General features: G+C 40.8%; 4 protein-coding genes, 2 non-coding genes and 1 pseudogene across 6 annotated transcripts; 3 read left to right on the top strand and 4 right to left on the bottom strand.

Moving 5' to 3' along the window:
• Positions 1–16000: 16000 nt before the first annotated feature.
• Positions 16001–16072, top strand: TRNAM-CAU (transfer RNA methionine (anticodon CAU)). The gene has a single exon. It is a non-coding gene; the product is annotated as a tRNA-Met (tRNA).
• Positions 16073–16240: 168 nt separating this feature from the next.
• On the bottom strand, positions 16241–16314 carry TRNAI-AAU (transfer RNA isoleucine (anticodon AAU)). The gene has a single exon. It is a non-coding gene; the product is annotated as a tRNA-Ile (tRNA).
• A 2754-nt stretch (positions 16315–19068) lies between these two features.
• LOC146598200 (olfactory receptor 10A5-like) lies at positions 19069–20004 on the bottom strand. Its single transcript, XM_085300751.1, has one exon. The coding sequence runs from the start codon at positions 20002–20004 to the stop codon at positions 19069–19071; it is 936 nt and encodes a 311-aa protein (XP_085156877.1).
• Positions 20005–25189: 5185 nt separating this feature from the next.
• On the bottom strand, positions 25190–26167 carry LOC146598199 (olfactory receptor 5AP2-like). The gene has a single exon (XM_085300750.1). It carries the CDS (start codon positions 26165–26167, stop codon positions 25190–25192), a length of 978 nt encoding a protein of 325 aa, XP_085156876.1.
• Positions 26168–35116: 8949 nt separating this feature from the next.
• On the top strand, positions 35117–36107 carry LOC146598198 (olfactory receptor 6C75-like; annotated as a pseudogene).
• A 12704-nt stretch (positions 36108–48811) lies between these two features.
• Positions 48812–49573, bottom strand: LOC146598197 (putative gustatory receptor PTE01). The gene is made up of 2 exons (XM_085300685.1): positions 49324–49573; positions 48812–48942 (listed from the first exon to the last, which is right to left on the bottom strand). The coding sequence occupies exons 1-2, from the start codon at positions 49571–49573 to the stop codon at positions 48812–48814; spliced, it is 381 nt and encodes a 126-aa protein (XP_085156811.1).
• Positions 49574–60091: 10518 nt separating this feature from the next.
• Positions 60092–61033, top strand: LOC146598196 (olfactory receptor 12D3-like). The gene has a single exon (XM_085300678.1). The coding sequence runs from the start codon at positions 60092–60094 to the stop codon at positions 61031–61033; it is 942 nt and encodes a 313-aa protein (XP_085156804.1).
• Positions 61034–63902: the final 2869 nt, after the last annotated feature.

Raw genomic sequence — 63902 nt, 5'->3', positions numbered from 1 at the left:
CAACTTTTTTTTTTTTTTGGGGGGGAGGTTCCCCTGCCCCGAAGGGCAGCACAGGTAGTAGCTTGTGGAGGAGCATGCGTGGTGTGATGCGTTGGGAAACGCAGGTTCTGAAAGTCATTTCTGTTAGTTTTCATACCTGGATATGTTTCATACCTGGCTCTGCCTTTCAACTCTTCTAAAGCAAACCCCAAACATATAATACCTAGTATCAGCTAATGCTGCTTCAGTTACGTCTGACTTACGAAAACAAAGTTCTTGAGATGTTAGGAACTGCTAAAAGTGAGGGGAATTGCAGTGCTTTGTCTGTTCCATCCGCGGGTAGCGTGGTAGCTCTGGCTGCACGTCTTACCTCTCTTCCAGCACATTACAGTGCTCAAATGAATGGTATTTAGTGGAATGTGAGCACTTGAGGTCTTTTTCCTTTTTCTGCCTGTTGCTTCAAAGTGCTCAAGTGCACCTTGGCTGAAATGGAAAGCTCTAAAATAGCAACTGCTTCTGAATATTTTTCTTTAGTCCTCTAACTTCAATGGACAGGAACAAATTTAGCCCTGAAGTTGTGCCATTTTTTTTCCCAAACCAGTTCTAATAAAACTTTTACTTGTTCTCTGAATCTTCCTGAAGTGACTTTTGGCTGGTAGCCTGCAACTTCTGGATATCTGTGGATTACGTCTAAAAGATTTAAAAGAGGTAACTAAAATACACCCGTTGTCACTAAGCTTAAACTCACTGTAAAGGGCTTCTCATTTCTCTTCTGCTTAAAAATATAGTAAAAGGGATAATAGTCAAAGCAGTCAGATTTTGTGGTCATTGTTTGTGGTTGCAGATAAAAAAATTGCATGCCTAACAACACATTTTCTCCACATCTTGACACTGCTATACTAGTAATATGGGAATGCTTGTCCACTAGTGGGAGCACAGACATGAATGAGGTCGAGTTGAGTTTTATTGTTTTCYGTTCTCCCATCCTCTAAGTATTTTTTTAGGGTGAAAACTTCCATGTGTGTACATTGATTCACAAAGAATTATGTCACAAAACTGAAAAAGTAAGCTTGCTCAGCGGGGACTGTACTGACAATCTGAGATAAGTGGCGGTAGGAGAGGGGTGAAAGCAAACAAACAAAAGCTTTGTCAGCACAGGTAACTGGGGAAAACCAGTAAGCTTTATCTGTTGCACTAGCATACTAGCATTTAGTCTAGTCTCTTTGCCCAGACTGGCCTAGGGATGGGAAACATGTCCTCTGTATGACAGCTGCCTGTGTTTGTAAGCTTTTACGTCTGATATGTGAGTCCAGAGAGAGTGAAGTTCAAAGTGTGAATCATTTGACCAAATACAGAGGTTCAGAATGAGATGAATTAAGCCATGATCCAAGGTACCATTACAGTAGCAGAGCAGCCTGCTAGTCATGGGGTAAATTCCTATGCAGTAAATGGGTGAGATTCACCTCAGCAGCTGAAGGTAACTGTACAGAGACTTGGGAAAGCTAGTAAAGCTTTAATGAGAATTAGATGTAGAGTGTGCTGATAGTGTCTTGCACTTCAGCTTGAACAGTTTCCTCTCTCTTGCTGAGTGGAAGAGGTGCTTTTGGTTAAGAATTCCTTGATGAGAGGTCATTTGTGGTAAAGAGAACAGCCAAGCATATGATTAAGAAGTAACTGTAAAGATGTACAGGAGAAGATGACACCTGGCTGACTATTTTCCTGAGCTAAGAAAGAGGTACAGCACTTGCATATTTTAAGTAACATGCAACATGCTATTCCTGTACTATGTTGAGAGGAAGTGTCTTCAAAAGAAAGCAACAGTTTTGAACAGAAGATGCTGTTAAATTTTGCTTTTACTTCTTCTCTCTTGATGCTTCAGGTGTGGTGGGACACTCAAACTATGAACTAACTTTGTTTGGTAAGGTTTTTGTTTCTTTCTGTCTTCTAATCTGGAGTAGCTCTTGTTCCCTCACATGTGCTGGTTGTGTACCACTTCCTGTCAAAACGAGATTTTTCTAGCACTGGGCCACTGCTGCAATTCCAGTTTTGGCTGCTGCTAGGCTGACTCAAATTTGAAATTGCCAGATGGCTGCTTGTTTGGTAACCATCGCTAAATTTCTCAAGAGGAAAATCCAGAAACCTTTTGCTAGAGCTGACCTGCCCTGAGCAGTTACCTTCTACTACCTTGAGGTCATACAAGTACGTTAGGCTGAGTTTCTAGGAATTGTTATGCTCTTTTGGGGGCTTAATTCGTCTGTCAACTGAACCGAGAGAGGTATGTAGTAAAGTTCAGAGAAAGCATTAGTACTGTTTTGCTCATAGTGATCATTCACAGTATTAGTCTGGCCTTCTGTATCTCTCACTGCTGCTTTATTTCACAAGGCTGAAGTGTACCTGAAGTACCTTTAGGGCTAGCTGATTGACTGAGATAGCTGATTAGGTTTGGACTATACAGGCTTACAGGAGGATCCTGCCCATCAAGCCACAGTCTTGATGTTTTACTGTGTGTCTGCAGTGCATGTTGAACTTAGATCTCCATTTTTTGCAGGTTGGTGCATAGTGCTGGTGGTAGAGATGCATACTGGCCTCCTTTCTGTCATTAGATTAAATCCTAACCAAATTCTGATGGGCAGTACTTGCCTTGTCTTCCTAGAAGGTTTTATCTTCCCGTTATGTCTGAGTTTTTTGTTTTGTGGAAGCTTTTGCTACATTAGAGCAGTATATCACTTTGAGAGAAAACTTCTTTTTAATTCCTATCAGCACAAGTGACTTTGCTGTCATCCAGGGCCCACTGAAGTTAAACAGCAGCTGATTTGTATGTGAATGAAGTCATTATTGAAAGCCTAACTCTTAGAAAATTCTTTGGGCAGAACATATGCTTAGCAGTGGYTTATCACAATCTTAATCTTGCACTCGCCTTTCTGTGAGTGTAAAAAGTGCCAGTCAGCTTTCACTACCGTCAAGAAGAGCACTCATTTTCTCTGGATCAGCTTTTGATAGCCTCTCAGCTAGCGGGGAGTCTCATGCCTGCTTTTACTGAATCAGTTAAAGAAATGATTACATTAGCATAGTGCCTGATCTGCCCTAAAATAGGCATCCAAGTGCAAGGTAACAAATTGTGCTGCTTTAACTGCAGTTGTACAGCTTTTGGCTAGCTTGTGTCTGGCAGCACAGTATAGTGTTGGTGCTTGGATGGGTCCGCCTGGTATGTCTGAGGGAAGATGTGTAGGATTGCTGGTTGAAGGCCATGAAAACAAAAAATTCCAGACTGATTTCTCAGTTCCTGAAGTGATAATGATGATGTAAAGTAGAATTGGACCATCAGTACCAGCCATATCTGTGCTTTACAGGACCATCTGAGGCTGAACTAAGTTTTGCACTATCTGCACCTCAAGACAGCTGCTTGTTTTACTAGAGCTGTTGGGGGAAAGTGTAGCTGATGTAAAGATCCCATTAAAATCAGCATACCTTCAGCAGAGTAAGTTTCTCCCCTTAAATTGGGGAAATACCCAGTTAGCTCAGATTGAAGAGGAGAAGGAAGAATCAGTTTAGGCTTACTCCTCTTTTGCCGAACTTTCTAGTTCTGTATGCAACTCAAGTCCATTATCAATGCCTCAGGACTTGGAGACTAAGTGTTAATAGACTGAGTGGGGGTGTCTTCTGGGCTGAATCCATTCTGCAGGAATGTTCGCTTTGCCTTACCTCCTTTCCGTCTAGGACCTGCTGTGGGGAAGGGGAACCAAAGCTGTATCTACTGTTGGCCCTGCTACCTCTTGTTGGAAGATACCTCTTTGGTTTAAGAAGAGGATAATGCCACTTCTGGATGGGACCAGGCATTTGGAGATGGGAGATACTGCCTCTGTATAACCAGGACTTTCTGCTGATAAAGCCAGAACTCCTTGCACTGAGACAAAGAACAGTGATTGTCCTGTATAAGCTTGCCTACCTGCTTTGCGCTGTCTCCTTCAGCTCTGCATATCTGCTCTTTCTCCTGTATTTCTTCCTTTGTCAGAAGACAGGCAAATGGCTGAAGTAATCCAAGTCTGTCTTAAAGATTAGCCAACAAGACTGCTTTGCTCAGKTTCTGTCAGTAATGACAAAGATACACCAGTTTAGGCTTCTGAACTCATTGTGATGCAGGAAGGTTTGTTTGAAGCAGTTAATGACCATTACAGCATTTCTGGTCAGCGTATATATATGTAAAAATAAAAAAAAATCTACCCCTTCTCTCTCTCTCTCTCTCTCTCTCTCTCTCTCTCTCTCCTCTTCTCTCCCTTCCCCCCCGCCCCCCAAACTTATAGTTATTTTGGCTTTTTAAAACTAAAGCTCTTAAGTAGCAGGGAATCTAATCTGAATGACTTTGTTTGTGTTTTCCCAGAGAACATGACCATGGTGTTCAGCCTGGAGCAGTATTTGCTGGTAACTGAATTTCCGATAACTGGCTCAGAATTACTGTTTTTGAGTGTTAGAGCATCCATGTGGCATATTTAGCTAGAAACAACTGCATGTAAGCTGTGCACAAAACTATTCATCACCAGTAATTTATTTGAGAGTGGAAGAGTTGATTTTAGAGGGAAAACACACAGAAGGAAGTTGTCCAAAGGATATATGTGAGGGAGAGGTGTGTGAACCCCTTGGGGCAGTGGTGCTGGTTGTAGTGTAAACTATCTATGTATATAGTTTATGGCTGTTAAATATGCCATTTTCCTACCTATTGTTTCCTGTCAGACCATAATCAAGCTGCTGATGCTTTCCCTGCAGTTTACTAATTCTAYTGCATATGCCAAAGCCTTTCTCTTTCTTTTTAGGCTAATGAGTGTTGTGTCATGCTTCTCTTGCCCTCCATGCTTCCACTCTTCTTCATATTTCCTTCCCCATCCCATGCGTCTTCCATAAAGTTACTTCCCAGGGCTTCCTCCTCAGCTACCTCTTTATGCCCAACGAGTGGCTGAAGTGAGTTTGCATTTCAGAATCCTGTCTTCATTTTGGGCGTCTCACTTGGCTTATTAATTCTGAGGCTACCATTTCAACCTTCTAGTCTGCTCTGCACTGCAGAGATCAGAGCGCTTTCCTTCCCCCTGAAATTCTGTGTCATGCTTGGGTGCCTGTTCGAAATGCCACCGACTCGGCCACTGGCTGTGGGCTCAGTGAAGCGTTCAGTGGGTGATCTTTCCTTGTCTGAAAGTTCTCTTCCAAGTGTTGCTATTCAGTTATTTCCTCAATACCTCTACCCTGTGTCTACTATATTGTTTGTTGCCAGCTTTGTCTTTACCTGTTCTGCTTGCTGTCCTTGTAGTTTGCTACCATCCCTATTCATCCTTTGTCCTACTTCTTATTTCTGGTGCTTTCTCTATGTTGTCTGCCTTTAGCTGTGATCAGTATTTCAGGGGGACAGCTATTACTGCAGGGACTCCAAATAACTATTACTGCTCTAGTGTACAGCTGGCTGGCCACACTAGCTGCACTACAGTCTTTTTGTACTCATCTTCTACTTACCCACCCTTGCATTACCTCAGGGTTCACCTTGATGCTGGATATGTAATGCAGACTTCTCTATTAAGGAGATACAGCAGTTGGCAAGGATAATGTGGCATGGAGCTCAAACATGATGCAGGGAACGGCCCCGCAAATACTAAGAACTTACCGTTAAATGCTTTTAATCTTCTCTATACACTGTCCAGTGTATTTTTTGTATTGGTTACACTGGCTATTGCACTTTGGATATATGATAAATTTTGCATTGTTATTTTTAGGTTAAATATATCCAGGAGGTTTAACCATTAGCAACATTCTTAATTCATACTGTGTACCTGCATCAAATGTTTGAATACAATATTTGCGTATCTTCCTTGAAAAATTCTGTAGGACGTCCTATAGATGATCTGGAGGACTGATCAAAGGACTAATGTATTTCTGATCATGATTTTCTCACACAGTGGCTTCACTCAAGCTTGCCAGTACTTCATCCATACCATTCCAGTAGCTGGATTTCCTTTGACCTGCATTTGTTAAAGAACAGTCAAGTTGCACTCCCCAACAGATCTTTAACTTGTAACTCTTACACCATTCTTTTGTAATGTTTTCTACCAAAACAGTGCAATTTAAGCTCCTTGGAATTAGAGGCCTTTATTCTTGTTTTGTGCAGTGTAGTTGATGTGATAATTCCACAGGGCAAGAAGTTTTGGTTTTGGCACTTTGCTGCTGTGGAGTTGCTGCTTCCCTTCCCCCTCCCCTCCAAGGTGCCATTCCAGCATGTGCTTTTTTTTTTACTTTTTTAGATTGTAGGCATTTCAGTATTCTATCAGCAACTGAATAGCTTCAGTTTATAAAAGATACGTGGACCACCTTGTTCATCTTGTGGGACAGGGATTACGAAGTAGTGTTATCTCGATTTCAAATGCTGATATCAGTTGTTTAGTAACTAACTAAATTTGAAAACTTTTTCAGTAACCTGTGTTATACTTCCTTGGATGGCTTAAGGCCCATTAGTTAAATTCTAACCTCTTTCCCCTCCCAGGAGGTGTGTATATATGTGTGCATGCCAGAACAAACATGTAAAAAGTTTGGGCTGGAGCATTGAAACCTTTCATGGACCTAGTCGTGAAACAATAGATGGCTTCATTGTTCTCCTGAAAATATTTTTTTCTCTGAGTAACCCACTTTGAAAGCTGAAGTCTAGATATACTTGTCTTTTAGTTAATCTTTAACTTTTTGAATGGAAAGAGCTGTATTGGATCCTGTGACTCAGTCTGTACTATTGTATTTTGGGGAGTAATCTGTTAAAGTCCTTCCAACGTTTCAAGAACTCGTAAGAAAAAAATAATTGCCTAATCTGGGATGCACAGGCTTCTTCCATACTTTTGTTCTAAGTGTACTATRTTCTTTGCAGTGCTACATGTAGAGTCAGAGCCTGACATACAAACTTGGCAAATAATTTTTCACAAGTATTGTGACTATGTTTACTGAAGAAGCTAGGCCACAATTCAGTAGGAGAGCCAGTCTAAAACAGTTTTCTCTGAAAGAATGGGATCTCCCAAGTAGCCTGGGTTGCACTGTGTGGTGTGTTTACATATACTCTAGGTATGATGGACAGGGATGCCCTAGTTAACATGGACAGATGGCTAAAACCAGGAATTGTCTGGAACTGACAATGCTGTCAACATGAAAGGGTAACAGAGACAGCTGGCAATCTCTAATCGGTATGGATGTGTCTGTCCTTAGTCATACTTTTGGCACACAAGGTTTTCAGTTTTACATGAGGCAGTAAGGCTTTCTTTCTGCTTGGTATTTGAGATAATTCCCTGCTGTACTGGGAGACAGCTAAACACTGCACCACTGGGATCATTTTTCGTATCTTTCTCAGGAGGATTTTCAAGCTTTTTTTTTTTATTTTCATGTTTATTTTTCTCCATTTTCTTGATCTGTGAGGCAAGACTCCAAAAACTGATAGATAGGATTTAGAAGAGTACTCTAAATGCTAGGCTTGTCATGCATGGCTTTGTGGAAAAGTAATGAGATGTGAGTGCATCATGAGCAGCAACTAATTTTCTCTCTCTTTCTCTCTCTCTGTGTGTCCAAAAAAAAAAAAAGTCCTGGAAATACTGCATGTAATGGAAAGTAGCCATACTTGGAGCCAGGAAAACAGACTGAGAAAAGCTCCCTGAGGAAAATGAGGAACAGCTCCATCTTTCTATGTAATCTACATGCAGGAGAGGTAGTGGAGGAAGAAATGAGGTTATCCCAGGTGTGAGGAGGAAAACCAATCAAATGAAAAACAGCAAACAGATCTGGGGTAGATTTGTAGGAAAAGACTGGTAGTTTTATGTTGATCAGTAGATGGTAAATGATCTCCAGTGGCTCAGCTTAGCAATGTCAAAGGGAGCTATCTCAAAAGAGTGGGAGATATGAATGAAAACATTTTTTGAGGTAAACCAGGTACTGTTTGGGTGGTTAGGTTGGTAACCTCCCAGGGTAACAAAGATACTGGAGTGGTAGGGGAGAAATTCATCATGCAGATAGAGATGGAGGAAATACTGTTTCAGAGCTCTTTAGAGAGTCTCCTTGGAAAAGGGATGTCATATTCATCAGACTAAGGCAGACCTCTGCTCTAGGAGCTGGGGAGTTGCTTCAAACCTTAACTCACTTTCAGACATCTGAAATTTAGGGGATTCTTACCACATGTGTTTAGCTGAGTTACTAGAGCAACTAAGGAGGCTTTTTGGTGTGTGGAAAAGGATCTGAGAGCTATTTTGTTAACTTACTGTTCTATAATTGCTTGTAGTAATGTAGTTGAATACAAAACCTTCTTTTAAAGTAAATGTTTGAGAATTGAAGAGGATAATAGTTTTCTGCAGGTGACTTACAGGCCTGTGTAGGTCTCAACTCTATTTTCTTCAGGTAAGTGCATGCAAAAGAAAATGCACATACATTACCTTAGTGCATAGTTACGGTCTTACTTAACTAACTGCTTTGGAAGGTGCATTTAAAAACCATCCCCCTGTTCTGCCTCTTCCTGTGTTTGAAAACTGTTCAGGTAGACTTGATGAGACATGTTCTACCATTCTTAACTGGCCTCCTTAATGGGCCATCTTAGGGAAACTGCTTTAGCAAGGGTTGTGTTTAGCACTGGGAGGAGCCTGACACATCATGCTTGTGTGTGTTAGCTGCTAAGAATATCTCAGCAGCTTTGGAGACCTGAGAACCTGCTGATTTGTGTTGCAGAAGAGGACTGCTTGTGATAGTTGTATTGGGATGTGAGCAAGACTTTCTGCAGAGTAAACCTGGGAATCCAGCAAAATATTGATTATAGCAAGCCAAAATCGCATCTTTGGGTTGCTTTGGAAAGTGAGGTCTAGCTGTGGCTGTTTGAGATGTTTCCATGGTTGGGAAGTGATGAAATTTGAAGCGAGTCCCATCACTGTGCCGTCTTCAGTGGGTGGGTAATAAATGTCTGTCTTCTAAACCTTGTAGATAACATGCAGTGATGATAAGGAGGATAGACTTCTGCTATTGTAATTTATTTTTCTTCTTCCAGGCCTAAAATTGAGTCTCTGCCCTTTTAGAAAGGCCAACTGGTTTATTGTGCCCAGGGTAAGACTTGAGACAAACAAGAACAGGGTGTGAGATAACTGAGATAAACTCACTATTGCTCTGGCCCTTCAGCCCTGTCAGTATTTACTTTGAGAGATGTTTCAAAACCTGCAATACTGATATCCCAGGCCTCTGACTGTGTTCCGAGTAAAAGTAATAACAACAGCACTTGAAGGCCTTTTWAAAAAAAAAATCTGTGAGAAAAGAAAGTTGCTTCAGACGTAGGAGGATCTGCAGTTCCTGTTACTGCTCAGAAACAGTAAAGGTTCCTCTGGATAAGGCAGTAGGTTGAGCAGAAAGGAGGCTGAAAGAAAAGGGCTTTAGATTTCCACTTCCAAAAGAATGTCTGGAGTAAGGCTGCTTTTTCTAAATTTGATCTGGTCTGCAGACTGCAGTCTCTGTATCTGCTGAAGACTCAGAGTGGCAACTGTCTCCTTGCAGAGGTGGCAGTAGCCCTTCAGTCTTCAGTTCTGTCAGAGATGACCAGCATTAATGCATCCAGCAAGTAGCCAGAGAAGATAAGTGCTGGTAGTTTAGATGGGGAGAGCTAGCAATCAGAGAAAGAAAGGGCACGTTTCTGCTACTGCTTGCATACATATACCCATTCTTTTCAGGCTTTGTCAGATGCTTGAGCATGTAACTGGTCAGTTCTGAGTCATCTTCGTGCTGGGAGGTACTTGATTAGGTTTACTTTTGACATGATTCTTATGTTTGCATCCATAATTATTTGGACTGCAACTGTGTTGTGCGAGTCAGACACCCAAGATACGGGCATCTTGTGTCACCAAGACAGGTATCAGTAGAATCCTCTTGCTAGTCTGTAGTTACTTGAATTGCAGAAAATCTGCGGTAGCTTAACTTCTGTGCTTTACTCTAGTGSACCCTGATATCTCTGATACTCACTCTTGCAGACCTGCACAGCCTGTGCCTGTCCTTGCACATTTTGTGAGCTAATCTTGATTCATGTGTCTAGATATGATGCTTCCAAAGGTGTGGTTAGATTTCATGCTATTGAAATAACTGTTTTGTTTTACTGTGATTTACTGTGGAGGGCAYTGTTTTATCTGAACATGGCTGCTCTTTACAAAGTGATTCTCTTTTTCCCAAGTAGTTTCAGGTAGGTCAGAAGATCAAGGGCCTGACTCCCTTTAGCCTGTAATGGTACAGTTGTTTTGTATGTGYACATGGTTAGAGTCATGTTGTGCACAGGTTGGGGACCTGAATTCTTACTGGATATGTGCAGGTAAGGAAAGGGAGGGCATTCACCTATATAAGTGTACTGGGTTGCTAAAAGCATCATGGTGAACTCTAATGCTCTGTTCCTGCTAATTTTTCACTTAAATAGTGTGAGATCATGTATTGCCTTTGTTCAGTTTGTTTGTTTTTCATGTACAACGCTTCCATTAGTAAAAATTGCTTAAGCGCTTAGGAGCTTGAGCTAAGAAGAAAAACTGCAAGGCTGGCTGGCTGGCTTGGGCTGATAACTGCTAGCAGATTTCTAGTGTGATTTACAATAACAGACTTTCTAAGAGCACCTGACTTGGCTGGGATAAGTGAATTTATTTCTTTTGCCACCCTAGTCTGTCAAGTGTTACAGATACAAAGAGGCCATGTATACTTATTTGGAAGCTCTCAGGGTGTCTTTCCAGTGCTGCAATGTGTTAATTTGTGGTTTTGCTATGAGTCCTATTCTCGGACAATATTTCAAGGAGGGAGGATAGTTTGGTAAGTAAAACAGGCTTATAGCTATGGTCTGCTGTCCTATCAGTAGTGCAAGTGATCCAAGATGATGATTTCCAAATCATACCCATGGAGACTCCTCCATGTGGAGTTGCTATTGGTATTCTGGAAGTTGCTCTGATACAATTACCAACATGTCACTCTCCATTTTAATTGTATTCATGTAACTACAAATACTCAGGAAAGAACAGCATCAATCTTTCCCAGTGCAAGTGCTGTTTTTCATCTGAAGTAGTTCTCTCCAGTGCCAGGAAAAGTCAGACTAGCTTGTGTTACCTCTTGCTCAGTTTTCCCCATGTATCTTTTGTTTGCAGCCCAGTTTACTCTGTCCTTTTTTCTCTTCAGGCTGAACGTGGCAGCATGGGTGGATGCCCCTTGCCTCCCCCAGTTTGCACCTCTCTACCCATTGCTTCTCTCTGCTGTCATATATCATTATAGAGATGGTCAGCTGTGCCTATAGAAAGGCAATTCTATTATTTTCTGAGCGCAGTAAGGAGATCTATGAGCAGCTGGTGCTGTATGGGATTTGGAGCTACTGGGAAACTGCAGATAATGATGGGAGATCCAGAGTTGCTCATCAGGTTGCAAAAGTGACTTGAACAGATGGTTTTCTGATGTGACTGCAGGCTTGAGAAAGAGGTGGACACTGGCACATTGGTTCACTTATCCCAGCTATGAGGTGTTAGTGCTCTTCATGTTCTTCTTGAATTGCTGTCTGCAGTGCTGGTGTTCCTGTGCAAAACGAAAGCAATTGTATTTAAAGAATGAGGTGGCTGGTTACTTTGTGGATTAAAGTTGTTGACAATTAATGCTCCTACTGCAATGCATTTTGACTTTGTGGCCCTGATATCTGTTGAGCTGAATCCACAAATCTGCTTTGTGTTGGATGCTGGATAAATTTGCGACATCTAATAAAACTTTGCCCTTTGCATGAGTTCTCAAGGAACGCTTGCAGCTTAGATGCGTTTGACATATGGGGCTGGGACTTCAAAATTAATATGTGTATTTGTTCACTCAGGGAGAAATAAAACCAGTTCTGTGGTCAGCGGGACCCAGGTCCTAGCAGAAAGGAACAGCCGGGAAGGATCTGCCCAGAGGATGCCTCGACAACCAAGTGCTAGCCGGCTGCAGAAAATAGGAGCTTCTGGAAAGAGCACCGGAGGCAACAGTACCTAAATAAGACACTGGCTCTGATGTATTTTGGTGCTTGAAAATGTATATAATCTGTCCTGTAAAACTGCATGTTTTGTATGTATTTGTCTTACAAATAATATTTATAACATCTGGAACTGAGCTGTTTCTTATTTCCAAAACTTCTTTTGGCAACTCAGATTACTAGAAGTTGCCTGAAGATACCTGGGACAAAGAAGGATATGTGAAGACTAGAAGGACTTGCAGTAGCGCTCAATTTTCTCTGGAGAGATCAAGACTCATCTTGCACAGTGATACTCCATGCTGCTTCCTTCCCTGAAATCCATTTTGATTTGCAACAGCTGGAACACAGTAGCTGAATTATGGGAGATGGATAGTGTTGATACAGGTCACATTGGTAAAAGAAGAGCCTTACAATGATGGTAATTTGTGGTGGAAACTTGAATGTCTGATAGAGGATGTCTTTGTACTTCGAGATTGATCATGCATATGAAGGAGATGGGTCAGAGTGTTAACACCATAATCTGAAAAAGTTTGACCTGATTGTGTAAATCTACTTCTTTTGTAGCTGTTTCTAATAAGTAATTTTTTTTTCCCTTATGAAGGGTCACAGAGCCTTTTGCCTAATGAGCCAGGTTAAATGAAAAATTAGATAAGGGAGAGAATAGCTTCATCACTTTGTGTAAGATACAAACAAGTAGCTGAAATAGATAAATGGATTTGTTGGAGCTGTAGTATCATTCATCATGCTGCAGTGTCTCTAAGCAGTGGGCTTATTACTCTGTCCTGTCTAGCTCAGGAGCTCTTAGTAAAATYCATTTCTCTGAATTAGGAGGAAGTGCCTGCTCCTGTTAGCTGCCTCTGTTTTTTGAGGGAGATTAATAGCATTTTGTAGCCCCTTGGAGATTTCACAAGCTGGTGAAACAGGTGCTAAAATCTCTTCCTAAGCAAGGTGGAAAGTACTGGAGAGGAAAACTTGTGCAAGATCTTAATGATGGTCAGATACTCCTTCCTTATTTGATTCTTGTCTAACAGTTTTACAGGTTAACTTACTCTTAATATGTTAAACCATTTTGCGTTTTCACTGTATAGGCCTGAAGACTGTTCTTAGTAGGAAGGTGACATGCTCACAGCATATGGCAGCCACTGACCTAGTTGTGGGCTGACACTTTGGATTACCTTCAGTCCAATTGAGGGATTTTGATAGTGTTGATGAATGTATGAAACTCCCACTAGAAGAACTAGCTGTGGAGGCTGGAAGACTGCAAACCTGTCTATAGTGATCAGAATTTTTCAAGGGGGGAGTTAGAAAGTGGAAATGGGGTGGTTCATGGGTTGCAATTGTACACCCTGAACCTCTGCTGTAGGAAAAGCATTCAAATGAGGGTTTGAGTTTAACAGCATCAGTAAAGTCTAGGTATCTCCTGCTCTAATCTCTCTACAGGAAACRGTACCAGCTTGTCTTTAAAAGCAAACAAAAAATCAACTAGGACAGCTAGGAGAGGGGAATATTTTATTTAAGAGTTGTATTCCTTGGTGAAAAGGAAGAGCTCAAGGTCTGCTGTTCTTAAAAGAATCATTAGTAGTACTCTTTGCCCCAGCACAGGAGTGAGCAGGCCTGAGATGTAGCTGAAACAATCTCTGTGAGGAATGTTGAGCTTTACTGAGAATAAACAATGCCTAACAAAGATGGTTCTTGCCTACATGCTTGTCTCCCCCTCTTTCCTCAGCTAGTTCCACATTTGCATTTTGTTTGCTGTTTATCCTTATGCATCTCTAGCTTGGAATACCTCCTATGTTACACCTACCCATCTGTCTCAAAGTCCAGATCTTCCCCTACCACATTCTTCTGAGCTCTGCTGCACACTCGCAGTCTGCAGCTCTGCATTTCTCCCTTCCTGCTCTCCAGTTTTCTTAGACCTGCTGTCCTATACTCCCTTCTGCACCATCTAGATGAATAAAAGTGCTCAGTGTGCACTTTTGTATCATGTTGCTTCAAAACATTTGCCGTTTTGAGCATATATGTGGGCTCAGTAGGTGAGGCACCCCCAGAGCAGGTGTTGCTTTTGCATTTCTGGAGCCCTTTGATGGAAGAGTGTACCTTCTGCTCAGCCTGCTTTCTTTCTGTGATGTGATGTCCGCCTTGGTGGATGATGTGAGAATGGTGGATGTAGTTTTCCTTGACTTTAGGAAGACTTTTCAACCTAGTTTCCCATAGTGTCCTTGCAGCCATGTTGGGGAGATGTGGCTGGATGGGTGGACTAAGATCTACGGAATGCTGACTGGACTGCTGTCCTCATGTGCAGTGGTCAGAAGTTGGAAGTCCACCCAGCAGACAATTACATATGGCTTTCCTCAGGGCTTGGTGCTGCTTGACAGAATTGAATGTGGTATGATTCACATCATACCAGGGTGGTGTGGATGAGGATGATGTTAACCATCAAATATTTCTCCAACTTGATGAACAAGGAGTGAAGCCTTCTTTCTGCTTGTAGGCCCCCTTGAAGTACTTCAGGTTTTGGAGGCACAAGTGAGGATGATGTTAAGTTTACTTAATGTAAGTGAACCACCTTGCAGATATGTGGACATACAGGAACTCCCCTGTTCCCTGTGACGGTTGTAGTGACCTTGTTTGTGAAAATACAGGAATGGCAGGGCTGGTTGCTGAGCAGTTGGATTAGCAACAGCACACAACGTTAAACCATGATAACGTGATCGTGGTACTGTGGGGGGGATGAGTTTAATGCATGGATTTGAGTATCTAGCAGAATTTATAAGTTTAATTAAGAGTCAAATGTTTGGGGAATGAGTAAGTATAAAGAATATTTTATTGTTGCAGGGTGGTTCCTTCTGACTTGTTTTCCAGGAATGATGTGCTGAGACACTTGGATTTTAGCAATACTGACAGTTAACCTTATGTCTTCTGACCAAAGGCCTTGTACGGCAAAAATTTTGGTGAAGTTCATCAAGAAAGGACTATTGCAAAGGAACGAGCAGGTCTGAGTCTCGATCCAATGTGAACAAGCAAGCCCCCTTAGCAGTGGGGATGCATGTGCAGCTCAGGCCCCCGGTATCCTGGCCCCAGTACTTCTCTGCTGATAGTGCTATGGTGCCCCAGGACCCTGGGGTGGCAGTGCCGGGTCCTAGAGGGGATGCAGCATCACAGGCTGTCACTGGTGGGCAATGAGGCTGGTCTGTGCTGGGTCTGGGCCAGTATTGCTGCAGGAGAGAGTCCTTCAGTAATTTTTCCTGGTGTCTTCAGCGTGATGGCCTTGAGTGTGTGGGAGGCGGGTGAGCTGTCACCCAAACCCATCCCAGCGTGTCACCCAAGAGTGTTCAAGCTTCTCTGCCTCTTTTTGGCCTGCCTTAGGCCTTGGCAGCTGAAAACCCTGTCAGCTCCTTGGCCCCAGGATCTGTGGTCTGGGGAAGGTAAAGGGGGCTGCAGGGACTCGTTATCCTTGGCGACCTGCTCARAGACGATGATCTCCACAGCTGTCTTCCCAGCCTTGTCTGGGGCAGGGAGATGGTGCGTTATTTCCTCCCTGCCCCACTCCTGTGTCTGACCCCTGGAGCTGACTCCCAGACCCATGTCTGACTCTCAGCTGCAAATCTCACCCCAGCTGTGGCTGCATCCCCGCATCTGGCCCCTAGCCCCATCTGTGTCTGACTCCCAACCACATCCCTGAACGCCTCAGAGCTGCGTGCCTGTGTCTGACCACCAGCACCACGTCTGACCCCTCTCACAGCCCCATCCCCGTTTCCTCCAGGGCTTGTGGAGCTGTGAGGGCTCCCAGTTTGCAACCAGGTCTCAGTGCTGCTGGTGCTGCAGCAAGGTGCACTCGGGCAGGGTCAGGGCAGGATGTGGCAGAGGAATGTTGGGGTCTTTCCTGGCCAGCACAGAGCCAGGCAAGAGGGATGCTGTTTGTAGGTCACTGTGGGGCACCCACAGGAGCCTCTTGCAGAAATGATGGGAATTGTTGGGAAGTATGTGCACCACTGTATCTATAACAGGCAATGGGAGGAGATTGTTATTACAGGGAGCAGAGTGGCGCAGCGGAAGCGTGCTGGGCCCATAACCCAGAGGTCGATGGATCGAAACCATCCTCTGCTAAATTTTTTTTCCCTCCTCCCGCTTCCCTCGCTGCCTCCACACCGTTCCTACCACACACCCGAGGGCTGCAGAGCGTCGTGTGGATCTCTGCACTAACGGCGGTCAGCAGTGGCGGCGAAAAGCAGAGGGTCGTGAGGAGGGGGGGGAGGAGGGGAGGAAAAAGTGAAGTGGCCCGTACGGGGATCGAACCCGCGACCTTGGCGTTATTAGCACCACGCTCTAACCAACTGAGCTAACCGGCCACGTGATGGTTTTGCCCTCCTAGCCCGCCCTGCAGTGCTGTAGGAGTGCGGTGCCTCGCAGTCAGGCTGCGAGAGCGGAGTACGAGCGCCCTCAGCTGCAGAAGTGAGGTGGGGGCAGGACGGGGAAAAAAAAAAGAAAAAAGCRGAAGATGGTTTCGGTCCATCGACCTCTGGGTTATGGCCCAGCATGCTTCTGCTGCACCACTCTGCTTTTCGAGAAACACATTTGCCACCACCTCTAATAGAGGTAGCACTGTTTGCCCTCCCTTACTCTAGGACTGCTCCCGTGGTGGCCCTGCGGGGCTGGATGAACAGTGCTGGCCTCCCCTCATTCCAGCAGTGCACCCATCCCGTGTGAAATCACACCATAACAGCCGTGGATGATCACATGAGTGTGCAGGCAGGTAAGCGGCTACCTTGGGTGGCTGCCCATCTGCTGGGAGTAATAGCTCTGAGCTCCCCCCAGAGAAGAAAAACAAAGGGTCCCCTGTGTCCCTTTTTAGGGACACATCCAGAAAATGCCTCTCTGGGATGTTGTCCTGCAGTAGCTGTCACTTGCCTGCTGGATACAACTGCCGGCTGCATAGGCTTGTAGGAAAATGAACAACTTCCTAGTGGGGAGTGTAAAAGAATGACAGTGGGTGTGTTTTTTTCCACAGATCTCTTTCAGATTTGGGGACCTGATTTGCAAATGCCAAAAATGCTGGCTGTTAGGAGAGTTAAAGATTTCTGGAAAACAAACAAAAGAAAATGAAAAATCTGGGGATTGTGCTACTCATTTGTGCTACTTCAAATCCACCTGAAAGTGCATCAGGTAATTCACACTGGTTCCATGGAGCAAGAGTTGAGTGTGAAAGGAGGGCACCCTACTGGTGCTGCAGTTCGGCTCCTGTTCTGGAGGAGAAACTGATACTGTTACCTGAGCAGCTTTCTCAGAGCAGAGCCCATTTGGCCTTGCAAGGAGTGTGCAGCAACGACCGCCCTTCTTCCTGCRTTCTCACTCCTACAGCTCTGGTTTCAAATGGATGCAAGGAAGTGTGTGGGGGAAACCTCCTTGAGGCTGGTGTTATGCCACCTCGATAGTCCACAGATCTTTCTGTCCCCATTGCTGACTTTCTTGAGATGATCCTGCCTTGTAGCATGTCTCTGCTTGATGCATATTGCCAGGCTTTGCTGCTAGCATAGCATCCAGCCAGTGGTGTAACAGCCAGACCTTGTCTTGAAGCCAGTCAGACCCATCACCAGCCACATTTGTGGCTGCTGCCTGCTTCAGCCACCTGGGAGCGCAGGACCTGCTAGGGCTCTGCGCCAAGCTCCTCCTCAGCTAAGCATCATGTCCCACATGCTTTGCTTTGTACACCCAGAGATGTGGAAGGCATCCAGTCAAGGACCTGAGAAGGGCTTGACAGGGCTAATACGTAGTTCAGCTTATGGGGCTCTTGCTGCCTGTGTGGTGAGAGTCTGGACCTTGTCCCATRTTGGCATGCTGAGATTCTGGTGTATGCTGGGGTCGTGCTCAGAGAATGTGGCTTTTCATGCTTCATTGCTGCATCCTGACATGCTGCTTTTCTTTGTACCCATGTTCCATACTGCACAGGAGGGTCTAGCAATGTGCTTGCCCTTGCTTTCGAGCTAGTTTTGTGCAATTCTTCCTGGTGTTGGTTTGCAGTTGCGGTAGAGCAGCAATATTCAGTTCTGGCAGCATATGGAAACATCTCATGCAGCATAGTTCCTAAGCATTACCCATGCAGCAGAGGATGTATCATGCTCATTTCTCCAGAGGAATGATGGATAAGGGACATGGAGACTGGATGCAATTTCCTAACGCTTATCTGGAATGGCAACTGGAGACCTTTTCAATTGCCCATAGAGTGCGTAAACATCCCCTGATTAAATTTTCCGCATAGGCATGATTTGAAATGTCCTTGGGTTTCTGCAGTCCCCATGGTTATTTCTTTTATATTTGGGCTTCCCATAACACGGACTTATGGGAAACTCACCTTTTTGTGCTGAAAGTTGGAACTAGAATAGGATGACCTAGAAAGTTTCTAGCAGCACTAGATACCTATATTCAAGCAACCAAATCAAGTTTCTCTCACCTGTGCAGCTGAATCTCTCCTTAAATGCTACAGATTGTATTGACTATATTGTGATTGACTTTGATGAGGCATGTAGGCACTAATTTGCACATAGCCACCTACAATTAGATGTCTTAATCTTCAACTGAGTCTCATCCCTATACTCAGTCAATTGAATCTCTCTCCTTACTCTTTACTGTCTGGTAGGAGGAACTAATTACCATGTGATCGGTTGTACTAATATACCAGCAATTACTTAGCATATTTTCCATGAAAATATTCATGACTTTTTTTTCTTTCTGGAATTTTGCTGCATATTAGATTTTTTTGTATGCTGGAGTCATGTTTTCTTATGACAATAATTAATTTTATATACTCTTGAAGGTTAATCATTGAATAGAAAAAGGACAAAAGGTTTAAAGACACTGTAATTAATGTACAGATTTTATGGTTCAATTCTGTAGCCTATGTAATATTTTGGAAACTTACATTAAGTATACTTCTTAGTTCAATACATAGATGATTTACATTTCTTAGTATTTTCCAATAAAAAGTAAAATGATCAAACTCTTTAAAGGCTTTGAGGAACACCAATTCCTTGATATATAATATTTCAAGTGTGAACATTGTCAGAAAATCAGTGATACTATCTGGGCAGAGACATCTTGCTGAAGAATTATCTCTTTCCAAATRTCTTCCTCAGAGCATTTTTCACTTCTTTGTTTCGTAAGCTGTAGATGATTGGGTTCAGCATAGGAGTTACTACTGTGTAAGAAAGAGCCACCAATTTCTTGCTATTTAGTGAAAGACTGGATTTTGGCTTTAAATGGATCAGGCCAGTTGTGCAATAGAACAGTGTCACCACCATGAGGTGAGCAACGCAGGTGGAGAAAGCTTTGTGCCTTCCCTCAGCGGATGGTATTTGGAGGATAGCACAGATTACCTGGATGTAAGATGCTGCTATCAAGATAAATGGGATCAAAACAATTATAACAGTGGCAATGAACACAAGCAGCTCAAATAAGTGTGTGTCTGCACAAATTAGGTCCATAATAGGGGAAATATCGCAGAAGAAATGCTCTATCTCCTTTGAGCTGCAAAAAGAGTAGCTAAACAGCCAACCAGTAAGTCCTACAGCAAATGGAATACCAGAAATCCAACATGCAATGACCATAAGAAGACACATTCTCCTGTTCATTGTGGTGGCATAACGCAAGGGATGGCATATAGCCATGTATCGGTCATAAGCCATGGCACACAAAATAAAACACTCAGATGTGACAAAGTATATGACAAAGTAAAGTTGCAGGGCACAGACAGAAAAAGAGATGACCTTTCTCTCCAACAACAAATCTACAAGCATCTTGGGCACTATGTTTAATGAAAGGCAAATTTCAATTAAAGACAAATTTTTGAGAAAATAGTACATAGGAGTGTGCAAGTTAGGGTTAGTGGTTGTAATTACAATAATGAGAGTATTACCAGTCATTGTGATCAAGAAAATCAGAAGGATCCCCTCAAAAAGGAAGATCTGAAGGGTGGCAAGGTGTGAGAACCCTTGCAAGGTGAAATAGGTCCAATTTCTGAGCCATGGTGTTTCAGCAGTTTCCATCTGAAAGAGATGTTCCTCAGAGGTTTTCTAACTTAGCCTGCATGACCCAACACAGAAGAAATAAAGAAGGGAGTGTTTATAGGGATGACGATGTAATAGTGAATTGCTCTGAAAACAGTTCCATTATTCAGCAGGCTGGGTGATCAACTACAAATGGGCAAATAACATCCATCTATAATCAACCTAATAAAAATCCTTATGATAACAACAAAGAAATAGGAAAAACACTCACATTAAATGCCAGAAGAAATAAGTTTTCCCCCTTTGTTTTGTTTATAATTTCCTTGCTTTCCTTTTAATTCAGCTATGATGTTGCCACGTCTACTTGGCATTTCAGGGCAACTGATTTTTTTTGGAAAAATATTTTCACCAACAATTTATGTATCTTATTTTGTATGTGTGCAAAATATGGGTTTATTTCCTACAGAAGTGTAACTTATTTAAAATATTTGCTTTATTTTTAGGAAAAAATATTTCCCCTTATTTTCACACAGATATACACACATGTATCCATATCTATATCTGTATCTGTATCTATAGCTATATATCTCAAAATAACTTGGAAAATAGATTTGTTGATGGTACATTTGTATATTTGACAGTTTGAAGAGTGGATAAAGCATGTATTTGGCTATTTATTCTCATTGCTACTAAAATATAAACAATGACATACTAAATTTATGGGTTTTTAGTCATCATCATTCTTTATTCAGCTCCCTGAACAATTGCTTATTGATTTCATGTTTTAAAAAACCTTTTTCCTGAGATCTCTACAATCTAGCTGTCCATATTTAGCTGTTTGCAATGTAGATGTCCATACCTGAGGTAAATGTTTTAATTGCCTTTGTAGCTGGTATAAAGACAAGTAGATAAAGAAGGTAAGTCAGAAACCTAGATTATATGTCTCACTTCATTCAGATATCTGCATGGATATCTCTTGCCTGGAAGAATTTCTCTCTATTCCTTATCACAGAAAGGAGCAGCTATACGCATTGTGGAAAGCAGTATGAGCTGAGAAAGGTTGTATCTCTTCTGGATGCTCTTCAGTTTCTCAATCTTTCACTTGAATGGGGAACTCTCAAATTGGATGCTGTTCTCCACAGGTGGCTGCACAAGTACCAAACAGGGGGGAGTAGATACTTCCCTCAACCTTCTGGCTAGCTCTTGCTAGATGGTTATCCCTCATCACCTCATGAGTGCACTGCCGGCTCATATTTGACCTGCCCTCCCCCAGTACACGCACATCCTTTTCTGCAGAACTGCTCCCCAGAAGGCCAAGTCCTTGATTTATACCCATGCATGTTTTGTCCCAGGGTTAGGTTCTGGCATTTGCCTTGGCTGAACTTCATGAAGTTCCTGCTGACCCATTCCTCCTGCTTCCTGAGGTCCCTCTGAAAGGTGACCCTGCTTTTCATGGTATGGACCTCTAACCCTGTTCTCAAAGCACTGTCATCTAAAAACTCCTGAGGAGGTTCTCCGTTCTATCATGCCAGTCACTGATGAAAAAGTGAAACAGTATCCGTCTCAGTAACAGATTGTGAAGAATGCCTCTCTCAGGCAACTGCCAGCTAGATTTCAGACTGTTGACCACTGCTTTCTAAAGCCTGATGGTCCAGGTAATTTCTTCAACTACCTATTAGTATTCCCATCCAGTATCTGTATCTACAATATATCTACACGGCTAGTACAGGAGACTGCCAAAAACTCTGCTGAAGTCAAGATAAATGACACTCTCACCCACTGAACATCTCAGCATAGAAAGGTATCAGGTCGCTCAGGAATGACATTTTTGGTAAATCTGTGCTGATACACATCCCTTCTTGTCCATCATGTGCCTGAACACGATGATTTGCTCCATATTCTTCCTAGTGGCTGAGGTAAGCCTGACCAGTCTGCTATTCATCTTCTTTCTTGGCCTTCTTGAAGATAGGTACAATATTTACTTTTTTCCTGTCATCAGGAATCTCCGTGGTGGCCACAGCCTGCCAAAGATGGCAAACAGCAGTCTCACAGTGGCATCAGCAAGTTCCCTCAGTACCCTCTGCTTCATCCTGCCCAGTCCCTATGGATTTACATAGGTTACTGAAGTACTCTGCAACTTGACTGCACTGCTTTGGGAAGCACTTCTCACTCCCAAACTGTGCAGCTACTTTRTTTCTAAAAGCCTTTGTGTTGTTATCTGCAAACATCCATATGGTAAGGATCAGCAGCAGAGCTACTAATTTACATTTCCCTTAAAGCCTGAAAATAAATAAAGACATTTAGATGTTATTTGTGCCATCCTTTGGAAGTAAACTAAAATAGACTAAATGTCAGAAGTACTTGATTTTCTTAAATCTCAAAAGAAGTCTTAACATTTAGCTCAGACATCAGTGTCCACTGCAGATGTCTCAGAAGCATTCTATCCTGCCTTATAAAGATACAAATATATTTTCTCTTGAGTCATCTATACTAATACATGTTTTTTCTTGCCAATTTCTGTTACCATAAAGTCTAGAAAATAATGATATACCTCAATTTTCATGAGAAGCAATCGAGAGTTTTTGATATGATGTCTTTGTTCCTCATTTCAGATACCAGGATACTCTTTTCCCCTTTTTGCACACTTCGTGTCTGTGAAGAGAGTTTCATGCAGGATCCTGAATAGTCCATGAGCTTTCTCTGTTTTTCTGAACTGCATTTTATCTTACACGTCTCTCTGAGATGGGAAACCTTCTCTACATTCATTACAAGTATACTCAGAAGGCAAAACATTTCCCTTGGTATTGTAGCAGATTGAACAACTTAAATTAGTGAAAGTTCACTATTCTTTTTTTTTTTCTTACTTGAGTAGAAACAATAAAATTAAGAATAATTAAGTTAAAAGTTAAAAATAAAACAGGGAAAATGTGATTTTCCATTGGAATGTAATGGAATGAGGGAAAAACCGGTAGCTAGATACCTTTTTTGAATTGTTAATGAAGTCTGTCTTGATGGAGAGAAACAAAATCCCAAGCAAATCAAACCATTTGTTTTAGACAGCAATCTGAGGATGGATAAATCGCCTTCTGGAAACAACTCTCTTTTTATTAACACGAAGGTAGCAGAATATGTCATTTAACAAAAATGTCTACATTTGGATGGACAAGCTTAGGTGAAATGGTTCCTACAGGTATTCAGAAAATTAGAAATTCATGTTTACAAAACTAGTTTTTGAAATGCATCTGAGACATTTGTAATCCAACATTTTGACTGTTGCTGATGCACTTAGTGTGTTTGAAATGCTCTAGAGTATCCAAAACTTCCACATAAAGCTAGCAAATATATTGATTTTTCTTACAGGTCTCCTGTAGGAGACCTATGTGCTTCTGGAACATTACTGGAGGCCAGATAAGATACTCTCAGGTATCTCAAAGGGCACTGAAGGTTTGTGTTTGGCCAATGATTTTATCTCTAAATATTGAGAGAGCCTGCCATAGAATCACTCCCTCCATAGTCAAAGGAGAGGAACAGGCACTTCTCTCATATCATGAGAACTCCAAAATGTCACAGTATGGAAATGTCTCTTTTTTTTTTTTTGTCCAGTGAGTATGCTGGGACACTAGGTGATTAGCATGCATACAGAATTTATATTGCAGGTATCCAACTGTTAACTAGTTTTCTAGACATCTATTAGAGTAAATGAAGAGCTATAGACATTTTTTGAGCTGGTAAGCAGATTCAGGTTAACCTACTGTAGATATGTGAATGCTTCCTATATTCTTAAGTTAGCCAAGGCATGGGAAAGCTCTTTCAGTCTCATATAGCTTCATTTGTCCTGTGGTATCATTTCTTCCTATTTCTGCTAGCCACCTCTCCAACTGTTCCTTCCTTCAGACCCCAGGAATGCTCCCCTAGCCTTTTCTTGCTTCACCCTGCTAACTGCTCTCAAGAGACATTTCTTTGCCATGATGGCCACCCCTGGTCCTATGCTTCACTTCTTACTCTACTTGCTGCTCCTGCTGTCTGTTCTCTAGTGCTTATTGCACTGCTAGACACTGTAGAGACACTGTAGAGAAAKGTGAAGCTTTTCTAGCCATATTATTTATTTACATTTTTTAACCATGTTAAATCTCAGCAAGAATATGCATAGCAATCACAATTCTATAACCTATAGAAGATTCCTAAACAAACTCTTCCTCTAGCTTTTCAGCCCTTCTTATTTTTAAGTGTTTCTGCTGTTTGCATCCTACCCTTGGAAACAACTGCTTTAGATTAGGGTAGTCACTTGAATCTCACTCACTTAGACAGACTTGTTTACCTTATACTTCTATACATAGGAAAGGTTTTCCTAACTAATACTTTCACTGCTGTTCCAACAGAAATTGTTTTCAAGGAGAATAAAACAATATATACAAAATGAACTAATTTCAACTTGGTGAAAAAAGTCCTTTCCATTTAACTCCTCTCCTCTCCACTAAACTTCAACAGGGCATGCATTCCTTTTTGGAAGTTGTCATGATGATGTGGGTGTTTTTCTTTCACTTTAAGGTTTCAATCATGAATCCAAATATGGGTAACATTTAATTAATTTTAGACTGTCTAGCCTGTATGCTCTCCCATGTGAGCTGGCTGGCTAACTTCCTTAATTCTTCAGTGTAGTGAATTGAACCCTTCTAGAACACTGTTTTTGCTACCTCAAAACAGACATCCAGAACAGACCAGATGAATTGTGTTCAAGAATATGTTTCTCTCTCTCTTCATTTGCAAAGAAGAGAGTCCAGATAACTATCTTGGACACAGATTTCTACATTGTAGATGTAAAAACTAAGATTAATCCAGAACATAATATTATAAAGTATGGTCTACCCAGTCTAAATTAAATTTCAACTCATTCTGAACCGAATTTCAGTTGTAGTGAAAAGAAAGAAAAAAAGGAAAGAAGACAAGCAGGCAGGCAAGAGGGTATAATGTGCAATAATGTATCTACAGTGTTTATTTTGCTTAATTTGTGATGTTGATTACATTGCTTAATTCACATTTACTACATTTGTTGTCTTTCTCCATACTTCACAAATTGATGGCAATACTATATTACTTCTATTATATTATTTCTTTCTTTGCTCGTTTATTTTAAAGATGCATAGCTATTCATTCCCAAGTTTTATTCAAATTAACTATATTCACATGCCATGTAGTTGTGTCTGAACATTTAAGTCACTATGGATTATTTCTCTTTTTTAAAAATACAAAGCAATTCTCTGAAATCCAGTAATTTACTTGTCTGCTTTTGCAGAGCTTCCTTTACGTCTTTGTTTCTCAAACTGTAGATGAGGGGATTGACCAAGGGAGTGAGAATGGTGTAAAAGGCAGAGAAGACTTTGTTCAGAGATATTTGAGTATTGTAAGGAGGAAATACATAGACAGTTAATATTGACCAGTAAAAAAGTATCACCACAATAAGGTGTGAGGAGCAAGTGGAAAAGGCCTTCTTCCTTCCAGTGGCAGAAGGAATCCTCATGACTATGACAATAATGGACAAATAGGATGAGAATGTCAACAGAAATGGAGGCAGTGAGCATATGCCTGCCACAACAGAAGTGACAAGTCCCACCACATGAGTGTCACTACAGGAGAGTTTTATGATTGGGAAGGAATCACAGAAAAAATGTTCAATTTCATTGGGACCACAGAAGTCTAAATTTGAGATCAGGAACATCAATATAGAATTAGACAGAAAGCCACTTATCCAAGATGCAGCACCAAGCTGTAGACAGAGCTTGCCATTCATACATATTGGATAGTGCAGGGGTCTGCACACTGCTAGGTACCTGTCATAGGACATCACTGCCAGGAGATAACACTCTGCAGCTGCTAAACAACCAAAGAAATAGTATTGTGTAAAACATCCATTGACTGAAATACTTCTGTCTCCATCCACAAAGCTAAACAGCATCCTCGGCAAGATGTTTGAACTGTAGCAGATTTCCAAGCAGGACAAATTGCCCAGGAAAAAGTACATTGGGGTGTGAAGGTGCCGATTAGCCACGACCAGCACAACAATGGAAATGTTCCCAGTTATGGTCACCGTGTAGATTGCCAGGAATATCAGGAAGAGAAGAGAATGTACTTCAGGGCCATTCCCAAATCCCTGGAGGATGAATTCTGTGACAGCTGTTTTGTTTTTCCATTCTAGCTGTGTCATGGCTTTCATTTTTATGAAAAAAGGAGCTGTTAGCACCAATGAAGACCTTGACAGTTAAGACAGAAAAAAGACATACTCAAGCAATGAATATTTCTTAATAGAAGGGAAGAGCAAAGAGAAAAAAAGTCCTTGCATTATGAGACATGTCCTCTGATATCTATACAGATTTCTCATTCACTAGAGCTCACAAGGTCAATCCTTTTATTCCAGGTACTGAAAAGAGCACTTAAAACTGAAGTAATGCACCCATGCTTTTCCCGTGGGCAAGGAGTCTTTCTGACAAATTTCAAACCTGTGTAAGCAAATTAAAAATTAACTTCTTTTTCTGTTAGAAACCATCACAAGTTTGCCCTATTTCATTCCGATATGAAAAAGAAATATTTGGCCTGATTGCTGTAATAGGAGCAGAATCATATTTCCTTTGCTAATATGCATAGATGTATATTGTATTTTCATTATCTATGTAACCACCTTTAATGTGTTCATTTTTCTTATTTGAAGGAGGCTAAAAGAGAACAGAATCATGAACTAATGTAGATGACAGGGAATTTAAGAAATTGTGAAATCCAAAGGCCTCCAGTGGAAAAAAGTATGAAGAATATGTATATCCTCATTAATATATGCTCTTCTATCTGTCAAAGAACTCCAAGACACACAAACACCTTCCAGTTGTCTCAGCATCCAGTATTGTCAGCAGTCAGAATGAAGGACTCCAGACTGCAGCGGTCACGTTCACCCTACTATGAACAGAATTAATCCTCTTCTGAAAGTAATGTCACCTTTCACTGATGATGTTTAGTGGACTACTTTTTTTCAGATACTTAATTGAAAAAGCACAGTTTAGCTGAAATCTGCTGTTTACCATAGTGCTCTTTTTTCTATGTACTGGATTACCTCAGTCCCTCTAAATTTCCTTAACAATTCAATTTTCCAAAACTCTTGTGGTTTTGACTGGTCTTTTCTGACTTTTTCAAAGTGTATTCTTAAAATTCAGTGGCCAAAACTGGACGCGATACTGTGAATAAGATAATACCAGCAAAGGAATTGAACAGAAGAGCTACTTCTCTTTTCTTCTGTATAGACTCTTCATGTCACCTCTGCTTTTATCCAGATAGGTGTGGAGTTGGAAGAGGTACTAACAACCTTAAGGGGATGCATTGATGGGGTGTGTTTTTTAAATCCATGCGACTGGCAACACAAATTCCAACCGTGACCCTCTGCAGACTGGAAGGAACAATCTTCCACTCCAGGGTTTCCTAAACACATTCTCTGTTAGATTCACAAGCTATGGCTTTTTCCAGCCCACTGTCTTCCCAAAGACAGTATTCCAGTTTAGCAGTGTCTATCTGAGTCTTCTTCAGTAGTATTACTGTCACCTTACTTGGAATATCTGCAGTATAGACATCTGCATCTAAAGTATTTACCTCAGACTCCTTTCGGAGTCTACAGAGAGAAGTTAGCACTTGAGATTAATTCACTCAACATGTTTTAGATACCTACATTGTAAGAGCTTAATAATCCAAGGAAATTGTCTATCTCCTTCCAATGACAAGAGCAGCAGTTCAGATATAGAAATCAACTGTTGCAATGCAGGCTGCACTCCCAGTTAGATGTTATTCACTGCATGTGTGCGCTATAGGGAGGTGACTAGACACTACGATAGTGAATGCAATATAAAGACAGTCATCCAACCACTTTTAATTGGACTGCTTTTGGTAGCATAACTCTGTAAGATTTTCACATTTCTTTCCATAGATGTAATTTAAAATTTTACATTAAAGCTTATTTGTTCAAAACTCCAATGCTGAGCCAATTTACCAGCATTTGACAACTCAGATCACTGAAAGTATGTCCCATTTCTGTGCCAATTAATAAACTTTTTAGAGCAACACTATTTCTTACCTGAAGCCAAAGGGACATTGAAACCTGATCCAACAATCTTTCATTTTTCAAGGTTTGGTACTGAGCTTTATTTTCTTCAGAAACTGGATTTTCTTGTAAAAAAAAAAAAAAGAATTATAGCACTTTTCTTGGCAAAGAAATCCCAGAAGATTGTTCTCATCTTTCTGTTTTGTTATCAGCTGAATATATCAACTTTTCTTTTCTGTTCTAACAAGCAGATGGTGTTCCTCCTTTCACCTTCTTCCTTAAAAACATTTTCAGAGCTGAGGCTGGTGAATCATCCCAGGGGACAACCAACCAAACAAAAACCTAAAAGAGATTGATTCATCAAACTCATATGCACGTAAATAATTGTTCGCTTCATGCACATTTGAGTTGCAATGCACTTTTAGTCTGAATTTTGATTACTTTGGAGACTGGATAAAATCATATTGGTAGATATCATGACAAATGAGTAAAAGATTACTATGGTGGTCATTGTTGCTATCAATCCAGCACTCCCTTTGGGTTCTACAGAAGTTCCTAAGTCAAAAACTCACCAGGGCCTGGATTTACTACCAGGCTGCTATCTGAGTGCCAGTTATTTCAGTCAGCCTCTGGAGATGCTGCTCTATCTACTCATAATGTAGAGTGACTGTGCTCTTAACTTTGGTATCACAGCTAAGTGAGATTGTTCCAGGGCCCTGGTCTTCAACCAGATCTTCTCAGCTTGCATTAGAAGGCCAGGTGGACTGCAGTTTATCTGTTGGTTAAGGTTCAGATTGTTTAATCTCCAAGGCCAGACAGAAACAGGTTCTTGAATAAACATCTTCTGGTTTTCTTATTATTTACCGCTGTACATGCATTTTTCTGGAAAACAAACATTGACCTAAATCAAGTTTAGTTTAATGTTCACTTTATCAGGCATAATGATAAAATGTTATCGTCAGGCACAATGATAAATGAGTTTCTTCCAGTGAAGACTCACATATTTGAAAAAAAAGTAATGTATTCACATATTGGAAAAAAAAAATGTAATAAGTGAAACACAATTTGGAAGGCAGCTATAAACATGCACCTTGAGGTGAGAGGGAAGGACCCACAGTGTTCAGGGCTAGGACCATTTAAAAGGCAACATACAACTCCACACAGTGTAACAGCTGGCTCAAGTCTCTTTTGAGCCGTGTTTGGTGCCCTGTGGTGTTAAAATGTGTGAGTATGCACATGCAAGCATGCTTGTGTGTGGGTGTGTATTTTCAGTTTACAGTGTGTTAAATAGTGGGGAGCTCATGGTACAATCTGACAGAATAAAGGTCTTAATAATGCTAAAGAGTATGAGCTCCACACTCTGGGGCCTGATGTGAGGGGTTTATGTGGTGGATACCAACACATACAATAACTGCTGTTATAATGTTAGAAGCCAGTATGGGATAGAGGAAGCCTAGCAATTTAATTGAGCTAGCTAATTGGAAGAGGATACTGGAGCAGAGGCAACAAGAACTCTGCCTTAGCTTTGTCTTGGTGGATACTATTGAATTAACTCCAAAGCAGAGCCCAGGAACAAGAAAACCTGCAAGCAGCTTGGGGGTTTTGGACCCAGCATCCAAGGATAAGCTAGAAAGCTAAATTATTTAAAAACATACGAATGCACTATGAATGTGCACAATGGCAAGTTTAGTTCCCTAGACTGAGAGACACCTCTGACATTTCTTCAGACACCTTCGTACTGTCAAAGACCTTTGAGGCATGTTCCAGGCATATGGCATGCCTTCTGTCATGCTWTGAAATTTTACTCTAACAAGTTATGACATAGCCCTCTTATTTTCAAGCACCTTGAAATTAAAAAAAAAAAATCACACAAAGTAACTGTTGTTCACATCCTTAAGGATACCAGAGATGGATAGGAGCAGACCTAGGCCAAAGGATGTAGAGTTGATGTGGCAAATCCATTTGGGTAACAGCCCAGAGAACCCTGTGGAACAGCTCTGAGAACATAACCCTGTCTGTATCGATTTCTAGGCAGTCAGATTTCTCTGCCTGGCATGACGAGACAAACATAATGGTGGTTGCAAAAAATAAGAGACAAAGATTGCTTTGAGTCAACTTGATAAGCCTTGAAAAGACAAAACACAAAAACATGGGGCAATTCAAGGACCACAGGATCCAACAAAGAGGAAAGGAGAGTTGTATTATATACCACTAGAAGGGAGTGTAGTCAATCCAAAACATCAGTTTCTACCCCAGTAACTTCTGCTTTCAGCAGGTGCAGAGAGGTTGTGAATTGAACAGCAGGAACTGAATGCTGTACATTTTGACTGCTAATAGGAGATGAAATAAATTTGCCTCTAACATTCAAAATCTATCTGTTGACTTTCGCATGGGACACCCTTGACTTCCCACCCAACACCGACTCTGTCAATGCCAAGACAGGTTTCAAATGCCTTTGTTCAGCCAACAACAGTCTCAACTACATTGTTGCCATGATATCTGTATGGGGGTGCATATTAGAGGCTTTAGTTYGGAGAACAAGCCACCTCAGAAGACAAATCTCTGTATATTTCCATATAATCAATTCACAAATCATTAATTTATACCTAGCCTCGGATGGCTATCTATAGCCTCCATCTGGAAAGTGAAGAGAGGATAGTTACTGAGCAGTGTGAGTCATTGAAGTCCCAAACTTCAATGCATGACTGCATTTYGCAGTGGGAAAGTAATGCAAGATTCATGAGTAGTGAGAGGGACTCAGCTAGGGACTGTCCCACAGTGACTTCATAGTGATATTTTATGCATATTGTCTTCAATGCAAAAGGCACTATCTGCTGCTAGGGGGGAAAAAAAAGCAGGTTTTAGACAGCTAGTGATAAACAACTAAACTGAGATCTTCACTGTAGGTCTGCTTTGCATTCTGGAAAGAGAAAGAGAAAACATATTGAGAAAACATGCGATTCTGCCGTTCTCTAGAACTGCCTCTTTCCTTTCAGTGACTATAGTGGGAACCCAGAATTACTGTTTTGGATTCCTGAACTGGAAAGAAATTAGTCTTTATTTGGAATTGCATCACCCAATGTTTTTTCTTTGACTCTGTGGCAGCAGAGGGATGTCACGTTCTAGCAGCAATGTCTCACGACTGGTATTTAGCTATATGTAAATCTCTCTGCTGTTCATCCCTTATGAATGACAGACTTTGCAACGTGTTAGTCACTTAATCCTGGTCTTCTGACTAATACTGTATTAATATCTTTCCTTTCATCACTGACATTTTGTGCCTACCTCAAAACTGATCATTTCTCTTGGGTTTTTACTCCAATTATCTGAGTCTACTGCAGTGACCTTCATCAGATGGAACTTGTACTTTCTACTCTGCCTTCTTTCTGTATCCTATTCCCATTAGTATTAATGGCAACATCCTGTATTTCCATCATTTTCACCATCCTGAAAATCCCTTCTATCACTTGAAGGCAAAAGGCATTTTCTACCYGTTCTTCCCACTTCAATGTAATTATCATTTTCTATGAAACCGTTATGATTTTGTGAATATTACCAAGCACAGATTCATGGTGAATAGTGAGTAACATTGTTTTCTACACACTTTAGACTCCCATGGTGAGCGATCTTGTTTATCACTCAAGAAACAAAGAGGTGAATGAAATTGTAAGAACTTATACAAATATGCTGAAGTATGAAAGGAAACAGTAAAAAAACACTAAGTAGGGAGAAAAAAATCAGGAAAGTAACAGCAATTCAAGATGGAATTTATTGCAGCTTACAGAAGAAACACCTAAATATGAACCAGGCTTCTGGGTAAGCTTGATGGTCAGCCAGTGGAGATCTCCATTTCTACAACATTGATCCTGAAGGTGGCATCTTTAATGTATAAGGCGGAACACACTTTAGAAATGTGTCCTTCTCTTTGACTGTAACAATGGTCTGGACAATTAGCTCAGATGATAGCTGAAGATAGCTAAAGTTCATAGACTGAATCATACCTGAAATGTGGGTCATTTGTAGGACTCAAGGCAGTGCTGTTGTGTGAATTATCATCACAATTACAGGTTAATAAATGAGTTCCCTGAGATATGAGGAACAATTTCATCTCTGCAGATGCATGTGGCCTTATTTATCCAGTCAAGAGGTCTGCAGTAAGGATAAGCTGATATTTTGATAGAGTTCCCAGAGGACCAGCACATCCACAGAAATGGATCGTACTCTTACAATCACGAACACCACAGACTGCCTAGCTCTGTTCATCTCCARCTGGTAAGAGTTGATGTGTGCTGGCTTTCACACATACACACACCTGCATGCACCAGCTAGTCCAGCTTGAAATTTGCTTAGAATGGGAAATGCACTCGTGCAGAAGATCGTTAGAAATAGAATTTAATAAGACTACGGGATCATCTAAGGTGATCAAGAAGAGGGCTCAGTCAACCAGGTATACTGACCAGCATCTTGCTTTCACATGACCGCTTTAAGCCGTTTTCTATTTTTCCATATTATTTTCCTCACCAATTCACCTTGATTCTTCCCTTTTCCCACCTTTTGTACTTCTACTAAACAAACCACAAAACATTTTTCACGATCTTACACTCCCTTTAAGACATTCCATAAGCTATTTTACACAGTCCTCAAATTCTCTCTGCTCTGTCTMGAATATCTCTTCTTCCTGCATACAGTAATAGGCCCTATACCCTTTTAAGCCATATGTGCCTTAATTTGCATGGCATTTTGGAGAAAAATTCCTTTCTTTCTCTCATCTTGATGGGTCTGTACCAGGGACAATAGTCTAGTGGTTCTCCTTCAATGGTCTTAGAAGTAGCCAATTCTGTGCCACATTTGAAAACCTGGGACATCCTGCCTGGCCTATAATGCTGCATCAGGAGGTCATGGGTGTCCCAGGAACTCTAGGAAATACCTGCTAGTCCTGTGTGGATACCTGCTAGTCCTGTGTGGGCATCTCAGATACTCCAGAGCATCTAGCATGACACGAGATGCCCCCCTTTAGGCATTGGAATCTCTCTATTAACTCCTAGCACACCAGTGCTAGGTGCAGAAAACACAGTCACAGCTGAAAAGATGCACTTTGGGTGCTGCATGGGAACAGCTGAATAATTGAACTAATTTCAGCTTGTTGGCAGGCAAAAACTGAAGACTGAAGTATAGGAAAAAAGATGACACTTCAACTTTTTCAAGTTTCTGTCTCATTTTTAATTCTGTGCCTGATATTTGGCCTGTGTTTGACATTGAAGCCAAGTGGGAAGAGCACTCAGGAGAGCTAGGCTATAGCCCAGACTGTGCAATGCTCTCTGTCCAGCTCAGTCTGTAGACTAAATGGGGATGTTCATGATTTGGAGTTAGCCAGGACCTGTGCTAGGAGTCAGTGTGTTTACAGTAGTGACTGTTGTCTGAAATGCTACTGCATGCCCTCAAGTCATACACGAGTGGCTACATCAAAGGCCCTTAATGTCATGCTATAAAGATACCATTCAGCTGGGTTATGATACAGTCTCCTCTTATTTGGCATAACAGGCATCCATCTCCCAGTAAGTTCATCAGGTATATCTAGATGCTTTTGGAAAATGGAATATAAATGCAGATAATATGTACAGGGGAGAGAGAAATACAATTTTATTATTAAATACAGGTGTAGTGTTAACATAAAAGCTTTCTCTGAGAATGCTATTGGGAAGTTCTCAATCAATCTATAAATTAAAATATTTATAATTCCTGTTAGTAAAACTATCAAAACAGATTTTACATTCATATTAGAGAGCATATAACGAGTCACAGGGGACTTCTGGAGTTCATTTTGGCTCTAGTAAATACAGAGATTTATTAAGGACAGAGCAACCACTTTAGAAGATGAAGCTCTTGGCTTTCATGTAAAGATGATGAGCAGAGAAGATAGCCTACAGAATCCACAATGCCACCCACATATGAAGGCTGGAGTTGATGTATGAGAGATCCCAAYTAATAAGTGACTTGTCATGTAGGTAATGCTGTCAAAGAAAAGTGTTCAGATTTAGGGAGAAGGGGAATGAAGAACTTATGAAAAGATTGATTTGATACTGTCTGTGGAAAGTTTTTTCTCAGTGGAAATAACCAATGTACCGAATTGTAAAGCTGCAGTGACTGACATGATTTTACTATGCCAGCCACAGCTTTATCTGAATGCCTTAATATTTTTCAAGTGATTTTTTTTTTTGAACAAACTGGTCTGGAGAGGAATTTTTCTCTTTTTAAAAATTTGTTTCATTTTGTTGTTGTTTTGCTTTGTGTGTGTGTGTGTGTGTGTGTGTGTGTTTAAGACAAAATCCATTTACACTATGATCTCCTCTCTATCAGGATCTGCTTCTGGATCAGACTACATTTCTGTTGCTTTCCATAGCAGTGCCCAGTACTGCATTCAAACTTAAGCCAAATGGCTTCCAAGATTTGAACTTGCTTTGTCTGTAGAGCATAGCCCTAAAGTGAGACAGTCCTTCCCCATGCCTGAATTTTACCTACCTTGTAAGTCAGTCAGGTCATCCAATATCCAGAATATGAGAAAGTTTCTGTGCAGGATGGTTGACTGGAGAAGCTGATCTGATGCGACTACAAGCTTATATGACAGCTCAGACGTAGAAGGATGTGAGTATCTTTCACCACTTCGGCACAGCTGGGTGATGTACAAAGGAGCATGAATATGTTAAAGTATGTCCAGAGCACAAAAAACAAGAGTTGGGGTATATATGCTAAAGAAAAGGAAACAGTCCAAGATATRGAGCCAAAAAATGACATGTGATCATCCATATTTCTGAAAAAGAAGAAAAAAACCCATTTAAACTCCTGTTTCAACTTATCCCTAAGACATACCAACTGTGAATGAGAAAAAGTGAAATAAGGCAATTTTTCATAGTAAATATTGCTGAAACATTTTCATAATTAGAGTATTAGATAAGTTATCAGGACATAAATATTGAATGAATGAATTTTAAAAGTGTATTTTTACAGACATACTTTGAAAACAGCTTTATTATTTTTCACATTACATTTTAGTGTTTGCTTTCCTCAAGATTCAGCATAATAATGTCAGCTATAGGAAAATAAAACCAAACCTACATTATGGAATTGATCCTCCTAGGATTTGGAAATTTACCTGATTTTCAGCCTGCACTTTTCCTRTTCTTCTTGGTGGTTTACATGGTGACAATGACAGGGAACATTTTCATCATTGTGCTGGTGGTGACTAACCAGCATCTCCGCACACCGATGTACTTCTTCCTCGGCAGCTTGTTTTGCTCGGAGACCTRCTACAGCTCTACCATCCTGCCCAGGCTGCTGGCCAGCTTCCTAACAGGGGACAGAAGTATTTCTTACAACAGCTGCATGACACGGTTTTTCGTATTTGCTTTTCTAGTTGGGGTAGAGTGTTATCTCCTGGCAGTGATGTCTTGTGATTGATACTCAGCAGTATGCAAACCTTCGCATTATGTCACCTAATGAATCGTGTTGCATAGCACTAGCTGCTGGGACTTGGGTAAGTGGTTTTATAATTAGCTTTGTTATCATATTGCTGATGTTGCAAATTACATTTTGTGATTGCAGTGAGATTGACCATTTCTTCTGTGATTTCATGCCTATGATAAAATGCTCCTGCAGTGCCACATTCCTGATAGAAATCATAACTTCTGTGATGTCTGCTGCGCGTACTGTGCTGCCATTTCTTTTCACTGTAGCAGCCTACATTTTAATTGGCATTGCCATCTGTAGAATCCCTTCAGCTACAGGGAAGCAAAAGGTATTTTCAACATGCTCCTCTCACCTCATTGTGGTCACTATTTTCTATATAACTCTTATCCTTTTCTATATGTTATCAAAAACTTTCAATCTCACAGCTTTAAACAAGTTGTTCTCTGTCTTCTATACTGTTGTAACACCCATGGTGAATCCACTTATCTACACCTTAAGGAATGAGAAGGTCAGAGAAACCTGGGGAAAGATCTCTATGCATTTAGGAATTTATATAAATGATATATCAAGAGCTACGCATTATGGGGCTTTTTTGGCTAGACTATAAAAATATAAACTATTGAAGATGACTTCCAAAGCAACTGTATAGTCACTGGTTTGGTGATTTGCCAAGTCACAAGCGAAAATAAACTACTTTCTCTGGCTGTGTGGTTGTTTGAGGAAAAAAAGAAGAAATAATTTTTTGGTTAAACTGAAATGGACTTCTTTTAGAAAGAATGGTAAAACCAAAATGGTAAAACCCTTCCCACAAATTTTGATTAAACTCAAAATATTTTTGTCATATTTTCATATTATTTCAGCCACTTGGGAATCAAAAGCTGCAAGAAAAAGAAATACTTCTTATGGCTACCGGCATTCTCCATGCAGCATAAACGAGACCCCCTTGCCAAGTGCCATGCTGTTTGGACAACAAAGGTAGGTTTCATCCGCCTAGATGTAGACATACATTATCCTTTTAGATACTGCACGAATGCCTCCCTAGACTGTGTCTACCACTCTAAAAGCACACAGGTCTATCCTAAGGTGTAGGTCGTATCTGTTAACCTTGTGAAGATGTCACATATATCCCAGGGTTTCTGCTGTGACAGCAGATGCCTGTATTCAGCCCATCTATGCCAGAGGGGGCTTGCAGCAGTGTGAGTGAGAGTCAGGCTGCACTATCTGTCCAGAGGTCAGGTATCTCTTCCTGAGGAGCTACCTTTAGCAGTTTAGATGCTGTCAATGCTTCCCATAGGAAAAAAATGATAAAGACATACATACAGCTTTAATGACACTATAAATAGGAATCTAAAAATTAAAGGTCTATGTCTGTTCTCATCTTGGTAGCTAGGGCTAGGAAATGGAAATAGGGCTTGTTCATGGAAAGAAATAGACATTGCCAAGAAAAGAACTTTCATCTCATCTGAAGATTGATCATATGAATTGCACCTCTAGGCATCATTTAGCTATCTAAAAGTAGAGACAGGAATCTTTTCTCATTGTGACACTACCACATGGGTCAAACCTCATCTAAATATGACAGCTGAAAATTTGTAACATAATCTGTGTTAAGTGGTTTGGTTCCCTCATGGAGAGAGAGAGGGCTCATACCCTACCATTACACTACCATAACTCTGGTAGTGCCAGTATCTCTTCACTGATTATTTGGGGATTGTAAGGGAACTGAGAATTGAAGTTGCCAGGGATGGCTGCCTTTTCTGCTAAGTTTAGCCTCCTGATAAAGAAGAATTATGCTAATGCGAGGAATGCAGAGTCCCTCAGGAGTCAGTGGGAAGCCATAAACACATCTCCAGCATGATTTCTCAGGTTCTCAGGTATGCATCTTGGTCAGGAGGGGCTAGTCACTCTCTGGAGCTGCTTATTTCTTTTTCACTGATTGTAGAAAACTTAGAGAGCTAACTTGTGATCTCCTTAGGTATGGTAAAAATAATATGAGAAATATTAATTTAAACTCTTTTCCCTTTGGATCACCATTCTTTCTAATATTCCTTACCACTTGCTGTGCCACCTAGTAATCCTTCCTCCAAGGTCAACACACTGTTGTTTTCCAAAGAACACTCCACAGAACAGATGTCCAATCTTCCCCTCTCAGTTGCTCCTGCCCTGAAATGCCAGCTGTATATTACAATCACATCTTTCCCACACCTTACTGCACTCCTTTGGTTCCAATGTTACATTATAACAGTTCTTACTGATCTCTACCTCCTTTATATTCCTAGAGAAGAGTGAGATAGTCAACCCAGTTCATTGTTTTCCATTGTTAACGGAAAGGGGGCTGTAACCTGGATTTATCTCACCTAGCTCTATGTCTAAAAATTTAGACTCTGAGTTAGGCAAGTTCCCTAGGCTCCCTTTACGGCCAATGTTGAGAAGCAGTTACTTTTGGGGAGGGGGGCAGCAAAGATCTGTTGCATGCACCAAGTAGGCCAGAGCTTCTTTTTCTATCCATTGACTATAAAGGGAGTCAAGATGACTAGTTTGTTTCAGACATCCCTTTTGAAATTCTTGCCATTTAGATTGTAGGCATTTCTAATGAAAGTGAGAAATAATTGTCTAAACATAGGTATTTGGTGCTATTTCAGCCATATTAAGGTATCCTGCAACTCTCCTCTCTGGGTCCTATCTATCAACCCTGTGCTGACATCAGTGCTACCCTTGGTCACCCCAAATGGCACAAGATGCTTTTAAAACCTGGTTTTCAGATCCGGAATTGAGTGTAATGAATCCTCCTTAGCAAATTCCTATTTTATTGTTGGTTTTCATTGGCTTTGGAGATACACTACACAACTGTCTAGATGAACTACCTAACTTGATATGTATACAGGATACACCATGTCCATATGGCTTGCAGCTAGCTTCCTCTAAAACAGTCAAGCCATGTCCTTACTGCAACCTAGGCTGGATATTTATCCCACAGTTTCTTGCACTGTCTATCTCCAAGATTTCATTGAATACTGACTCCGCCACACTATAGTGTTTTCCRCATTTCCATGCTAGTTCCCACCATGTCCTGAAACAGAGATCACTGTTGGATATTTTTTATTTATTTAAATGGCTTTTGCTTCCTAGTGTGCCTGAATCCCTCAGCATAAAACCAAAGTGCCTTAATCCAGAGATCTGCCTTAACCTTCCTCATGGCCTGAGACATTTTAAGCTTCTTTAAGAATTCATATGTCTTCATATTTCCCCTTAATAGTGAGAGTTCCTTGGTTTTCTAGATTTGCGCTAGGACAGCATGATACAAAGGACAATTCATTTTCCATGCAGGAAGATGATACATACAGGCATGTGAGGATGATAAGTCTGCTCAGATACAGTTGGATGACAGATGCTATCCATACTGCCCTTGAGAGTAGTCTCTGGACTGAGTCACTGAATATCTCTCAGCTCTTTCTAAGAAAAGATTTAGTCTTTCACAGGAATGGATCCTGGAAATTATCTGGCAGATCTGTGGACTAGGCTTGAGCGGTATCAGGGAAAGTGAGGTAGTAAGGGCTATATTTCGGGTTTGAGCAACAGTCCTTGAGCCTGAGAGGGACTAGGGAAGGAGGGTAGCCCCAGGGTGATAGGTGGGCCAGACTGATACGAACTTGTGTGCTTGTGTGTGTGTCAAAGACGGAATAAGAGTCACAGAGGGTGTTGTGGAGGTATCATCAAGCTGCACCATGATACGGTGGTCTGTCCTGTTCACAGCCCCTTGGCTGATTTCTGCCGTGGCCACCTGGAGAGCAGGAAGAGATGTATGTTCAGACAGCTTTGCTGTGAACAGGATGTCTGACATTCGTTTCTGCTCCCTCCCAGGAGCCTGGATGTGCAGAGGTGCTATGTTGCTGCAGCCCCTCCCTGGGCCATATACATCACACCAACTAGAGAGAAACCTCTGGCAGGTGAGGGCTAGAAGCATTGCCTTCAGAAGGACTCAAAAGAACTACTTGATAAGAAAGTTTGTTACTTCTTTTGTCTTCCTGCAATCATGCCTCTGATTTTCTGTTCTAACAAGCCTCTTGGGAGGGACACTTGCACTTCCTGTAACAGCTCTACCTCTAACACCTCTCAGAAGGCCCCATTAAAACTCCAGGAAACTTTCTTTCTGTGACTGCCCTTCATAGTGCATAACTTTTCCCCAACGGCTTGTTAGAGTGAGGAAACTATAATGAGCCTTTTGTTGCCTCTAATTCTCTGTACACTCATTGGGCAACTAATAGGAGAAATAGGCTTTTGTGAAGACTTTTGCTAGACTTGAGGATTTTAATGAGCAGATGACATAAGAGGACTTTTTTTGTTTCTTGTTCTTAAGCCTAACAATGTTAAATTAATATGCTCCAAAAGAACTTAATGAATGCCATTTTCCAGTAGGAGATGACAATGTCAAACAAAAATGAACATTATCCTTGTGATCAAGCATCTTGTGGACTGTCTGTCTCTGACTATTTCTCTCATGAGTCTCAAAGGACTAAGCTGTCGCTAATAAAATCTTCTGTCTCCCCAGCCCCTTCCACAGCAGAAGTAACACTGCCTTACAGTCCTTTAAGAGCTCCAGTTCCCYCTGGAGCTGTTCTTGTAAAATTACCTGCACACTCAGTTGGGTTGTATAATCCTCTAGTTACAAAGACTCATGGCATATATAAAATTATTAAAAAGCTGAGTAACATTTTTTGACGTTTTGAATATATTTTTTTCAAACTCTTTCACTTGACTGTAAGATGTACCAACGGAACCAAACCTTGTCCCATTGCTAGAGGCATATGATCAGGAGACATGCAAACCAATATATAGACATTAGCACAATAAGATAACAGAAAGAAGAGTAAAGAATTAGTGGGAATTAGTGATGAGAGTCTTTATTGGTATTTGTCCAAGGATTAGACAGACAAATATAAGGTAGAACAAATAAATATCAGTCCATTGGAAAAAATGCTTGGTAAGTAGACAAGTGGGCAAATAGGTAGCCTGACATATTAGTGTATAAATGGAGAAAAAAAAAGAAGAAAACTTAGTTGGATATTTARGTACCTAAAGTATTAAGAATACAAGTGTGTGTCATACAGACCCAGACTTCTTTTTCTTTCAGCAAATGAAAAATGTAATTATAGAAGCAGAGGGAATATTTGCAAGGTGTGAATCAATTTTAGAGAATAATTTTGCACAACAAAATTAATTGACTAAAATTTGTGAAAAATGTTGACATTTATGGAGTTTGTGTATTTTTAATTTCTCAACTGCAGCTTTTTTTTTAAGAAGCAGGTCAAATTTATTTATTTTTTAAAAAAAGTTAAGATATAAACAAGATAAAATGTTTTGTTGCAGGGTGAATGACTGTAACTGATCTTAGTCCAAAATTTAACTGATGAGTGATATGAGCTGTCAAAAAAGACACAGAGGAAAGGGTGGATAGACTAGATTTCCTTTTGTGGTCACTTCCATGCTGTTTTTTCTAAGATGGTTGCAATTTTATCCCATAGGATGTATAGACATAAGGATCTGGAGTCCTTCCCACAAAGTGAAATGGGGTAAGACAATTTTGTGGGACAGGAAATCGCTTGTTTATTCAAAAACACGGTAAAAATGCAGATAATCAAAAAATGATAATATATAGCTAGGTGAATTGATCCTCCTATGTCCAGAAGTGAGGTGAATAGAAAAACACTCAATTGCTACAGAAGAAAATGCTATTCTGGAAAATGATGTAAATCAGGTATTAATCACACTAACTGATGGGGAAAATGGTGCTCAGATACAAGCAAGAGCAGGCCTGGAGTTGAAATTAGAAGGAATAAGAAAGAAAATAAAAGCACAAGCCAGAGGGACACCAGAGAGCCAAGACGCTACAGCCATCTTGACGCAGAGGTTCCTGTTCCTCACCGTGCTGTAGTACAACGGATGCCATATTGCTCCTTGTTGGTCATAAACCATTGTGCCTAGCAGGAAACACTCACAGGTGACAAAAATACAACACAGTTGAGCTGCAAATCACAAGCTGTGAAGGAAGCAATTTTTCTCTCCACCATCAGAGTCACAAGTGTCTTGTGACCCAAGACACTTGGTGCTCTAGCTGCAGCAATTCTCCATCAAGGTGAGATTCTTTAGGAAATAGTACATGGGTGTGTGTAGGGCAGGGTCAATAGCTGTGATCACGACAATAAGAGAGTTCCCTGTTATCATGGGCAGGAACATGAAGGAAATTGCTGTGAAAAATAGGAGCTGTATCTTGCCATAAAAGGTAAATCCGGGAAGTATGAAGTGGACAATGATGGTTTGGTTTCCTGGCTCCGCTTCCACAGCAAATTGCATCCTAAGAGACAAAACAAACAAACTAACTAACTAACAAAAAACAAACTACCAAAGGATTAGTAGCTTGGGACAGATCGTGGTCTCAGAAATAGCTATAGTTGTAAATAAATTGGGGTTCAAGATATGAGATGAGGCATGGATATGTCAGTGACCCCAGTCTAAAAGAGCTTGGTTGGGGAACCTGTACAAGGCAATCCTTAACGGTCACAGGCTGAGATTAATCTTCTCTAAAATAGATGAAGAGAAGATAGACATACAAATTTGAAATAGCCTTCTGGGTTAATTTTTTATAGAAAAAATGGATCTTTCCAAAGGTAGGTGGCCCTGCTTGAGCAGGGGGGTTGGACAAGATGATCTCCAGAAGTCCCTTCCAACCCTACTGATTCTATGACAGATTATTTTATCATGAGAGGCATCTATGATAAGCCAGAAGAATTTCGCTTTGGATGGGGGTGGATGTCTCTTACTTGACTTCAGCATCCAAGATACAGACATTTATATGTGACCAGTCATCTTAGAAACACTTCATATTTAAGGAAGAGAAATAGATTGCAGTACAGAAGCACAATTTGTTCCTAAGACAGATGTCAAAGGAATGCTAGTACTGATGGAATCATTAATAATGAAGTGAGTATATGATTACCAAGTCTTTAGACAGCTGAAATTAACTGAAAATAATTTAACTCTCGGTGCTCAGAGCCAGGTGATAATAAAAACCTTGTGGATCCCTACCTACTTACTGGTTTGATTTGTGAGCAGAGATGATCTACCTATGTTAGAATTATTTTCATTGATTAACGTTACCTGCAAAAGTACAGTCCAAATTTAGAGAAGATTAAACTAATTAAAGTGTTCACGCACTTACACTTATTTCATCAAATCTTATAAAATTTATATCCTAAATATTAATTTAAGTTTTGAGAAGTAAAAAGATGTTTACCATACAGATAGTCGCCCAAATAAAAGAGGTCGCCAACATCTGCATCTTGCTGCCATTTTGTGGAAATGTATCCCTCATGAGCTCTACTGTCCCTCATGAGCTCTAATTATTTGTCTGGGAATCTTCTTGGACTGTTTTAGCCAAAATTTTGCTGGCTGAGTTTGAGTGTACTGAATTGAGAGATGGTCACTAGTTTCATTTCATCAACTGTTGCATGGAAGGTAAATCTTCAGAAGTTAACATCAAATTGCTAGAAAAAGTAACATCCTGAAAGGCTGTACTGATTTGCTAAAGGTCTTGAGGTGGGATTCAACTATTAATTCCAGCTTTGTAAAAGTAAGATATCTGGGCAAAGTAGTTACGCCCCTTTTGTTATCAGGAAATAATAAATAACAAATTGAAATAGCCTGCCCAAGAATGTGCTTCCTTTTAATTGATTTACCTGTCTTATGATTTAATGAATCATTTTTTCTGTGAATTTTTAATAAAGGGAAAGTTTTACTAACTTTAAGAGATCTAACAGTTTTGCACTGGAAACGTGGTAAGATTGTCATTCCTTACAAGTGCAACACTGCAAAGTAGAGCAATGAAGAGGGACAACAAAAAGACAGCAGAGCCGAATCATAGAGGAAATTAGTCTCTCTAAATTTGGATGATTTCAATGCACATGTCTGTTCTAGTTTAAATTTTATTATTAGAAAGAAAGAGGTGCTTTTAGGGCATGAGTAACCTGTTAAATTTTAAAGAAGACTTTAGAATTACATTAGTTTTGCCAAACTGTCTGTCTCTTTCCACCTACAAAGAAAAGATAGCTTAGATACAGCTGTCTATATTGTAGATATTTAAGATTAAGCAGGATAAATCCCAACTTGCAAATTAGGAAAGTCATAGCCATAGTGTGACAAAAAGACAATAATAAAAAACATCTTTCCTGTATTTACAATATTAGTATTGAGATCAGAATCTGGCCCACAGGATCCGGACTGCATCTTTACAAAATGGAACTAAGAATTAGCATTTCTTATTCAGGGTTTACATGTGTGAGATCAGGATATACAAGTGCAACAAAAATGCCAAACTAATAATGGGAAACAAATTGTTTCAATTACCATGATGATATCTGTATATCTGGGGGGAAGTCAACCTGAGCCTATAGATTAAGAAAGACTGTTGTTACTGACACAACGGTGAAACAGTGTCATTAATAGCCATTTCAATTATACAAAATGGCTTAAGATTTGGGGAGTTTCAGAATTCTGAAAATGCAATGCTTTTTCTTTTCTTTTTTTTTTTTTGCTTTAGTGATGATGAAAGAGAAAATAGGTAGATCAGAAGGCTAGAAAGAAAGAGAAAGAAAGAAATTGTGTATTTCTTCTGTTCAATGTAATTACATGCAATATAGGCAGCTACAATTGGCAAATTCTTTTACAGATGATAGAAAAAAGAAAGGATTTTCTGAGTACAATTAATCTTTCTCCTCCATAGACATCTAAAACAGTACAAATTCCTCATGCTATGGAGGTTCCTATTTCTCTCAGAAAACCAAGTGAATAATTCAGAAGTAAAAATCTGCATTGTCAATGTCTAAAGCCAGGTGGGATGTATATCATTTATATATCCTAATACCATCTCTGGGCTCCAATTGGAAAAATAAACTATGGAAACACATTTGGTTTTGTTTTTGTCTCAGAAATCCACTAAGGATGAAGAGCAGAAATTGAAATATTATCTCATGTTACTAAAACTGGTAGAATTTGATCTCTCTCTTCATTAGGGGCAGAAAGGAGGAGAAATCGTGAATATAGAGATAAAAGAAAACAATACCTTTATTTCCCTTGGTAAAAAGCAACATCTCCCCTCTGACTTCAAATGCTTCTAGAACTTACRGATGGTGGTATTTGAATTTTCTTGTGCTTCCAGTAGGACAAGGTCTGTAGATAGTGATTTGTTGTTATGATGAAATCATAAGTTAAAATGATTGTTTTAAAAATCCATGGACTATATAAATATGCAGTATATTTTAAGAGATACTAGAAGTCAAAGTTTATTATAGGTAATGTTTCTTTCCATATATTCGGAAGTCACTGATATAATTCTTAACAGTAGTTATATCACTAATAATAGTATAATTTCTTATTCTTATCTAGTTTACTAATACTAGAGAAAATGAAATTTGGCATGTGTTAGTGTCCAGTAGTTATAGACATTTTCAAGAGATTATAGAAACAAATACTTGGATAAACAGTGGTATTGTGAATATGGAATACTGCAGTATGAGACCAATGTCCTGCATAGCACTAAACAAGAATAGTAGGCTATTCTTATAACTTTTTTATTGTTTTTATAGTTTTTGTCCACTTAAATCTGGAAATGAAAGATTGTTATCATTTGATGGATGTGCCCTTCAGTCGTAAGAAGCGCTTTTGATGAGGATGTGGTAAATCAATGTAAGACAGAGGTGAAGGATTAGGTGATAAGAATTTAGGACTAAAGTACTTAACAGCTGATCAATTCCAGTAAAATTTGGGTTTGTATTTTGAAAAAGCGAGGAATGCGAATCAATCAAATGTTAACTTGAATGTTGAAGAATATCGTTGTACTAGTGCATCACAAATGGAAACCATCACAGAGAATTCATTAATACTCTCCTGTTGCAAAAGGGCTCAGACTTGGTCCTGGCTCCCTGACTGTACACAGAGAATACCGGGACTCATCCTGCTTCTGGTCAGGAATGAGTTAAGTGGCTCACCTGGCATTAGTGTGAATGCAAATGTCTTTGCCATGTCATACAGCAAATGTAGGTTCACCAGAAGGTACAGCCAACACAAACAGTACAGCCACAGCTAATGTGATGCTTTCTTCTTTGTACAGAAATATTGTGATAGAATAAGGAAGCTCTCTCATTTAACTCTCATTAAATGTATCTGTAGGGATTTTTGATGACTGATTTTCAGTTATGACCGATTTTCGATACCTCCCAAGTTTCTTTTGATCCCCCCCCCCCAAAAAAAATCTCACTTTTAGGATTTTAAAAAGAAAATTATTTGTCTGCCAGGGCCCTTGTATGACTTTACTGCCATCACAGCAGAGTAATTTACAGATAGGTATAGTTCAGTCATCACAGCACCCTCATGAATAGGTAGGAGACGGTTCCATGTAAAAGCAGTGAGGACACTGTACAAACTCACAAACTGTAGAGCATCAGGAAACTGACAATTGAACCAGGAATAGAAGCCCTTCTCAACACTGTTTTCAGAAGACTAAAGGTCTTCTGTTACTGTATTTCTACCTCTGTTTCCTCAGCCTATGTATTGAGGCACTGTCTGTGCCTATGGTCTTCCTCAGAATGTCTTTCACCTCCTTACACCTCAGACAATAGATCACATGGTTCAATGTTGGAGTCAAGACAGCATGAAAAAAAGGCTCTACTGCATTGAACAAATGGGTCCTCTTGGGCTTGGTGTACATGAAGATAGTGACGGAGAAGCTAATGACCCTAGTGTGATGGGAGGTGCAAGTGGAGCATGCTTTGCTCCTCCTCTTGGCAGAGGACATATCCAAAATGGTGGACATGATACAGCTGTAGGAGAGGACAATGATGAAGAGGGGGATCAGCAGGATGACCATGACCAATGCAAAGCTTACTATCTCTGCCAGGGACATGTCTGTACAAGAAAGGTTCAGCACTAGAGAGACGTCACAAAAAAAATGGTTGATGGCCATTGATAGCTGATTCCTCCTCTGTCTTCTCCAGACTAAACAGTCCCAGCTCTCTTAGCCTCTCCTCATATAAGAGATGCTCCAGTCCTTCATCATCTCCAGTTCCTCTTCACAGGGCTTACTCCAGGATGTCTGTCGGAGGCGGGCTTGCGGAATCATAAGACGACCCAATATGAGCTAGCAATATGATCCGTTTATTTCAGCAACTTTACCTGCTTATATACCATCGTATGCTGTTCACACGCTCAAGCATCCAGCTGGCTATATCTAATTGGCTTACTACTATAGTTCACGCCGCAAAGCTCTGTGCTATTGGCTATCCACATATTCACTGTCCCGTCTYGCCAAYCYCTTCATYCTGTTTTTACAYAGCATTCATWCTTWCTCCYTCATTACTTGTCCTTCAAGGTGTCTCCAAGGTTACTCCATATCAGCAAGTCAGGGTTGCTCATTTGCACGGCCTGATATCCATGCTCAGGCAGCCAATTCTCTACAGATGTCCATGTCTTTTTTTGTACTGTGGAGCCCAGAACTGGACACAGTACTCTAGGTGTGGCTTCACCAGGCCTGAGTCGAGGGGAAGGGTCACTGCTCTCAATCTGCTGACAATGCTCTTCCTAATGCAGCCCAGGGCACCATTGGCCTTCTTTGCTACATGGGCACATTGCTGGCTCATAGTCAAATTGTCATCCACTAGTACTCCCAGGTCCCTCTCCGCACAGCTACTTTCCAGCAGATCAGCCCCCAGCCTGTACTGGTACATGGGGTTATTCCTCCCTAGGTGCAGGACTCTGCACTTTATTGAATTTCATGAGGTTCTCCTCTGCCCATCTCTCCAGCCTGTTAAGGTCCCTCTGAAGGGCAGCACAGCACAGTCTTGGGCAGCACAGCCCTAATGGTATTAACCAGTCCTTGCAGTTTGGTATCATCTGCACTTCGGTTATTATCCGTCAAATTTGACTGTAGAACCTGTCACACTGGGTGAGCCCAGTCATACTGTTTTTGCACCCCTCTAACCCTGCCAGTGACAAACATTGTATTAGGCAAGAATTTCTGTGTTTCTGTGGCTTAGGGCAGAACAGAAAGGACAGAAGGGATGTTATGGCTTTAGTCATTACTTATTCCTAGAGCACACTGTGGAAGTGCTGCTTCTCTTTAGTGACTGTAAAGGGAGCCTAGGCTTATGAGTTAAGATGCAGATATAGCTATAACATTTTACATGGGACATGGGCTAGTACAAATATCATGTGGGAAGCACAAGAAACACCCCCTCAGCTGGTACTTTTCTCCAACCCAAGACCAATAACAGCCAAGGAAGTCCTTCTTTTCCTGTCTGTAGCAACATCAGGTCAAAGAAGTTCATTTAAATCACAGCTGATTGATTTTAACTGGGAAGGGAAAAAGACCTCACACAGCTAGACATCTCTCTGGTAGAGGAGGTGGTAAGCAGCAACCCTACTTCCCAGCCTCATGTCAGGTCCAGGTGCCTCTGCTGAGAACAATATTTCTTCACGTAAGCCCATCTCCTCTGCCATCCTTCCATGGTAGTTTAAACCAATCTCTCTGACTTCTCAGCATTGCACTAGGGTGAAGGAGAACTGGTAGCATCTCAGATACTGGTCACAACTGGGTGATGAAAAAATTACCATGCTCAGTAGAGAATGATATGTATTGTGTAGACAACAGATGAAGCAGAGCAGAGAAGCAGTTATGCAGTACAATGGACACTGTGGGCTGCAGGTGATGGAAAAGGAAATAACACAATCTGTCATACAGAATGGGAAGTGGGGAAGAAGGGTTGAGGAGAAAGGATGCCTACATTAAGGAAGATTCATGCCTACCTAAATCCTAATGAGAAACCAGAACTCAGAAAAGTAGGATTCATCATACATTTCTGACTGTCTGAAAGCATAAAAGTTTAAGTAGCTTCCTAATCACAGGTAAATTCAGAGATCAATGCTACTTAATAAAAGTAAAGATTCCTAAGGTATCTAAGATGACTTTTTCCATTGGTGCACTTTTCATTGTTGACTGTAGAATTCTGATGACCAGCTTAGAATTGGTAAATTTTTCTGGGGTATTTAAATATGTGAGGGACTACAAAAATTAAGTTGCTGTAGAATTAAATTAATGCTGTAGAATTATATGTTTATAACTGGACTATACGACATAATTCCTATAGAATCAGATCAGTTGATGTAACAATCTAGCTATTTTCACCCAAGCTTTTGCTTTCTGAACAGAATTGCAGGAGTTGGTTTGATTATATTTTTGTTTAATCTTTTGGTGGAATATTACTTTTATGCAACATATTTGGAGACATTTCTTGTCTTTGCTAAGGCAGTCCTGAAAGCCTCACGAACTTCCCTGTTCCTCAGGCTGTAAATGAAAGGATTCAGGAATGGAGATACTACACAGTAGAAAACAGACCCTACTTTGTCAGACCTAATGGTATAACTCACTGATGGCCTCACAGACATGTAATACATACACATACAAATGGTGGACCCATAGTATACAGTCACAACAATCAGGTGCGTTATGCAAGTGGAGACTTTGTGTTACCCTGCAATGGATGGCATCCTTAGGACAGCATAGATAATACACACATAGGATGCCATTATGAGCATAAAGCAGCCCAACACTATAGTCCATGTGCGTGAAAAGAAACTGATTTCACTAATGGAATTATCTGTGCATGATAGCTGCAAAACAGGAGCCAAGTCACAAAAGAAACGATGTATCTTATTGGGACCATAAAAAGACAGCTGGTAGAGAAAGACTGAAGGGGAAAGGGGAACAAGGAATGCACTCTCCCAGCAACCAAAAGCTAAGTGGCCACAGACTCTGGCATTCATGACAGTTGCATAGTTCAATGGGTGGCAGATGGCTAAATAATGGTCATAGGCCATGGCCACCAAAAGGAGGTTCTCAGTAGCTCCAAGGAACATGTTGAAGCAGAGCTGTGTAATGCAGCTTGATACACTGATGGACTTCCTCTCTACCAGGAAGTCCACTAGCATTTTGGGGATAGTGTTGCTTATATGCCCAGCATCTGTCATGACTAGATTGCTTAGAAATAGATACACGGGAGTGTGAAGCTGCTGGCATATCTGGACAATGACAATAATAGCAATGGTAAGCATGTATACCAGTGAGAGGAGGACAAATAGAAAGAGTTGGGGTTCATGGGAACTGGAGAAACCTAAGAAGGTAAATTCAGTCACAGAGGTCTGGTTCCCTGAGAGCATCTCTTCCTCTTCCTCCAAGATACTCAANAAAAAAAAAAAAAAAAAAAAAAAAAAAAAAAAAAGATGGAATTATATGCAGGAAATTAGGTTTATGATGGCATAGAAAAACATTCCTTATATGTTAAGGGAGACAAAAGCAAGACCATGTAGTCATGGGACTGGATGCTGAGAAGAGAATAATTATAGGAGTAGTTGGATTGGGTTTTCTGGGATTTATTGTTCCCCTTAAAAAGTGTAGAAGTCAAGAGGATTCTGTCCATACCCCAATAATTTCCACAATCAGATCTAGAGAAGTTAAATAAAAGGCACATGTTTCTAGTGTGAAGTAAAATCTTATGTGAGCTATTAAATAAAAAAATTAAAAATTATGAATGAAACAATTACAAAAATCATGGTGTTGCAAAAACATACATTTAGAAATAAACTGGATATAAATGCTAGGCATAAAAGACAATAATCTGTTCTGAACAGAGTGATTATAGGAAAGAGCTACTCCATGCCTCATCTATGAGTATTATTGCAAATTAGATTATAGGAGGGCTACATTTTGAGATTCAGATAGCAGCATTTTGGTTTTTTTCCATCTGCACATCTACATATGAATATACATACAACTGTCATTACAGGAAGATATGGAATGAGACTTTTTCAATGCCCAAGCATCACCAAAACATCCACATGAGTTTGAAATACAGGATTTATGACAATACAACATTTTTGAAAGAGAAATCAAGTGAGATGTCCCACATTATCCAAAATAACAAGAGATGACAATGTTTAGTTAACAAAATCCCACAGTAACAGCATGATCCAAAGAGAGATTTGCTACTTTGCAGCAACAGTGTAGCACACCATTTTTTTTCAAGCTTGTAATGCAACACTGCTATCATTCCCAAGCCATGCTGAAATCCCCAATGACATTAAAAGATTAAAAATCAGGCATATTTTCTTGAACTGATTCCATAGTGCTAAACTAACTGTTTAGAGCTACCAAATTCAATGGATTTTTCAAGTGTTGCATTTACCATCAGCTAACTGGGACTTAATCTATTACTGGTACAATTTCCAGTTATTTTATCAGAGTATTTAGCTTTGCAAAATCTTGAACATAAAAGAATAAAAGGTCAGTCCTCCGAATATTTCTGCATGGAGATGCTCACTCACATGGGTTTTCAGCCTGAAGTCACATAGTTTATAAATGTGATTATCTGCCTGAAAGGTAAGGGCTGCCATTATTAATAGTACAAAAATCATGGTGTTGCAAAAGTATACATTTAGAAATAAACTGGATATAAATGCAAGGCATAAAAGACAATATTCTGTTCTGAACAGAGTGATCATAGGAAAGAGCTACTCCATGCCTCGTGTATCATTTTAATTATTGATGTTATTATGAGAGGTATTATTATACTTTCATCATCAGAAAAATAGATTCATAATTTGAAATATGTATATATGCTTCTGTTATGAGGGAAACAATGAAAAAAAAAGGATAACGGGAGGAGGAAGAAGCCAAGCTGACATACCTATCAAACATATTTACTTACAAAGAATGAGATCTTAAAAGCAGAGATAGGAGTTAGGTTACGAAGTTATGCAGATATTTTTAACAATTATTGTTGACCTGTGATAAACTCCATATGTCTTTGAATACCTTGCCTTTATTTAAGAAAAATGTACCCAGTGGAAAATCATTCTGGGTTCAGAACTGGACCCTTGTCTGTCTCTGATTTTTGGGATTCTGGTATCTCTCTAATCTTCCTTTCTTGCCAAACATTCTCTTACCGTTAGTGTTCTTCAGTTAAATTCTATTCTTTCCAGGCATTATGAGTTTTAAAAAAATTGCAGACTGTATTTCATGCTGGTTTTCACCAGAATAAATTTCCATATCTTTCTGACTGTTCCTGCTCAAGAAGAATTGACTATCTTATCTCACGCCGTTTTTCAATGATCCTTAACCATTTGCTCTCCATTTTCACATCAAGCAGAATTTATGTTTACATTCTTGGATCTCTTTCAAGAGCTAGCTTATTTTTTGATTCTCTTGACCCTAATACTGCTTTTATGTACACACCAAGTAAACAGCTCTATGATCACTTTTTGTAGCCTACCCATGGGTTTATAAGAAAATAACCCCCAAGAGATTCAATTTACCTTTGGGATGCCATTTGTCACCTATTTAAAACCATCTCACTGTATTTTCTCTGATGCTGAAAGTTATGCTTAGCCATTACTTAACGATTATGGGGTTAGATAACCCCACAATTATGATGAGCACAGGTAACAGAGGCAGTCAACAGATGCAGCAGTTTGCAGAACAGACTCTAGGCTCTGCTTAGATCTTCTGGGGACTTCTTCCCCAGCAGCTGTTGCAGCAGCTGCCCCTGCCATGTCAGAAGCTTTGACCCAGATAGAACTTCAGATGGATGATACAACTCTGCAAGTCTCAGGCTGTAGAGTGTCTGAGGCCCCTTCATGAGGCTGGGGCAGATGGTCTTTTTTTCTGCTGGATATGTGTTGTTTTTGAAGAGCAGTGTTGCCAAGCGAAGGAGTTAGGGGAGGAAGCAAACAGGCTGCACAGCATCAGCGAGGATGAGAGAGGGAGAGAAATCTTCTTCGAGACCTTACTGCTTCAAGAGCACCAACTACAATGAAGGAGCAGGTGGAGTCTATGCATAATGGCACGGTAAGTGGAAACTTCAGGGAAGGTGAAGACTGGAAGCTGGTGCCTTCTGCCACTAGGAAGAAGGCTCCTGCTTCTCCTGAAGGCTTGCAGCTATGGAACTGGTTCACTGCCCTGAAARCTGAGAAGCCAGGTGTGCTTTCAAGCGAAGAATCTGGGCTGAAAAACTCTGAGCTACTCAGGAGTACCAGGAGGAAGCGATGAGTAATACTAGTGAGTGACTCCCTGCTGCAGGGAACACAGTCTGCCAACTTGACCTTCTGTCTAGAGAGATTTACTGGAAGCTTGGATCCTGGATGCTGTGGAGAGATTGCCCTCTTGTCAATCCCTCACTATTACTCCCTCCTAATCTTCCATGTAGGTACCAATGATACTGCCAGGGGTAACTTGGAAAATATCAAAAGTGACTACAGAGCTCTGGGGGCAAAAGCCAGGAGTATGGGGACCTTCTCCTCCATCCTACCAGTAAGAGGGGAGAAAGGCATGAGGAGGAGTGGACTGATGCTCCATGTGAATGGTTGGTTGAACAGCTGGTGTCAGCAATAGGGTTTTCATTTCTATGACCAGGGGACCCTGTTCAAGGATTTCCAACTGCTTTGGAGAGGTGGGATCTACCTTACTGAGCATCTTTTTCAACAGGCTCTCTGATCTGTTGTAACAAAGACTTGAAACTAGGAATGATGAGGAGAGCAGAGCACCTATGTGAGGGAGTGATGGACAGGATTGAAAAACAAAGGCCTCAGGGTGATATGAATAGAAGGGAACATATAACCAACAAAACACAGTTTAGGTGGGGGTACCTCATACATTTGCATGTAAACAATGAAGTGTCTACAAACTAGAACCGTGGGGAAACATCTTACCCTTTCTGGAAAATCTGCACACTCTCTGAAGTGTCTGTACACCAGTGTATGCCTCATGAGGAATAAACAGCATGAATTAAAAATCTGTGTGTGGTTGCAGGACAACAGGATTCATTGGAATCATGGAGATGAGGTGGGATAGCTCACATGGCAGGAATGCTGCAAGGAATGTATACAGACTTTTTCGGAATTACAGGCCAGGAAGGAGAGGAGGGGGAGCTGCACTTTATATGAGGGAGCAGCTGGAATGCATGGAGCTCTACCTGAGGTGGATGATGAGTTGACTGAGGGCTTATGGGTAAGGATTAAGGGGCAGACCAGTAGAGGCKACATTGTTATCAGTACTTGCTATAGGCTGCCTGTTAGGAAAAGGTAAACGAGGCCTTCTACAGACAGCTAGAAGTAGCCTCACATTTGCAGGCCTTGGTCCTATGGGAGACTTTAATCACCCTGATATCTGCTGAAGGGACAACACAACAGGGCATAAGCAGTTCTGAAGGTTCCTGGAGTGCATCAACGACAATTTCCTGATAGAGGTAATAGAGGAGTCAACAAGGAAATGTGCTCTGCTGGACCTCATACATACAGAAAAGAAAGGACTGGTTGGGGATGTGAAGGCTGAGGGCAGCCTTGGCTGCAGCGATCGTGACATGGTGGAGTTCAGGATCCGGTGAGGAGGGAGCAGGGCAAAAAGCAGGATCACAGCCCTGGACTTTTGGAGAACAGACTTTGACCTATTCAGGGATCTACTTGAAAGGTATGGCTGCAGATTGAAGAGGGGACCAGTAAAGCTCATTAGCATTCAAAAACCACCTCCTCCAAGCTCAGGAATGGTCCCTCCCAAAAAGAAACAAGGTAGAAGGAGGCCTGCATGGATGGATATGGAGCTACCGGCAAAATTCAAACACAAGAAGAAAGTATACAGAAGGTGAATGTAGGAGCAGTCAACCTGGGAGGAACATACAGATATTGTCTGAGCATGCAGAGATGGGGCTAGAAAAGACTTCTTCACCTCAGTTTTGTTGGTAAGACTGGCCTTCAGGAATAAAGGGCACTTTCGCTTGGTGGAGAAGGACTAGGTTAAACAAACTGGTTATGTACATGGCTCTGGTGGGATGCACCATGAGTGCTGAGGGAGCTGGTTGATAAGAGTGGCCTTGTAATGACTATCATCTTTGAAAGGTCATGGCCATCAGGAGAGGTCTGAGAACTGGAAGAAAGCAAATGTCACTCCAGTCTTCAAACAGGGCAAGAAGGAGGACCTGTGGAACTAGAGGTCAGTCAACCTCACCTCCATCCATCGGAAAGTGATGGAGCATCTCATTCTGGACACCATTTACAAGTGCATGAAGGTTGAGAAAGTGATTGGGAGTAGTCAGCATAGATTCACAAAGAGGAAATCTTGCTTAACCAACCAGCCTCCTGTGATGACTGACTGGCTGGGTAGATGAGGGGAGAGCAGTGGCTGTTGTCTACTGTGACTTCAGGAAGGCTTTTGACACTGTCTTCCGTAACATCCTCATAGGCAAACTGAGGAAGTGTGGGGTAGATAAGCGGGCAGTGAGGTGCATTGAAAACTGGCTGAAAGGCAGAGCTCAGAGGGTGGTGATCAGTGGTGCAAGGTTTGTTTGGAGGCCTGTAGCTAGGGGTGTACCACAGGGGTCAATCCTGGGTCCAATCTTGTTCAACTTATTCACCAATGAGCTGTATGAAGGGATAAAGTGCACCCTCAACAATTTTGCTGATGATGCAAAACTAGGAGGAGTGGCTGATACCTCAGAGTGCTGTGCTACCATTCAGAGAGATCTTGATAGGTTGTAGAAATGGGCAAAGAAGAACATCATGAAGTCCTTTACCTAGGGAGGAATAGCCAGCTGCACTACTTTCGGCTGGGAGCTGACCTGCTGGAAAGAAGTGCTGCAGATAAGGACCTGGGAGTGCTGGTGGACAAGTTGACTATGAGCCAACAGTGTGCCCCTTTTGGCCAAGAAGGCCAATGGTATCCTGGGCTGCATGAGGAAGAACTTTGCCAGCAGGTCGAGGGAGGTGATCCTGCCCCTCTACTCAGCCCTGGTGAGGCTGCATCTGGAGTTCTGTCTCCATTTCTGGGCGTCACTGTACACAAGAAACATGGAACTCCTGGAGCGACTGTAGTGGAGGGCTGACTGGACCTTCTTTCATATGAGGAAAAGCTGAGAGAGCTGGGCCTGTCCAGTCTGGAGAAGAGAAGGTTGAGGGGGGAATCTTATTTATGCATATAAATATCTGAAGGGAGGGTGTAAAGAGATGAGCCAGACTCTTTTCAGTGGTGCCCAGCGACGGGATGAGAGGCAATGGCCACAAACTAAAATATAGGAAGTTCAATCTGAGTCTAAGGAAAAAAGTTCCTTGCTATGACTGTGACAGAGCACTGGAACAGGTTGCCCAGAGGGGTTGTGGAGTCTCCATCCTTAGAGATATTCAAAAGTTATCTGGAATGAGTCCTGGGAAATGTGCTTGAGGTGACTGTGCTTGAGCAAGGGGACTGGACTAGATGACTAGATTCAAGGCCTGTTAGGACAGTGTTGGAAAAAAATGGCAAAAAGAATAAAGAAGACTGTTAGKCTTTCTGACCTTTAGAGTGACATGTTAAGCAGCCAAATATCTGCATTACTCTCGTATTTTGTGCGAGTAGCTGTTCTGCTTCAGGAAGGATACCAGGAGCCCTTGGAGTGACTTGTGACTAAGCTCAAACAAGAAAGAAAGTTCACAGAAGGTGGAAGGAGGGACAGGCTACCCAGGAGAGATATAGAACTTCTAGGGATGGAGTTAGGAGAGCCAAAGCTCAGCAGTAGTTGCAGCTAATAAGGAACTGGAAGGGCAAGAAGAAGGGTTTCTATAAGTAAATCAGCAGAAAAAGGAAGGCTAAGGAATATGCAAGTTCCTGTTCAACAGGGCAGGGGACCAAGGACCTTTAAAAGGCTGAGGTATGTAATGCTTTTTTTTGCCATACTTACCACTAGTAAGGTCTGCTCTCAGGCTTCCTGGATCCCTAAGCCTACCAGCAGAGTCTGCAGGAGTGAAGCAGAACAAGCAACAGATACAGATACAGTCAGAGAGCATTTAGGTCAGTGGTACATACAAAAATCCATAGGATTGAAYAGAAAGCATCCAAGCATTTTGAGGAAACTGGCCCACGTCATTGCAAGGCCACTGTCTATTGTCTTTAAGAGGCTATGGTGATGACAGTAAGTTCATGGGGGCCTGGAAAATGTCAAATGTCACATCCATCTTCAAGAAGGGCAAGAAAGATGAAAATGAAAGATTGCACCCCTAGGAAGGAATGAATAACCCCATGTCACAGGGTAGGCTGGTGGATAACTGACAAAAAACAGTATCTGTTGGGTCCAGGCGGAGAAGAAGGCAAACACGAGTCAGGAGTGTGCCCTTGCAGCAGTGAAGGCCAACCATATCTTGGGCTGCACTGGCAAGAGTGCAGGCAACAGGTTGAGGCCAGGGATCCTTTCCCACTCCTTGGCATTTGGGAGACCATATTTGGAACAGTATTTCCAGTCGTGGACTTCCCAGTACTGGAAAGACATGGCCATTGTGGAACAAGTCCTGTGGATGAAGACAGGGTCACCTGGCTGATTAGGGTCTGACTTACCTGGTGGAGATACTGGGAGACCTGGACTTGTTCATTCCTAGGAAGAGAAGAATCATGAGAGATTTTTTTGCTGCAGCTACTTACAGTGAGGGTGTAGAGGAGATGAAAACAGATGTTTCTTAGAGAAGTATTGTGATAAGATGAAAAGCGATGGGCACAAGTTGGAATATGGGAAATTCTGAGTAGATACTAGGGAAATCTTTTTCTTCCTCATAATATTCGAATATTGAAAGAATTTACTAAGAGAGTTTGTTTGAATATCCTTGGAGATATTCAAAACTTCATTGGATAAGACTGTGAACTATCTATCAAGTGATTCCTGCTTTGAGTGTGTGTGTGGGGGTGCACCAGAGTCTACAAAGGTTTCTCCAAACCTGCGTTTCTGTGTGTCTGTGAAACTGTGCTGACTGTGCTAGGTTTTCAAACCTGAGATTAATTTGGAGCTGACTTGCCAGGAACTTTATAGAGAATATGTAAGAATCCACCTTCTCAGAAAGAGACATGTTTGTGATTCACTATTTCCTGTGTGATTTATATTACTCCTGTGTGATTTATATTACTACACCTGAACTACTTGTATTGCAAATGAATATGCTACTTCTGTAACCAGTTGTGGAAACTTTCCTATGGGAGACAAAATGAACATTACGAAGCAAATTTGTGATGTTCCTTGATTATAATCAGGCCAGAAACTCCTCCTTATCTGTCACATACAACCCTCCTCACCACCCCCAAAAATCTAAACTCCAAACCCAATAAGAGCTAATAGATCAAAATGGATGGAATATAGACTTGGTTTGACAGATTAATATTTTTAAAAGTTTCAAGAAGTAATTTAGTCCAATACTATTCAAATTCAGCTGGAATTGCAAGATTTATGCCTTTGTCACCTGTATTCAGCCGTAAATTATGTGCACTGAGATGAAGATATTTGTGTTTTGGTTTTATTTTTATTATCTAGTCCTGTGGGTTGCTTCATTTGCTCTTTACTGCTTTTCAAGCGACTCATCTATGAATTATGTTTAGGGAATATTTGACTTCTTTGTTCTGCAACTCACCAGTGAATCACAGATCTCATCTCAGGAGAYTGATCAAAGAAACTGGAAATTTACTTCCCAAGATGTTGTTGGTATTTTGTATGTCATTAACATAATAAAAAGACTTTCTTGTCCTCTAGCTAGGTCATCAGAGATTTCTAGTATAGTCTGAAAAGCTTCCTCCTTGCATCTTACCGGAATAGCTAAAAATCTCTGAGAATTTTACAGCACGGCTTTTCATTGCAGTGACAGTATTAATCTCTCAACTAGAAAAATGCCAGGTAGGTATGCAAGAAAATAGTACGGCAGAAATTCTCAGTCTTTTAACACCACAAAATTAATACATTCATCCTCAGCTTTGCTTTCTGCCCTACTACAAAACCACAGAAAATTTTTTGTTATGTAATTGATACAGTTGGAAAAACAGGCAAGCTTCATCATGAAAAGACTTTTCTTTGCATTTGTATTTAAGAAAGAGTTTTTCAAAAAAAATGTTTGAGAGGGATACTTTCCTTTGATGTACTGATGTATTCATCAGTTAATTGTAAAAAAAAAAAAAAAAAAAGTCAGCATCTGTGAAAGAGAAGGGATGTGTCAGAAAGGTAAGAAAATAGTTAGAAGAAAGAGAAAATGAAAGTGACTAAGAGATAAAAAGAATTGGAGGGAACATACCTTAATGCAGTGATATCTTTCTACACATGGATTTCAATGAAGATCAATTGTACACTTGAAGGTGGCAAGTAGTATGTATAAATGGAGGTATTTGAATTTAAAACCTTTATTTCTTCAAATCTAGGCAACACTGGTTGGTTGATGACTCCATAATATGATTAACTGTAACGTTTCCAATACAACTTGTTCAAAGATTGGGATAGAAGTRTTTTCAGATACATATGATCATTTTTAATAGTGCATAAATTAGTACAGTGCATACATATGCGTAAATTAGTTTTTGGCTACATGCTCAGTTTTTTATTAGGAAAATAATTTCTTTTTGTCTGTTTATTGTATTTATAGTAAAAGAATAATCCAAAGAAATACAAGAAAGTGAGTGATTGGACTGGAAATAAATCATAATGACTTTAAAAAAATCACTTCTTTTCAATAAAAGTATATATTATAATGAGAGAAACAAAAAATTATGAAATTTGTGTGTATGTGCTTTAACTTCATTAAAAGAAATGTTTTGGAAGTAACTACGTTCTCATTAGTTATATTCACTAATACTGATTATCACTTTATCTTCTCTGCACTGAATGAACAAAGAAAAAGACTCATCTTGCAGAATTTGCAGTGTATAATGTAAACCAGAAATATACATGCCCACCTGTCCTAGAAAAATTATCTCAGAACTTTTTATTCTTATTCCATACGATCAGCTCTTATCCAGAATGATAAATAAACCTGCTTGGAACAGAAAAAAGAATGAGAACATGTGCTGAGTTTGAGATAGTCTGCTGAAGCATTCTCTTCTTTACTTCTTAGTAAAGTACAAAAGAAATATTGATGATTGCATACACCATGGGGCATCTTTCAGTGATTATCATTGCTGAAAACTGCAAGATGTACATTTTTTAAGATAAAAATAAAATATCAAGAAGAGATGGTAATCATTAGAAACATGAAAATTGAAAATGGCTTAATGAAATATAGGCAGAATAGAGGTAAGAGAGCATTAAGAGTGAGTTAGAAGCATTGCAGATGAGATTGAAGACTGTACTGGGAAGTTATAGACAGACAGAACTGAAATACGAGTGTGACTGGAGTGGAAGAAAAAGCAGTGTTTCATATCGTTCACGTTCCGCTGTATGCATAGAAGAAAGGCTTTGTTTTAGTATTTTTCATTCTGTTATATTTTTAGTTTTCTTCATTCTTGTTACAGAGAGAAAGTAGGAGAAAATACATTTTAGCTGTTTTTGTTCATATACATTTATTGTGTTTCTATTCAGCTTTTATGTTTTATTTCATGCATTGTGTTTTGCACATGTTTATGCATTCATTTGTATTAAAATAGCACAGAAATAAATGAATACTGTAATACTTTTTTTCTCACAGCTGTGAAACCTTGACATTTTGCCTTTGCTTGTCCTTGTTCCAGTAATGCTGAACCAGACAGAGGTGAATGAATTCATCCTTTTGGGCCTTACTGATCTCCAGGAGTTACAGCACTTTTTCTTCRCCACCTTCCTGTTGCTCTACCTGACCAATCTTCTGGGAAACAGTGCCATTGTGACCATGGTGATAGTTGAGCCTCGTCTCCACACACCCATGTACTTCTTCCTGGGAAACCTCTCCTGCCTGGACATCTTCTACTCTACTGTTACTGTTCCCAAGATGCTCATTGGCTTTCTCTTTGGGCATCAGCCCATCTCCTTTGGTGGGTGCTTGGCCCAGCTCTACTTCTTCCACTTCCTGGGCAGTACTGAGGCTGTGCTCCTAGCCATCATGGCCTATGACCGCTATGTGGCCATTTGCAACCCATTGCGCTACACTCTGGTCATGAGCTCACGGACATGTCTGTTGCTGGCTGGGGCCACCTGGACTACTGGGTTTTTCCATGCCATGATGCACTCAATCATGACCTCTCGGCTGCACTTCTGTGGCCACAGACACATCAATCACTTCTTCTGTGACATCAAACCACTTTTGAATTTGGCTTGCAGTAGCACCAGCCTCAACCTGACCCTCCTAAATGTTGTCACCACATCCATTGCTCTAGTCCCCTTCACTGTCATACTCCTCTCCTATCTTTATATTATCTTCTTCCTCTTCCTGAAAGTTCAGTCCARTGGAGGAAAATGGAAGGCCTTCTCCACTTGTGCCTCCCATCTCACTGTTGTAGTTCTGCTGTATATACCAGTTTTCTTCAATTACACACCTCCCTCCTCAGGAAGCTCCACCAAAAGGGAAATGCAGGTGTCTCTCATGTACAGTGTTGTCACCCCGGCTCTAAATCCTTTAATCTACACTCTTAGGAACCAGGAAGTGAAATGTGCCCTGAAAAAAAAAATAGGRAGAAAATTCTTCCTTGGAGGAAAATGATTAAAATAAGGACAAAACTCAGAACGTGGTTACTCTACCTCTGATATTTTTAAGGGAAAAAGGCAAGAGGACACTATTTTGTAAGAGATTGAAAATTTACTGATTATCTCCTGTAGTTTTAAATGTTTGGAAGTTAATTGCATAGATCTAAATTAAAGGAGATATTCAAGGGCTTGATGTTTCTTCTGTCATTTTAGATATCTTATGGTATCCCACCTGGCCTCCAGCAGTCAATACATCATGCATGTGTCTTGCAGGTCCTGAGTCACAGCTGATAACCCCATGTAGTTGTTCTGGATAATCTAAGGTATTAAATGATGACTTGGTAGCTGTGGTTAGGCAGTTGAATGATTCTCTTGTAGGATGCTGTGGTTCTTAACATAGACATTCACCACCTTCAGTCTTTGCCTGGACTGCAGTTCCACGCTCTCAGAAACTAGATGTGCTGGCATAAGCTTGTGGTTTCTGAAGATAGAGTAAAGGGGTACTTTGAATTGTCAGCATGATGGCCTAGATGCAGAGAATGGAGGGCAAACTCTTGGCTACAAGTATGATTTGTGGATATAATGCCTTGACCCAGTTGGCCAAACCCTCTTGCATTTACAATCAACAGATTTTAGAAAGATTGCATGCAACCTGACAGTTCAGATTCATCAAACAGCAGCAAGCATCTGATAGTGATAGCACTTACTTTCAGAACATGGGTGTGATTTTGTTGCCGAAGAACAGATATCTACTTAAGATATTTAAGAAGCTTTCATGTCCTCCACCTATTGCTCCAGAAAGTTACAGGAACTAGTTGGTTCTGTTTCATATGTGCCAATCTTGTGAAACCTGCAAGTATGATGAGGTGTTTCAGATGTGGATAGACTCCTGAGCGACAGACCCTGAAGATATCCAAACTCAGTTGTCCCCATGTCAGACAGGCATCTGTATCTGTACTACCTGATACTTGATGGAAATGGTCCCTGTTGTAACTTTTTGTATCTGTACTATCTGATGATTGGTGAGAATGGCCTAGTGCTGTAACTTTTTAGTGCCTAGAACAATACTGCTGTGTTAAGCGGGATACAAATAAGTAACTAACAAGGTCTTGGAAATCTGTGAGAAAGAACAGCGGTTGGTTACATATAGATTCTGTGGCTGGAAGCCACAGAATCACCATGAGAAGCAGTCAACATGAAGGTCAGAAGTTGAAGAGTAATGAAATAGTGACCCCCAAAGTCAAATGTAGTCCCTGAAATAAGTCTGCATGCGTGCGCAGTATCATAGCCTGGTTATGCAACTGGGGCGGAGTTGGGCTAGACTCCTTGCACTTGCTGACCCCAGGTGCTGGGACTCCCACCTACCACAAATAATCATAAATACCGGAGTTTTTCTGAAGGAGAGAGAGGCTGCTACACAACAGAGGACCACGTTGCCTCCTCGGGGACACCCAAAAAGATTGTGCCTGCCGACTCTCTCATCATGCAGACGATCGGGGCAAGCATTGAGGTGGTCCTTCTCGAGATTACCATCGGGTCGGTCTGTTTGTAAGTATCTACTAATAAACTTCTTGCTGCTGAAGAGTCTTTGTGTGTGTGTATGAGTTTGTGCTGGCTTGCCAAACTGGATGTTTGGCCCCCGGGAATCTAATTAGAACAGCATTTAAATTCCATCAACAGTAGGATACAAAAACCTAAATGCAGGAGTTTACTGACACTTTATAGGCTCAAAGATATTCTGCATGGCCTTCAAACTGCCACTTCAGAATGACATGCAGATCTTGTAGGTACTGTACTAACCCGGCAGAGCTGTTCCAAAGGCTTGGGTATAAAACAATGATTTTAATGGCATGAAGTCAGTATGTTTAGACAACTATATCAAGCCTCTTGATCTGAATTCCACTCCTCTGACCATGCTAAATACTTTCCTCAAAGCTTCTAAAGATGGTGACCCCAACTTCCAGAAAGGACATTATGAACAAGACAGATGTGCACTTTTCTTCTCAGAGCAATCCCCTATGGTACAATCAGGCAGCACTTTTGTGCCTTCCCTAAGCACTCGCATATTCCTCCCAGCACTTCTTTTTTGGCCATTATGAACAGCTTCCCTTGAGGCAAACTGAAGATTTGACAAGCTCTCATATCTATACTTGGAAGTAAAGATATGTTGTGGCATAATATTTTATAACAACATATGTAAGAAAATATAGGACTTAAGTTTCCACATGAGGTTAATTGAAGTTCAGGTGGAATCAGAATGAGTAGAAATTAAGCTAACTTCAGCATTGGGCCAGTACTCTCTGTGGGGAAGCAGTTTTCTAGCAATAGAGTTGTGAAGAACCTGTTTCCCTACCTGCATGACACTCCCTGATTTTCAGCTCTATGCTGCTGTAGAAAGGACTGCGCTGGACAAGGCTATTGTGTGTGCTTTCTTCATGGGCCAAATCAAAGAGAGATCTTTTGGGAGAAACTTTCTACCAACTCGGTGCAGACTGGCTTGTGCCCAATAACTGAGTGTTTGCATTCTGTGGAATAAACTGTCCATACTCATATGGTGTATTATTTACCCTAGATCTCTTTTGAATCCCACCTATTACAGCCATCTATCACAGTCCCAAATTATGGATGCTCTTGCTGGTGAAGTTTTTTCAGTTCAAAAAGGGTTGCAGCCTAATGAGGTGTGGTGATTTTCATTTTTTTATTAATATTCTGCCCAGTATCTGTGTTTTGTGTCCCTGAAGGTAACATGAAGAAATGAAGAGGGTGTTTGAGAGTGAAAATTATGCATGAATGTTGTCAGAGGACTCTTCTAGTGTAAAAGAGGACCATGGCAGAAATAGTAATGGAGTATCACTGGCAAGCTGGCCTTTACCAGCTCCCAGTTA

The sequence above is a fragment of the Rhea americana genome, unplaced genomic scaffold (genome assembly GCF_003343005.1).
Source record: "Rhea americana isolate MKP2758 unplaced genomic scaffold, rheAme1 scaffold_168, whole genome shotgun sequence".
NCBI lineage: Eukaryota > Metazoa > Chordata > Aves > Rheiformes > Rheidae > Rhea > Rhea americana.
This window is presented reverse-complemented; position numbering and strand designations above follow the sequence as displayed.

Excerpts from the sequence above, each read along its gene's own strand:
- LOC146598199 (XM_085300750.1), bottom strand. The coding sequence starts at position 26,167 with ATGACACAGCTAGAATGGAAAAACAAAACAGCTGTCACAGAATTCATC.
- LOC146598197 (XM_085300685.1), bottom strand. The coding sequence starts at position 49,573 with ATGACAGATGCTGGGCATATAAGCAACACTATCCCCAAAATGCTAGTG. Across the intron at positions 48,943-49,323 it reads AGCTTTTGGTTGCTGGGAGA|GGTCTGTTTTCTACTGTGTA; the intron begins GTGCATTCCTTG and ends CTGACAAAGTAG.